The sequence below is a fragment of the Primulina eburnea genome, chromosome 9 (genome assembly GCF_022965805.1).
Source record: "Primulina eburnea isolate SZY01 chromosome 9, ASM2296580v1, whole genome shotgun sequence".
NCBI classification, from domain to species: Eukaryota; Viridiplantae; Streptophyta; class Magnoliopsida; order Lamiales; family Gesneriaceae; genus Primulina; species Primulina eburnea.
The window spans coordinates 30,595,495-30,666,765 of NC_133109.1; the positions used below are offsets into that span (position 1 = coordinate 30,595,495).

The following is a 71,271-nucleotide window of genomic DNA, read 5'->3' on the forward strand; positions in this document are numbered from 1 at the left end:
GGTTTTTGTAGACTTTCAGTATGATAAACTAGAATGTGTGAATGATTTCACAATTTCACAAAAAGATAAGTGTTTGTGAACACATCGTGAAACCTTTTTATAAACCATCTTTAACATTCGAATAAGAACAACTATTTTCTCCTTCACGAATACCTGAATCCAAGAATAGATTTGTTATTTGTTTGTATCCAAAATTGTAGTGATCAATTAATTATTTGTACGGTTCATTTAACGACTTTAAATAAAGTGTACTCTTATACAGAACAACTATACTAAATAAGGACATCCTCTGATGGATAATACAAACAAAACGGATGTTACTAGTATAGTCTGACAAATTATCCTAAAAGACTAACTTTCTTACCACTGATTCTGGTATTTTGTTATTTCACTCACAGTTCTGTCTACTGGTATTTCTTCTTATGGTGTGCTATGATTCTCTTTAAACAGCTCAATACCAAAAACTATGGTTCTAATTTCTCTCAAGATGAATATTACTTCTGATTTTTCTCAAGCATATTAATACTAAAAACAATTATTCTGATTTTCTTTAAATAAAACATTATCACAATTAAAAATATCCTTATCAATTATAATATCTTTAGTTACTTTCGAAATTCTTCAAAGTACAAAAAATGATATATTTTATGTCAGACAACTTAACTCGTGATAGGTTCTTATTATCTTTGAAATAATTACAATTTGAGAAAGTATGAATGTCATTATCTCGTTTTCCTCAATCTTTTCAATTTCGAAAATAATTACACACACATAAATAATCAAATATTGATAATGGATTTATTAATTAACTTTATAATAATTTATCAAATAAAGTGATATTTAATGTTCTAACAAAAAAAAATGTGTGATATTTAATATTGTCGTCATTTGTCCGAGATCGTTCTCATCTCATTAAATGTTCTGTGACAAATCGACACGTAATTGTTGACCAGGTCTTTGCTTTGCAAAATTCGTCATTTTTTTAAATTTGATGTAAAGAATTTATTTAGTTATAGAAAGTGTGTGTTAAATTTTGTAGGTTTTATCGATAAAAATCTCACACAACAGAAGCAGATCAGCATAAGTCAAGATCATGAAAAAATAAATTAATAGAATTCATCCTTTGTTTCCAATTATAGAGTGTAATTTCTAATTATAGAGTATAAACGAAAGATGGTTAGTTGCATTTTCCTCTTAACTATGTCTTAGTACTAATACAGACTCCAACAAATTAAATTTAAATTTTTATATAATCTATACTATAATATAGTATTATACTATTTTCAATACCTTTGTTGCAAAATCACTCACCAATTATACAAAAAATTCTTCTTTTCTCAATATTGTCTTTCATTGGGAAACAATTCTACCTAGTCTTCAAAGAAATTTTTCATTTGCCTCTATTTTTAACTAAGGTGTAAACAAATCAAATCAAATCAAATAGAATATTAGTAAACAAATATATATTAAAGCTCGAATTTGGCTCGAATTAATTATATTCGAGTTTGAGCTCGAATCGAAACTCAAAACTTTAATTATTTAGCTTGAGTTTGGCTCGAAAGAGTTCGAGAGGTTTGAAAGCTCGAAATATTTATATTTATTATATAATTATATCATACAAAATAAAATATTAAAGCTCGCGAACGGCTTGCAAACTATCGAACACAATAATTTTGGCTTGAGTTCGATTCAAAAAAGTTTGAACATGTTCGACTTCGACTCGAGTTCGATAAATTTGAATATGAATCGAATATTTATGAAATTCGGTTTTTCGGTTCGGTTTCGGTTTTAATCCCCGAAAAAATCGAAAAACCGAACCGGCCATATTATTGTTAAGTATAAGGTTTTTATATATAATGGGTCATATTATTGTTTAGTATAAGACTTTTTATGTATAATGGGCCTATTAAAATTTAAGAACTTAGTATCATTAACTCTCAATTTTCAATCCGATCGTTTTTTCTTCTTTCTCACCACTCACCAGTCGATGTTTTCTTTTCTTTTCTGTATATATTTCTTTAATTTTTTATATAAAAAATTAAGTCTCACAAATTAAATGTTTGAAAAATACTATGATTTAGAGTTTAAAGGCATAAAGTGACGTATAATTTTATTTCGTAACAAATTTTAGTTAACCGTATATAACCGACCGTATAAACCGAACCGAACTATAAAAAAACGAACCGAACCATAATAAAATGGTTCGGTTTTGGACTAGAGATATTCAAAACCGAAAACCGAAAAACCGAACCATTGTAGAGTAAAACCGGACCGAACCGACCGTTGCCCACCCCTACTTCGGATCAATAAAATTACAAAATTTTCCGGTCAAAAATTAATAATCATTTAATTATATATATTTATATTATTTAAAAATTGATATGAGTAAATAATTACTGTTTTTGGTGAGTTTTTTTTTTTTTTTGAAGATAAACAGATCCATTAAGATGTCAAAGATAGACCATGTTCTACAGCTTTCAACAACCAACTAAGAAAACCTACTAGTACCCAATCCAATCTAAATTAGACAATCAAATCAAAGCCTTGCGGTCTAAAAGATGAGCTAGATCCATTGGCAGAGCTCTTCATATGGTGTAACGATAGGAAATTATGCTCATGAAATATAAATTGAATCTCCAAAGCTAAAGCACCGACTGATCTCAATTCTTCTTCAGGTTTGGTTACTGCATGAACCGCCTGAAGAGAATATGAAAAGATACAAACATTAGCAAAATGTTGGGCCACACAAAAATTCATTCCAAATCTTATAGTTTCTAATTCAGCACCCTTAATTGACCCTCGATTTCAGAGCAAGGAATTTTGCCTTGCTCCTAAAAGAAGCTCAAGAATCTCGAATAACAACCCCGACACTAAGTCAAATTTTTTTTTGGTTTTAAAGCTTTCGTTTACTTTTTTGTTCGTTTTTTTTAAAACTTTATTTTGCTTTAATGAAAAGAAAGGAGTGAATTGTTTTATTTTAGGGCTTTAATCTATTTATCAGTGTACCTATATATATTAATAAATACATATGCATATTTTCAAATTTATTATGCATTATCTTTATTCTATATTTTTGAAGACACGCATTATGTGTGCCATAGTTATAATGTTTAATAAATACCCATGAAATATTATATAGATATATATAAATATAGTTGTAAAATAATTAAATAAGCGTGTGGTTGATGCAATTTATTAAAAAAATTGTTACCGCACAATATAAAGCGAGGCAATTAATGATTTATTTTTAATCGAGTTTTCTAAATAAATTTACAAAAAAATGTGCACTGCAATTCTTTGAACGATTCAGATGATTTTTAAAAATATTTGATCATCTCTGGTATGGAGTGAGCCTCTGGATTATATTTATTTTTTCAATCATTTATATATTAGTCATGCTTTTTTTAAAAAAAAATTATATGAGAAAAATATGTGATGAAATAAAAAAAATATATATTTATATTATTATTAAGAGTTAAAATTTCCCAGAATTAATTTTGTTTATTTTAAATAAATAGATAAATAAATAGATAAAAATATTGTTCTTATTTAATACAAAATAGTACAAAAATATATTTACTAAATCAATAATCCATATTTCCCTATCATTTTTTCTTAAATCACTGGTATTATTTTAATCAATATATAAAAATATTTATCATTTAATAAAATTTTATGATAAAATTGATTTTTTTTTATTAGAATTATAACCATAAATCGCTCTCAGTTTTTTCTTAAATCATAGTGTGCATAAACTATATATTGATATATGCGGGAGGAAAATAGTTTATTTAAAGAAAAACAAAATCAACCGGGTTACCACGCCTATCCCCGACTCAGTCCCCCATCCTACATCGGTCACTCTACGCCGCCGATTCGCCGCCTCAGAGTCGTCGCCCTGCCGCCGGGTCACCGTCGTTTGAATCTCCTTACACGGAATTTATCCATCGAATATTTTGGAGAAGGCAAATTTCCTCTGATTTTCTTTTTTTGTTTATTGACTTCTACTTCGTTTCGCACACCGGTGAGACCTCTACCATCATAGCGTATCCTTGTTTTTGTGTTAAGTTTCGTGTACTTTTTTGCTTCGTACGAGCTTAATCGCTAACTTAACTAAGAGCAAGAGGTGTCTGCAGCGATAGCTTGCAGCCCGTAGCCATCAGAGCTGTCACGGGGTATGATAATGGCACGTGAAAATGAAAAACTTGGAGAAGAGTGCTATCTCTGGCCGGAAACCGAAGAACCAATGCAAAGACTAAATTAGTGATATCTATACATGACCTTGTGACCTTAGGAGTGGAGTGTCTTCCTTGATCTCCCAAATGGGTTTTTTAAAAGAAATACATAAAACTACATGCACACCGAGGAATGTAGAGCTGCCTTTAGTTGATTGAGTCAAGTGACTCAATCATGACCGTAGACTTTGACGATCCACAAGCCTCTCTTTCGAGTCGTGATTACTTCCATGGATTGCTGATAGAGAAGTTTAGGTCCCCGTTGTTTTGAGATGAGACTGCTTACATGGGTCGCTAATAGAAGCGGTTTAGCTCTGCTATTGACAATTGTATATTTCTATTGTTGGATTGATTTATTGCATAACATTTTTTGAAATATTTCAGTGTACAAATTATGGGTGCATAATTCATTTTTAACAATGTTCTGTCATTTGTAGTGGACTTAGATCTGGAATTGTATGCTGTATAACTAGAATCTTTAGGTGCTACGATTAATTTTTCGTTTGTTTCATAGTAATGGAATGACATTCTATGCTCCTTTATGAGCCATAGTTTTAGACTGATCATTGATGGTAGATTTTAAGCATTTTCGGATGTGCATCTTTTCTTCGATGTCCATTGCCTTGTTCCTTCACTTTTTTCCTTTGAGAAACTAGCAAGCTCTTTTTTTTATCAATAAATTCCTAAGATAATAGTGTGAAGGGTGCGAGGGAAATCATGAAAATTTGAATAAAACCCCACCCCTAATGATATTTTTCCTAGTTTAGCAATTCAATTGCAAATGCATTTTGGTCATTTTGTTCGCAGAATTATAAAATTTGACTCAAATATCGTTCCAATTATGCTTAAGAATATGGAATCTATAGGATCGAGCGCTTGTCGCTTTACAAAAAGCTATAGCTGGTGGTAATGATGGGTGCAACTCAAATCTTTTAAACCCCACAACAGCTCAAGCACCACGGTTCGATTGCTCTACCAAGCAGGGACAATTATTGCACCAAAAAATCTCTCTCCCAATAATTGCACTCCTTGCAATAAATGGGAATCGAACTCGTGACCTTGGCTCTGATACCAATTTTAGGACCGATCGCTTGTCGTTTTACCAAAAGCTATGGTTGGTAGTAATGGTGCAATTCAAATCTTTAAACCGCATAGCAGCTAAGCACTACAGTTCGATCGCTCTACCAAGCAGGGACAATTATTGCACCAACAATCTCGCTCCCAATAATTGCACTCCTTACAATTGATGAGAATCAAACCCGTGACCTTGACTATGATACCAATTGTAAGATCGGGTGCTTACCGCTTTACCAAAAGCTGTAGCTGGTGATAATGGTGCTACTCAAATCTTTTAAACCGCACAGCAGCTCAAGCATCACGGCTCGACCGTGCTACCGAGCAGGGACAATTATTGCACCCAACAGAATCTAGAATGACCTTTTACATAAGTTTGATGATGCATAAAATGGCATTTTTTGGTTGGTTTTAACACTCATTTATCATTCTCGTTGCTCTTATAAAGTTGGATAAATTTGAGTGAATGAACATTGATCGTGCTTCTACTCGTTAGTAGTTAGTTGTTCATTGTTTCAGAACAAGTAGATTATTTTTAAATAACTTTTTTATGCAATGAAAAGCCATGAAATTTATTCAGCAATCATCAACTAATATTTGCTTTAGGGATTTCGCAATGCACCGTGTTGGAAGTGCAGGGAACGCATCTGCTTCAGTTCGAACACGCAAAGAAAAGAGGTTGTCATATGTGTTAAATGATGTAGATGGATCGAAGGTGATTCTTTTTGTTTAAAAATAGCGTGCTATCTCACTTTGGTAATTCATAAGTGGTTGATAGTAGAGGTTTATTGCTCGTGTATTTTTATGTTCAACCAATTTTTCTTTAATTTGTGCTTGTGATGTGAATTAGACAACCTCAAATATATCATAAAACCTGACTTAGTTTTAAGTCTTGTTGTATGATACATATTCATGGGGGGATCAAACTTTGGTTGAACATAGTTTATATTTTCTATGCTGGTAGATGTCCTTGTCATCTCTTCATTGTGCAAGAAAATGTCCTCGTCATCTCTGGCATTTTATCACTGGGGAATATGAAATATTTTTTTGACATAATGATATCTGTAATGCTAGAGGGATCAGTTATTTCTATTTATTTGCAGCATTGTGCTGGAATTAACTGCTTGGCAGTATTGAATTCAACCGGACCAGATGGGTGTGATTGTCTTTTTACTGGCAGTCGTGATGGTACATTAAAGAGATGGACATTGGTTGAAAGTGGTGCCACATGCTCTGCTACATTTGAGTCCCATGTCGACTGGGTAGGTCATTCTCATCTTTGGGTCATGCTAATCTTTATGAGATTTTGAAGGTTTGAGGCTTTAATCATGGATGTCATCACTAGTGCTTCTACTCAACATAAATAAATAGTTATAGAGCTCGATGGTCTTTTTAGATAGTGAATTCAACAGGCGTATTAATACTTTTTCAAATTTAGGATTTTTTATCTACTCAGTTTTGAGGCTAAATCTGGTCGACGTGCTCTTATGTTTTCTTGTGTTGATTGTGCAGGTCAACGATGCTGTTCTGACAGGTGGTAACACCTTAGTTTCTTGTTCCTCAGATGCGACTGTCAAGGTTTGATTCACTGTTGTATTTATGGCTTGTCATATATCAAACTTTCCTCGTACATTGTTTTTCAGAACTCTTCATATTTTCATCAAATATCAGGTATGGAATGGCTCATCTGAAGGAACGTGTGTCAGGACGTTACGTCAGCATTCTGACTATGTCACTTGCCTTGCTACACCAGAAAAAAATGTATTATTTTCTGGCAGATTTTTTTTTTTTAAATCTTGGTTCTGAGAATATTGATCCCTTTGTGATAAGTACAATGAGGCATGATGTATGGCTGCCTTCAAGCAGTTTACAATCTTTACTTTTTTGCATTACAGAGTAATCTTGTTGCATCTGGTGGCCTTGGTGGGGAGGTTTTTGTATGGGATCTTGAAGCTGCACTTGCTCCTACCTCTAAATCAACTGATGTGACTGATGATGATTGTTCAACTAGTCTTAACGGTTTGGCTTCCTCCTTGCCAAATACAACTCTTCGGCCCATCGGCTCAAGCAATAATATTTCTGTCCATGCCAGTCAAAGTCAAGGATATGTTCCAGTTACTGCGAAAGGCCATAAAGAGTCTGTTTATGCATTGGCAACGAATGACAGGGGAACACTGCTTGTTTCTGGTGGAACTGAAAAGGTTTCATGGCTTGTTTCTTCGTTGATAAACTCATTGTGTTTTACTGCTACCGAACAAGTGCTATTTCCCCCTTTTCAGTCCATATTATCATTAGCTGACATCACATCTTGGAACGGTTTCAGTTTTATATTATGAATTTTATAGGTAGTTCGTGTTTGGGACTCAAGAACTGGTTCAAAAACTATGAAGCTGAAGGGGCACACTGACAATATTAGGGCCCTACTGTTGGATTCTACCGGCAGGTTCGTTGAATAGGTTCCATTAAGCTCGTTTACAACTTGCAAGGACCTTGATATTGGCAATCACATTTATAACAACAGTTTGTAGACAAAATTTATTGAAGTTAGCCTGGAAGTGCATGGATGCTTAGGTGCAGCCAGTGTCAGCTAGAACCTAATCATTCTGGTTATTAGCATTGATATTGTTTATTGTTAATCTTTCAGGTGCTGCAACTATTCATCAATTTGATTCCTGTTATCTGTAATTTTGTGAGCAATTTTAATTTCACATCTAAGCAATCATGATTGTCTGCGGAATTTCTTTAGCCTCTTGTTCTTCTTGACTGAAATCAAAGGTGATAGAAAAATTAAACTGTATGTTCCACAGGTTTTCTCTTCTAAGTTCTGAGTAAGATGAACCGCCTTCCTTAGGTTTTTGAGCCATTTGTTCAGTTAGATTTTTCTATGCGGCAAATTGTAACTATATCTCGTATTCCTGCAATCATAAAGTAAAATAGTATTTAATAATGATATCATCTTACAACATGCAGGTATTGCTTATCTGGGTCCTCTGATTCTATGATCAGGTATGCGTGTGTTTTGTAAGTCGTAATCTCCTCAGAAATCATCAATAAAGCCTCAAAACATCATCTACTTATGTTGTGCTGTCCATGACCTTTGGCTACTGGTCGCTGTAAAATTTTATTTTATTGCTTCTTTATGATTGAACTCCGTTGGTAGTAGTTTTTGGAAAACCTTTGTTAGATTTGGGGTGAACTCACTGAAGAGAAATATTTAGAGTTGTCTTGCAGGAGTGATTATGGAGTTCTTGCAAAGATTTTAAATATGCTGTTATAAAAGAAACATTTGTATTTCTAACCTGTGGATTCAGCCAGATATGTGGCTTGATCCAATTTTGTGACTACATCGAAACTTATTAGCATATGAGATTTTGACTGCAGCATCGAGATTTTCTTCTATTAAAATATCTGTGACAGATCTTTTAGCTATTCTGTTAGCAGGGCTTTTGTTTCATGGTCCTGTATCTTCCAAATGGTTCCTGAATTTTTTCATCTTATATACTCATTACGTTCTGAACTCTCATTTTCTCTGCATATAATGTCAGGGAATTCTAGCGATTTAATGGATAAAATCTTACCATGTTCATCATTTTTCTTTGGTTTCTTCATACTAGGTTATGGGATCTTGGTCAGCAGCGATGTGTTCATTCCTATGCTGTGCACACAGACTCCATCTGGGCACTTGCGAGCACCCCAACATTTAGTCATGTTTATAGTGGTGGGAGAGATCTTTCCGTGAGTGCATGCCTTCAATTCTAGCGATGCCGAGATTTTCATTTGCTTTTATATTTTCTTCTTTTGGTCTTCTTCTGACAGGTTTCAGTTTGCACTTTTAGTTGTATTTCACAGATTTGGCTACAAGAGAAAGTGTTTTACTTTGTGCAAAAGAACATCCTATATCACAATTGGCATTGCATGAGGATGGTATATGGGTTGCTACCACAGATTCTACTTTACATAAATGGCCAGCTGAAGTGCACAATCCACTGAAAGTATTTCAAAGAGGAGGTTCATTTTTAGCAGGGAACTTGTCATTTTCAAGGGCAAGGGTTTCAATGGAAGGCTCTACACCTGTGAGTTGGTTTCTTTTGCCCCCACCCCCCAATGTTCTAGCAGAGACTTTCGAACTTTTATTGTGCAATTTGGTGGAAGGGTCTATACCTTTCAAGTTACTTTTTCTTTAATTCAAAATGCAGCATGGTAGAGATCACTGCTTCTAGTTATCTGAAAAAAAAATCAAATTATTGAGACTCGAGTGCTTTTCTAGCTTAGGACTTGTGCCACCATGACAGTTTTCTAGCCAAAATTTAAGTGTTGCTGATGTATCTTCCCTCGTGATTCCTGGACTAAAATAATAGAGCTTGAAAGTTTGTCAACTGGGCACAGACTGAGAACTTTGGCTTATAAAGAAAGAATGAATTGCCTGATGAAGAATCTGCAAATGATTGATTTCTCATTACATTCTTCTCTCTTTATTACCCACAACTGTTTTGCTTATATTCCATTTAACATTTGTGGAGCATTCATACTCTGTTGAATTTTAGTACTCTTCCATACTGAGGAAACTTCATGTTCTTGATCTCTTTTTTTTGTTGTTGTGGCATCTCTTTCCTGTGTGGCTTTGATATGCTAAAGGTTGTTCTAGATTGATGGTCTGTGCTCGTCTTAAAATGACATTTTGGCACCTCTAGGTTATTTAAATTGAGTAGAATAATTTCCATATTAAGCTGCTGACTTTTAATTGATGGTCTAGGTTCCTGTATATAGAGAACCGTCTTTTACTATTCATGGAACCCCAGCAATAGTGCAACATGAGATTTTAAACAATAGAAGACATGTACTGACCAAGGTAACTTGACATTCGATTTCCATAAACTTGTGACGTTATCAATCTACTTTCTTAAACTAAGTTGAGTTGTCGTTTCAAGGACACGTCTGGTACAGTGAAATTATGGGAAGTTACAAAAGGTGCTGTTATCGAAAACTATGGAGAGGTTAGTGATATTCTTTGGACTTCATACTCTTGCATTTTTCAGATTGTCTTTTTGGAGCGATATGTAAACATATCCTCCTATAGCTTTAACCCTCACCAGTCTCTTCTGTGCCAGTTTTTTCTGATACTTTCTGACTTTTCTCTTTTTATCATTAGGTTTCATTTGAGAAAAAGAAAGAAGAGTTGTTTGAGATGGTATAGATCAATTTTATGTGTTATTTACATCTGGAATTTCCATCCACGCCATTTGACTTAAGTCTTCTTGTTCAGGTCAGTATTCCCGCATGGTTCACGGTGGATACGAAGCTTGGTAGCTTATCTATACATTTGGACACCCCACAATGCTTTTCTGCTGAGATGTACTCTGCTGATCTCGGTATTCATGGGAACCCAGAGGATGACAAGGTATTTTCGTAAAAAGAATTTACTCCCCTGTAAAGTTCTGCTCTCTTTTTACATATTTGTCTTCACTTATAATCTGTAGATAGTACTTATATTTTTAGAGAAAGATTAAGAGTGCCACTGTTAATAGGAATATGAGGAATATAGGAAACTAAAAAAAAAACTTAAAACCGTAGAATTTTGCAAATATTACAAGACATCACAAAACTAACAAAGAAGACAGAAGTCCTTATGAGACAAAACTGAATCCAAACTATGAACTTTGTACTGAAAATTTGCCAAACCACAACAGACTAAATATCTTCCAGCTGTCCAGCTGTGATGATTTTCTTTATGTTTTTAAAATTAATATGGTGATTTTCGAATCAACTTTATTGTGGCGTATTGATACTAGATTGACTGTGGGATTTTGGTTCGGTTGAACCATTTATTCCAATGCACGTATCATTCAATTCCAGGAATTATCCCTTTTCTGTATTTGTGTTGAAATTCAAAATTGATGTGTAATTAGAAGACCATGTAGGTCGTCATTTTTTCAAATCTGTCCTTGTTATTTCAATTCAAATGTATATGACCTATTTGAATATATAGGTTAATTTGGCTAGGGAAACCCTTAATGGCCTGTTGGTTCATTGGTTAAATAAAAGAAGGCACAGATTGGGATCACTATCACCAGTTAATGGAGAAATTCCACCTGTAAAAGAGATTTCTGCAAGGACATTAGCCTTATCTCGACTTGAAGGGGGTGTTACTGCTGAGAGTGATTCTGTGGTTTATCCACCATTTGAATTTTCTGGCTCTTACCCTCCTTCCATTGTCACCGAAGGCTCTGTAGGTGGCCCATGGAGAAAGAAATTTAATAGCTTGGATGGGACAGAAGATGAGAAAGACTTACCGTGGTGGGTTATTGATTGTGTGCTGAATAATCGCCTGCCTCCAAGAGAAAATACCAAGTAATCTTCAAGACAACCTTCTTTCCTGTTATGAATGGTTCATTGCATTTTAAAGTGCCTGGCCAGTAGAGATTGGTTTTTTTAAAAAATTTATTCAGGCTAGGTATCTCTGCAAGTCTGTTCAAAAGCATGGAGAACTTTTTGACACCTTGCTTTTGCTTATAAGATTCTCCTGATTAGTTCATTCCTATGGAACTCAATAAACTTTAGAAAGACGTTTTTCGCTTTTTGAAGGAAAACAACCTAATTATTTAATTATTTCCTTTTCGTTTTGGATATTTTGTGGTGATTCACGTATTATTTATGCTCTGGATCTAATAATTATGCAGATTCTTTGGAATGTCCATTAGATGTCTTTTTCACTGTTTCTTTACATTTTGTGTTTGTAAACCATGATCTAGTTTTCTTTTTGATTGTTGTTTGACAAGCTCTTCTGCTTGGAGTTTGTTCAATCTATGGTCTCATCCCTGGGGGATTTCAAGTAATTGATCTTAAGATGTTATAATTTTAAACTTTTAATGCATGCCTGATTTGACTTATTTATCTTGATTGACCCTATGTCATTGTGTGTTTTAACTTGTACTTTGGTATGCATTCATACCACAACACTCCCTCATCCTCTCTTTTTGAAATTGTGTTTTGTAGAGTATCGTTTTGTGGCTACCGCTCCCCGGTTGGGGGGGATTTTGCATTTCTTTATGATGTTGAAAAGAACTAAATAGTAATATTAAAATGAAGAAGTAGGAGTCGCATGATTTTCACTTTTTGTTCTCGTTTTCTGGCATTAAATTCTTCTAGTATTCCTCACATACAAATTTTCTTTACTGCAGGTGTAGCTTCTACTTGCACCCATGTGAAGGCTCCACCGTACAAATCCTTACACAAGGAAAACTTAGTGCGCCTCGCATTTTACGAGTACATAAAGTAAGAGTTGTCACTGAGTAGGTCATGTCCTCACAAAACTGGCCTAAAAATGTTGTAGCTTGTTAATATATATATATATATCTATATATATATATATATATATATATATATATATATATATATATATAGTGTCACTTCTATTTTTTTCGTATGTATTATGATCTAATGCTTACATCGTCAATGATTCTACTAAAAATTTATGCATGCATAATCAACAGTCTGGCAATTGAAATATCATCTTCCATATAAGTTTCGAGATTTTTATAATTTTATGAATGCCACTAAAATTCAATTGGATTATATGGCCAAGCATGAATCCTTCATTTGTACTTTACAGCATAGTGTCGCCTTGGAGTAGCTCAACATTTTTATGTTATTAGATTATTAGGCTATGCCAAAAGCGTAAATACTTTCAAAATCTTGAAGTGGTTTCTATAGCAAAGTGAAGTATTGATTAGAAATGGAGAACCTTCTACTTCCTGGAAAATGAGCTAAATTACAAATCTTGTTTGGTGCTTCAAGCGGTTACTTCTTTATATGATATTCTGCTGTGTGGTTATCTTAATGAATGATACTGTTCTTTTAAAATTGTAGCAAAGCTCACTGGTGAATGGTTTCTATGATTTATTTTTCTAGGTTATCAACTATGTCATAGAAAAGATGGTCCTTGATAAGCCGGTAGATAGCATAAATTCGGATGGAGTATTTTCCCCTGGATTGAAACCTTGGCCAAAACTCAAGCCTTCTATAGAGATCTTGTGCAATAATCAGGCAAGTTTATGAGATCTGATGAACATTGGTTTCGATACCGAACAATCAAATATACCCTTTGTTAAATTTTTTTTTTATGTAGTTTGTTTCTTGTTTAATGGGAGGAAGCATCCCTAGAATAAATTAAAATAAAATGAAGTGTACGGAATGTTTTTGCAAATGTTGTTCAACAGCGATTCATTCATTTCTTTAAAATCAATTGTTTCTTTTTTTCTACTGGCCTCCAGTGGACTTGTATTAGCTTCAGAGACTCGAATAACAGAAATTGATTGTATTTATGGTTCTTGCACATGTAAGAAGGTTATGCCACATTGATTTATGGTAATGATCTTATTTCTCTTTTCCTTTTGATACTTCAATTTGTTCTTTGATTTATCATGAATATGTGGCAGTCACAGACATTGATTTATAGTAATGATCTTATTTCTCTTTTCCTTTTGATACGTCGATTTGTTCTTTGTTTTATCATGAATATGTGGCAGTCACAGAATCTCATTATGGGTGTGTATTTTGTTCCACATTTTTTTCTTTATCATCCCTTTCCTGAGTTTTAGATAGAATGTCACATCTTTTTCATTTGAGTGAAATGTGGTGGTTTACCAGGTACTACCTCCAGAAATAAGCTTGGCCACTGTTCGGACATATATATGGAAGAAACCTGAAGATCTTATCCTTAACTACAGAGTGGTGCCGGGGAGGTGAGGGATGACAAATTGAAGGTGGTAATACATTATTTCTACGCATTTTGGTTCATGTTATGGGCCTTGCTACCTTTCGAAGTTTTCATTTGGTTATTTTGAAATTTTGTTTTTCTGGTATTGTAACTTGCTTTGGTCGAGTCGTACAAATTGAATCAAAATTTGAATTGGCTAAGAACACACATTTCATGAGTATGTTTGCTGATGTTTAACTTTTGGCGTTATTTCCAGCTCCAAAATCTTATAGAATTAATGAAAATCAGGTTATTGTTCTTCTTTTGGTACCTTATCAATTACTCGTCATGTGCAGGGTTAGTCAAAGTATCCTGCCATTGTGAAGCTTGTAAAATTTTTGAAATTCTGCATCCTCCGGGTGAGCTTCGCCTTTGGATTTTCTTTTTTTTTTGGACGACTGTTTAATTATGCGTGGAACTTGGGATTGGGTGATTGACATCACAAAACAAGTCGACTTGCTGGTGTCTTTGAGGAGAAAACTGGCATTCTAGGGGGGACTTCTTCAGAGAGTGGCTAATCAGATCATTCCCAAAGGATTGTGATTAAAATAAAGACTCTACGAAGGGTTCTGAAAGAAATAATAGTACATACTCCCCCACAGAGTTCAAGTCTTTTTATTTACGGATATTACCTTTTTCGTTATTTGTAATTAATTAGCTTTCTTTACTTGGTTCCATCAGATGAAGGCTTCTCCTATTTATTGATATAACATGTTTTGAGTAAATGAATCTGTTTGCAGCAATTTCAGCAAGCTTTCAATTACTTGCTAGATCCCGGCATCCCATTCAGGCTGGATGTCTTGTACTTCTTTTATCGCATTCTCATACAAGATTTTGTATATTTCAAAGCTCAAATGAAGAATGCTGATTTTCCTAGATATACAATGATCCACACGTCTGCATCGTTCACACTTTAGAGCGATTCTTGGCCGCATTTCGTCTTGCACAGCATCCCACAAAGTAGACCATCGACTGCAGAAACATAAGCATTTGAAGTAAGACAAGATCATTATATTATCCACATGTTACATGGGCAAATAAAACAAATACTCGACGTAAATAAAAATAATTTGATCATAGGATGTAAAAGGTGCATGCGCACAAACGTATATACGATCTACTTTTCTATCTTCTAAAGCTGACTTATCATCTCATGAAAATGTCAGAATAAGAAATTTTGAAGTTTCTCTTTTATGTGACTAGTTCTAAATTTATGCCACGAAAATGTTTTGAGGATAAAGCTTTACCAAAACAACAAACAGAATAACATTGAATATTGCAACCACTCTCCATTCAGTTTTCATGTACTGTGCGACTCCAGCCCTGGATAGTTCAGAACGATGCAAAAAAGTAAGCAATGACTCGTTATAATTTCTTACGAACCAAATGTGGAACAATACCCAGGTAAATTTCATTTACTTGCAGGAGTCGCAATTGTAGCACTTCATAGTCATGGAGTTTTTGTAAAGTTTACAGTCCTTGATTGAACTGATTGGATGGAAGCTCAAGTCGTAGAATGAGGCGTTCACCACAGGATAACCACATCTAAGAACGACGGATGTTAAGAGAAAGAGTGTCAGCTTTAAAATAAAGAAAAGAAAAGAGGAAATACTCTGATGGGGGACGGCAACATCCAGCTTCAATGGGGCTTAACTTTGCTGATTTAAATTGCTTGAGAGTCTGCAATAAACAGCTCAAAGACTTGATACCGTTTAGAGTAAAAAGACGATGAAGAGACATCAGATTTACATGCGAGGGAGAGAAAGACCTTGTATTTCTTTGATAGGTGGTTGCAGTCACTGGACTTGACAAGACAACTCTTCAGGTGCTCCCAATTGTGGGAGTTGTTGAGCTGAAAATGTGGGAGAAAATGGAAACAATGCTGAATTTCCATGCTGTGAAATCTACGAATCGAACTTTGTTTCTGATTTTTTAAAGTCCTGAGATAGAGAAAGGAACGGATGCTCACTTGTTTAAGAAACCAGGAACTGTAATCTTGAAGTTGATATTCTTTATACCTGACAGAACAAGTGATTACTTTCTCCGACAAAACCAAAGGACCAAAGCACATAGCAAAAGGACATGCAAAAATGCACCCAAACACATTTACATGCAAGGTCGTAACATTTCTACCTCGGCTTTCTAATTTCACAAGGACCCTTGAGACTTTGAAAGAAATGTGTTTATTTCGTGTGTTTTCTCAATAGCTCCCACCGAGTTTATTCTGTCACTTTATTTTTCCTAGCACTGTTAAAAGTCCCCTTGCATCTTCTATGAATGCTTAAACCCTTGTATTTTATATTTAGATACAACTACATATTTCAAATATGCTTAAACCAAATAACTGAATTTTTGGATCCACCTTTGTCTAGTTGTGGTCATTGATGAGGAATAAACATGTCTGAACGTCATTAGCAGAAAAGAAGCGCACAATCCATGGAATGAGTACGCAATTGTTAGAACGAGCACAAATTAAGACACCGTGAGTTGCCTTACCTAAGTCCAGTTACGGTATGACCAGATCCATTATTTGTTACTATAAACCTATGAAAAAATAAAAATAGACAGTAAAGAAGACGTCATAAAACAGGTATATCTAGCGTAAAATTATGAGGCGTGATACTGAAGGACATATTTAATAAATATTTGGTAAAGTAAATGGTAGGGGAGGCTGCAAATTGATTTTATTCATATAAAGGATAAACATGAACTCCTACAAAAATAAGCAAACAGATAGTGTCGTTTTTGCAATTGTGTAGCAGATCATCAAAACTCAGCGTCGATCCAATTCACGATCTTAAGTTCATCTTAGAACTAACTACTCCATCACTGAGATAATCGATTGGCCACAATCTGCTCTAAACCTCTATTTTCCTTGAATATAATTGGGCCACTCATTTCTTATAGTTTAGGAAGAAACAATATTAAGCCTCAGCTATACAAAAACCAATAAACTCTTAGCCCATGGGAACGTCCAATTATCTTTGAAATTCAAGTTCAATTATATCAGAATATATACCAAGGATTTGATGAATCATGGAATTGAAATTTTTTCAATCCAAATGCAATTTATCCACGCTTGGATGCTCTTGAACTACATAAATGTGAAATTCCTTGTTTTCCATTTTTAACTTGCTCATGAATCAACTATGGATTTCAAATTCTCAAAAATTTGAATCATTTAAAATTCATCAATCAAATAAGCTTCTCAATCCAAATCTATAAATCCAAATGCAACATAATATATTGAATCTCTTATCAGTTTCAATTACATTACAAAATTATCGGTAAAATTATTTCAAATCCATGTCTAAATCTATCGTGTATGTTTGGGTATTTTAAAAATTCCATGAAGTTCAAGTTCTTCTCCCACCATTTGATGCATTTGTAACAAGCATTGCAGTAGATTTCAAATACCCCACGATAAAGTCATTATGTGTAATCTCAAAAAAAAAGTCTACGGTACAAGTACTTACGCCAACACTGTGAAGACCAAAATCGCCAACAAAATGATGCAAAGCAAAATGAGATACTGCAAGTAAAAGGCTAAGAAAAACAAAACAAAAGTACATCAAGACATTATTGGTTCATGACAAAATTTCATGGTGCAAAGGATACAATCCACAACAAGAATGAGCTGTTCTTCAAGGCTCCAAAAAATCCAGTTATTGATCTGTATAAACATCAGATAAGAAACACAAATGAAAAAGTAACCTTGGAAAAGATAAAGTACAATTCCTTGTCCACTTTGAGAAATAGCAGAAACTCTATAATAATGGAAGCTTACAGGACAAAGATTAGAGCACCAAGGATTATAACAGGGAGTATAAGAGATCTCTTGCAGCTGTCATGATGAGTGCTCATCCACACACCATAACCTATGACGGCCACGGCCAATAACTACAAAGGAATGACGAAGCCAATCTTCTATTACGATTCGGATTCTTGACACTTATATGATAACATTAGCAAGAAATAACTTCTTCGACTGGCATCTCAAATTTACACTAAAGAACATTAATTGAACCCCAATCAGACATTAAGTATGAAAAAAAAAACAATGAGAATTTATGAAAGGAAGACATTGGAAATTGGAAATCCAATGTTTAACCGTTATTAAAGAAACAAAAAATTCTTTAGGTTTGATGAACTAAAACCACAGTTTTTGCAGCAGTTGAAGAGCCGACTCTAATGACTTAGAAGACGACTTCAGTTTCCAATAAATTAGAGCTGAAATTAACACGAGGAAGTCATAAACATAACAATTAATTTTAAAAAAAAAACATATACCAAACTCATTTACAGGCAATTAATTCGTAGACAAGTGGAAAGGACCAAAATATCAAAAGCCCTTTCATAGAAAAGATGGCACTCCCTTCCAAAAAGAAAGAACAATAAGCAATGCAGCAGAAAACTAAGAAACAAGATTAAAAGGTATCATTTTTAACATAGCTCTTTACCATAGTCAGAAAGTTTGTCCATTTGATTATGAAAGTGCTTGTTCCCATCCCTGAGCTCATGACGCCTTCTCCCCTTCCCTCTCCAACTCTTTCTTTCGAGAAAAAAACAAACCCGACACTCACAAATACGCGATGAAAGCTTCAATGATTTAACAAAAGAGTTAATGAAGTCTGTGCAAGAATTTAAGGCAACGAAGAAAGATGAAATCTTGCAGAGTGCAAGCAAGAAAAAGGGGTTGGAGACGAGCAAAAGGGAGTGGAAAAAGGAATTTCCTTTCGTCTGTTGCTTTTCTGTGAGAGGTGTTTTAAAATTGAGGGGTAATTCAGGCTCGGCAAGGAAGGGTGGTTTCGGAAAATAAAAGACATTTTCACATGGTGGTTTCTGGTAAAAAAAAAAAAAACAGGTTTCTAGTATTTAAAAAAAAAATGGCAGAACAAGACGAAACAAGTGTGGGTGAAGAGAGAGGGAATGTGGTGAAATATCAGTTTAAGATTTGAGTACATTACGCTTCTTTGCCTTGGAAGGTCAAAAATGATGGCATGGCTAACTCCCGGGGTGGCCATGGCCATGGGTGTGGTTTCTCTGGTTTCGAGTTTTCTCGGCCGGGGTTTTCGGATCTTTTATTTGGATCATCCATAAAAAGTATTACTTTTTATGTTAAAAGTGTTACTTTTTAGTGTGGATATCGGTAGAGTTGACCCGTCTCACAGATAAAGATTCGTGAGACCATCTCATAAAAGACTTACTCCATCGCGAAAGTTACCGTCAATTAATAGATGTGATGAAATATATCAAAATTATATATCCAATGAGTCAGTGACTCGGTGGTATAATAATGTTTATTTATTGTTACTACTATTTTTTATGGGTAAATTTGTGAAAAATCAATCTATCAATGTTTAAATTAAGATTTCGTACTTAGCCACAATTCTTTAAGAATCAGTAACTGACAATAATATAATTTTAGTTTTAACTCCCTACAAAACCAAATTTACATTTTTGTCCTTTTATTATTTAAATAAATATATTATTTTACCCATAAAAATAACATGTGTCTTCTCCATTTAAAATATAATTTTTTTAAAATATTGTTTCTTGAAATAAGAGTAATACTTATTTTGACATATAAATTATCTATTATGGTTCAGATACTTGATTATTATGTAGTACTTATACCAATGTAGGTACCATGTTTTTAATTAACAAATATCATCATCAAATATCACTCAATATAATCTTCAAAATATTAACTTCAAAATATATATTGTGATATCCTCAAATAATCGAATTTAAGTATTTAAAAGGTAAAATCAAATATTTGTGGATTCTCTTATTTGTATTAATTTAGGTATCACATTTTTGCTTCACGAATGTCATCATCAGTGACACTCAATATTAACTTCAAACTATATTTTAACATCCTCAAATAATTGTTGATGAGTATTTAGGAAGTAAAATCATGTATTTGTAAACTATAATTAGATATTATTTCTACTAATTTATGTATCACATTTTAACTTCACAAATGACATCATCAATAGTCACTTAACATTATTTGAAACTTAAATATATTTTTTTCACATTTGAATTATTCAATTAATTTTTGTTGACTCTAATTAGATATTTTTTCCACCAATTTAGTCTAATATTTTTGTCATGTAAAAAGTGTCCCAAAAATGAGATTTTTGTTGGTGATAGATTTTATTGTGAAAGGCGCGACAATTTTGATGTGATTGAAAATTTAAGGTTCATTTAATGGCAAAACTAATAAATCTCTATATATTTTTGAGTAGATCTCTTGTGAGACAATCTCACAAATCTTTATCTGTGAGACGGATCAATCCTACCGATATTCACAATAAAAAGTAATACTCTTAGCATAAAAAGTAATATTTTTTCATGGATGACCCAAATAAGAGATCTGTCTCATAAAATACGATCCGTGAGATCGTCTCACAAAGTTTTTGCATATATTTTTAAATTTTTAGTCGTTATATTGAACAATGGAAATATTTTGTTTAATAGGTTCAAGATTAAGTCCAAGTTGTTGACAACACTGAAAATGCTCTTTTCTTATTTTGGGACAAATAGTGTGTCGAACTTATAAGAAAATTGGTCATGGATTTGAGGATTGAGATGGAAAATAAAGTTTTTCAATATGACTTTTTTAAGATAGATTTTATTTTTTGTTTATATAATGTATTAAACATAAATATAATATTTCAGAGGAAGTGAAATAATGTTTTCTTTTATTTGAATTTCTTTATTACAAGTGTTCGATGTTTCTTTCTTAATATTTTTTATTTATTGAAGGAGTGAGATTTTTTTCAAAATTTAAAAGTATTGAAAATGGAGAATTTAATGCGATAAATATCAAGAATTTTAAATTTTTTTATGAACTACATATTGCTTGTTTACCCTAGCTTCTTTTTTATATATTTTTTTAGGTTAGTTCGTTTGAAGATGAGGGCTCAACATATTTGAAATCTGCAAGCAAAGCAATCATTTCAAATGATGTTCGGGATGATTCTATGTCGAAGAGAGCACAATCTGCTCATTTTAATCATTAATTACATAAAATAACGTATCCTGCATCACATTGGAAAAATACTAGCATAAATAACATATCGTGCATCACACCAGAATCACCTTACTGGAGAGAAAATTACTATGTGATATCCGACCCGATATATAATTTATGCCGAACCCAAACTCAAAAAATGTTCCAAATTTCCAATATATAGTGTCAAGTCTGATACAAACTTGAGCATACATCAAGTTGTCGATCAGATACGCATAATGAATATTCTTATTTGTTTCTACTCAAAATCATTATTTGAGGATATGTTGTCGCCATTTACAGTAGGAGCTACACACGGTTGAAATTTCTTCAAATTTCGAGATGATTTAGTTCTATACCTTTTACTAATGATATCAAAAAATGTTCAAACTCATCTCCATTGTTATTTAATGAGGCAACAATAGTTTTCTTAGGTTTACGCAATGTTTCGGCTCATTAAGCCATTTTCACCATCAAACAATCAAATAACTTTTACTAATAGGAGTTGGCCCATGATTAGTAAAATAAAACAAACATTTGTAACATAAATCATATTGTTGTTGTTGGACTAAGAGGCCTATTGGCTTGTATTTTGTGAATGGGAAATTGGACAAGCAATGCCCAATAGTTGGTAAGTGGGAAATGTCCCACATAGGAAAATAAACATAGCATTGATGAGCTTATATTGAGTTGCACTTTATGGAGGTGTAACAATGATTGGTCAAGAGGCTCTCTCTCGCGTGCACAGGCGCAGGGGGCCCAAATCATGGGCCCGATTTGCAGTGGAAAAAGGCTTGACTTGTGTGCAAGCGTACGTGAGCGACCTGGGCACGTCGAATGTCGGACCGATCAAGGCAAAATTTCCCACCGAGGTTCACCTGACCTGGCTTTTGCTATTTTTATTTTCGAAAATTAAATTATGGAACAGTTTCAGTTGGCCTTTGGAGTTCCAACTGAAATGGCCTTTGGTGTTTCAGCTGGCCAGACCTTTGGCCTTTCGCATGGCCAGCCGTAACTGTCCTTATCAGTGCCTATAAATAGAGGCAGCCTCAAGTCTTTCAGCAAGACCCAACACGGTCTCCTACATTCTAATATTTCGAAGCTTTGCTTGTTCTGCTGAGTCTCGGCTGCTGCTCTTCCGCCGGCTGCCGCTCCTTTTTTCTCGTTACTCTGTCCCGTGATAACGTTCGGGTACATTTCAGTTCGCCTTCGTGGTATCTCGTGCTAAGGTACTGCTGGTTTTCCGTTGTATCCTGGGAAACAGACGTCCACGTTCATCCTCGCAGCACACACCGGAGGGGACGAATCTGTTTTAAGGACACTGTATTTCATACAGGCCTCGGTTTGCTTTAATTTTGCACTGTACTACTGTTTTGTTTATTGCAATACTAGTTCTCTTTTTCGTGTACCTTTCTGTTTGTGTGTATACGTTTTGCTTAACAGTTGTAACTCGAATTTTTTAAATCGTATAAATATCGAAATAAACACAATATTTTAAAATGTTACCTTATTGTTATTACAATAGATGGAAAAACATGATATTATTTACTAGTTTGGTGGGAAACAGAATAGGTCCCTTGTGAGACGGTATCACGAATCTTTATCTGTGAGACGGGTTAATCATGTCGATATTCACAATAAAAAGTAATACTATTAGCATAAAAGTAATATTTTTTCATGGATAATCCAAATAAGAGATCATTCTCACAAAATATGATCCGTGAAACTGTCTCACACAAATTTTCGTGACATGACAAAGATTGTTTTTGGTGGAGTGTAAGAAAAAGAGTCGGTGTTGGCATAGAATTTATGACCAAAAGGGGTAACTCATAACTGGATACGCTCCTCACTAATTACTTTACTGTCACCACTCCCACATTTATGTAAGAATACCCATTTCCATTTTGTCAGATTTTTCATTTTTTCCTGTTTTTATTTCTCTTTTTCTTTTCTTTTTTTTTTTCTCTTTGTTTTTTTCCTCAACGTGATGCCATCTATGAGCTGTCCACTGTCTCGTTGACCGTTGACTCCCATTAAATATATACGTGTTCTTTTAAATTTGAAACGATGCTTATAAAATTTAATATATTTATTTTATAGTGCTATACATTTTCTTGTGGTATTGATTATAATCCTATATAATAATAAACAAATTGGTGTATGATTTTGAATGTTATTTTTCCTCTCACTATTCAAAATAGTAAAATATTTTTCATGTTATATAGATATTATTATGCATTAAACATAAAAATGATATTAGCTCGTCTGCATCAACATGATGAGAAAAACTTGTATGAGACGATTTCATAGGGTCATATTTTGTGAGACAAGTCTTTTATTTAGACCATTTATGAAAAAATATTAATTTTTATGCTAAGAATATTACTTTTCATTGCGAATATCGGTAGGGTTGACCCGTCTCACAGATAAAGATTCATGAGACAGATAAATGCTCCAACGTGATTAGTGGTTAACTGTAAATTTATGGATGATTAAGCCACAAAACTGAAAATTCTTGGAGTGAATTAAAGATCATAATTAGTACATTAAAGCAGCCTGAAGAAAAAAATTAGTTCAAAACTAGAGAAAAATTAAATCCAACTTAAACTAACACAATTAGATCAATCTCACAGAATTTTTATATCTTCCCCAAAATTTTCTTCTTCCTTCCCATTAAGCATTAATCCTCACAAGAAACTCCAATTCTTGCTTCTTTTTCCACCCATCATTCAACAGATTCCTAGAAAAACACAAGCAAGAGAAAGCTTCATTCAATATATGATTTTTATGAAAAAGCATATTATGCATTCATGAATTGTTCCATTTTTCAAAACAAGAGTATATGTATATATATATGTGTGTATAACCTGTGAATTCTTGCTGCAACGGACATTGTTAATATCTTCATAATGAAAGCTTCCCCGTTTCTCTACAGAAGCTTGGCCGTATTTATCAGATTTCTTGGAGCTGATGTGCGGTTTCCGAAGCCCCAAAAAGCCTCTCCATCTGGTGGGATTCTTGGGCGGCCTGGACGAGAAATCTCCATCTACTTCCTCGTTCTGCAGCTCATCTCTTAACGTAGTGGTACTCTTGGAGAACTGGTTACTGCTACCTTCCTTGTATGGCAAAATCCGGCCCTTGCAGAAGAGCTCGTCGGCGCCGCTCATCATGGAGCAATTATTGCTGACGGAGAAGGCGAAATCCGAGGAAACGGGCGCATCCCTGTACGGATCCGGCCTGGCGTGGGATTGAGAATGAGAATGGGAGTGGGAGGGCTCCACGAAGTCGATGGAGAAAGAGATTCTAGGGCTCATGGGAGGAGCTCCGAGGGATTTGTGCTCTGAATTTTGGTTGTACATTTCTCAACATGCCATACAACAGTCGCACCAACTGGCAACATAAGGAGGGAAATTGGGGCACCAATTTCTTTAAAAAATATTAAAAAAAATATCTTATGTTTGTTTAATATATCTTTTTCCACTTATATTTATTATTATTATATTTTCTTTTTAATTTTTTTTGAGTGGAGACTGTCTCACGGATCTTAATCTGTGAGACGGATCAACCCTACCCATATACACAATAAAAAGTAATACTTTTTCATGGATGACCCAAAAAAGAGATCTTTCTCACAAATACGACTTGTGAGACCGTCTCACATAAATTTTTGTTTTTGTTTTTTTACGTGTGATGCGATACGTGCACATATATTAAAATTTAATTTTTTTGAAAAATATAGAGACGTACGAAGATGGGTTTTTATGGAGTTCTTTCTTAAATAATTGTGGAAAAAACATTGAGATGAATAAATCAATAGTTTATGAAATATTAATTAATTTTAAGAATCTTAAAATGTATTTTCGAAACAAGAAAACAAACTTTAGGATATGGTGAAATATTTACACTGTTTATAAATATTATGGAGTAATATACGATTATTGGGAATTCAGAAAAACCCTCTGATCACTCCACTGCTGTCTCATTGCAGCAGGATGTGTTTGTATTTATATCTGTAGAGGAAGACCCTTTTATGTACTTTTTTTAAAAATAATTTGGAAGTATTCAGTTTTTTTAGGTTTTTTTTTATTATTACATTAATGAATTCAATATGCACCAAGTTTGCAAGCCAATTGCTCGTGAGCTTCAGTTCCACGATAAATAAATAATGCAAATAAATTATTTAAGAAGTTTCCATGTAAGTTTCTTGTGAATCTGAGATGTATTTCCGTCTGCGTATGCGACCTTGGATTGATGTTGCATATTCAGCTTCTGTCAAAGCCGCTACCTATTTTGATATCTGTTTTTTTCTTTAATCTAAAAATAGATAACATTATTGAACTCCTACGAAAGAAAGGTTTTTTTTAACCGAGAAATCCGCAAGCTTCTGTCTTTGTTTGGTGGTGTAGAATAATTTTGACAGTACGTATATTTGATAACTCCACTGTGACTGGTCTCAAGTCCACTTTACGGAACATAGATCCTAGCTTATTTAGGTACATAAAAATCATCTGTGCCACGAAAAATAATGGAATTTTCGCCCTTTGAAAGAATATGAAGAACTGCATTTAATAATTAGGATATGGCACGAGCCTCCTGTCGAAGCCTCCCATTTTCCTCGGATGTTATGTTGTCCCGACTCTTGTTGTAGATTACCAAAGAGGTTGGCCATTTTTGTACATCCATCCTCTTAAAGTAAGTATATATAAAAATGTTTTAAAGAAAGGACCGGAATTGAAGATGCTTTTCTTATCCTCCCAACAATTTTCTTTGACACAGATATAAATATTTATATATAGCGTTGATGTCTGTTGACTACATGTTAAAAGATGTGATGGTTTTTGTCATTATATGTCACTTTGGCATTCAGTGAACTGATCACCGAATCTTGGATAGGATCCTAAACCCTGATCGGGTCTTTTGTGGGCTTGACTTGGCTGGTGGGAATCAAGACAGTTTTAAATATATCTTTTTGGTCTGAATGATAATGGTCTTCGATCAATATCCTGCATCTAACATTCTTAGCAAGAGTAGCACACTTTTGGCCATTATAGTCAAGATCTGGAAACGTTGAATATATATCAGATTTGACCAAAAAGGATGGAGATTTAATCACTCGTCTCCCAATATGCGCAAATTCTTTCTTCACTTTCTATGTGTGTGTGTATATATATTAAAATAAATCATGCACAAAAAGAAGGCTCGTTAGGAAGTGGTCGGTGAAGCTTATGCATATCCTCCAAAAACATAATCCTACCTATTTTGCAATGAATCTGGGAGATCTTCTGGTCTGGTCTTTTCTTGTTTTGTGGTTCATAAAGAAAAGTGTGTCGACAATTTGAAGGAGAGAAAATTATAACATTTTTTCTTGTTAGTTTGTGGGAAATACGAGATAAGAGGTGGTGGTGTGTGGCGGATACATGCATATACAATAAATATTAACGAAGACAGATGGTTAAATGGAGCGGGATCATGAATTGGCGAAGGGTACTAAAAGCCAAGAAGCAAGATTTTGTGGTAGGCAGGCTAGGCTGGCTGGCACAGTTTCGTTTGCTGGCAAAAATATGTAGTCTTTTTGGTTTTTTTGTTAAGAGAATTGAATATTACAATACCGTCTCACGGATTAATGTTTCGAAATAAATTTCATATATGACTCAATCCATGAAAAGTATTATACTTATGTCATAAATATTATTAGGTTTAACTCTGTATGTGGATCAAGTCGACTCATCACATATATATAAATATGAGATCGTCTCACAAAAAACATATACATGAATATTAATATTTGTGAAATGGTCAAATAAATGAAGATTTTTTACATTTTTTTTTTTGTTAAAAACCACAAGATATTTTACCAATTAAGGCATCAACTCACGTGCGAGTAATTGTAAATCATAAAATTGGTCATATAGAGTGCAAGTTTTCTCGTAAAAAAAAAAGAATATGATTTTAGTTTTCTAATTAGTCAAATTTCAATTTTAATTTAATAAATTTGGTTCTATTACAATTTCAATCAGTTTTTTTTAAAAAACTTAATGTGGCTAGGAGTCACGTGACATGAACAATATCCGATATCACACTAACAATGACTATCGTCAAGTTAGCAATATCCGGTTGCAAAACGTCATTCAAACTAATAAAATTAAAATTACAAAATTATTTGAATCAGACTGAAATTTGACTGGATAAATAATAAGACATTATTTGAATCAGACTGAAATTTGACTGGATAAATAATAAGACATAATTAAGTCAACATAAATTATTAATCTCGTAATTGTCGCAGTGTTATATATCCGTCAAAATCTTAATATATTAGAATGAACACCAAATTAGAAATAATCGGAAAGGCGTGGAAGTATGGAAAAGACTCCATAAATTTTCTATAAAAAAAGATTATAAATTACAACTAAAATTAAAATATATAAATAGTTTCGTCACCGACTATACAGAGATAGTTGGACGTTTATACAAATAAATAATTATGAAATATTATTAATTTGGATGAAGTTATTATAAATAATCGAATAAAAATTGTCTGGGAAATGAAAACAGGATAATTTATACAAACTGCCTTGCAGAATTTGTCCCTCGGCAGCACAGTAATATAAATATTTTTTAATATAAAAGTAATATATATATTTCCAAATTATTTGTGATTTGGGAACAAACTCAACAGCTGTTTCTTATATTTAATAATAATAATAATAATAATAATAATAATAATAATAATAATAATAATAATAATAATAATAATAATAATAATATATAATAACTAGCTTTTTAACTACTATGGACAAACGCGTTCCATATGCGAAATCGAGGGATGAATTTTAAAATTATCCTGCACTTCTGTCCGAATTCTCGGTTATTCAATTTTATCCTTTAAAAAATTGTAAAAGTCAATTAAAGGAAAGTATACATTTTATTTATATTATACTGTCTCCAAATTACACAATTACGTGTGTAACAAATATTATTGCGAGATAAAATGTAAACTACCTCGGAAAAACAAGAGGAAGGATTTTGAAGTTTTGGTAAAAAAAAATAAAAAAAAATCGAAGATAATATGAACTTTATCCAAATATCAGATGAATAGATAGGTTTCTTGTGAGATGGTCTCATGAATCTTTATCTGTGAAACAGGTCAACCTTACCGATATTCACAATAAAAAGTAATATTCTTAGCATAAAAAGTAATATTTTTTCATAGATGACTCAAATAAGAGATCCGTCTCACAAAATACGACCTGTGAAACTGTCTCACATAAATTTATCAAATATGTTATAGTAAAGAAATCTTCTTGTAATTAATATAATTAAACCCATTATGCTGCATATGTATATTATTTAAAAAAAGGGTAATACTATGTGTACATAATGGGTTACATAAAGGCTTACATGTAATTATTAATTAATTATTAAATTACAATTAAACCCTCATCCTAAATTGATAGACTACACATTCCATTCATTATTTCTTCTCCTATCATTAATATTAAATTGTTTTTTTAATGTAAGTCCTGAAATTTATCATACAATTTTTTTTAAAAAAAAATATATTTTGATAAATATTATATTTTTCAATATTTAATAAATCATTTAAAAAATTAATAGTAATGATTTTTAAAATTAAAAAAATTAATGATTGTAACTATAATAATAAATTATTATATTGCCAAAATTAGTTATAGACAAACGAAACAATCTACAATCTCTTTTACGAATCTACATCTAAAACAAACGAAACAACAAATTGGAAGAAAAAAACTAACCTTAATTTACAGTAATAAAGATGTAAAACAAAGAGAATAGATGGCCGTCTCGATAAGCAATAGAATATTTCTATGATCTCGATTTTTTCTTCGTCTTTGGAAGCGAGGGTTGGGAGAGGAGAAGAAAGATACGGTCAATCGATTTGGAGTGAGGGCTGAGATAAGAGAAAAAATAATTAATAGAATAGGTAGTCTATCAATTTAGGGTGAGGGTTTTATTTGTAATTTAATAATTAATTAATAATTACATGTAAGCCTCTATGTAACCCATTATGTACACATAGCATTTTCCTTAAAAAAATGGTTATGCGAAGCATTATAAAATTTCTTCATAATTATGATTGATTAAGACAAAAACTTATGTGAGATAGTCTTACGGGCCGTATTTTGTGAGACAGATCTCTTATTTGAGTTATCCATGAAGAATATTATTTTTTATTGTGAATATCGATATGGTTGATCGTCTCGCAGATAAAGATTCTTGAGACCGTCTCACAAGAAACCTACTCTTGATTAATTAACCTAACATAGGTAAAAAAAAATCCAAATTAATCGACGAGCAAAAACATGAAATTTAAGTTATTCCTTTTAAAAAATTTAGACAGGTCAAACTCATTTTTACACCCAACTTTTACCCCTGCCTTCAAAGCAACTCGATAAAAACAAAATTTCTTTCTGATTCATTATTACACTTTAAATTTTTTATATGAAGTTCAAAATATTATTAAAACTTCAAAAAAATCTGTTCCTTTGTTTTTCCAAATTTCTTCAATTTTGTCTATGTATTTTCCTATCATATGATATGATGACTAAATATATTACCCTTTATTTGGATATTAATTTTTTTTAGAGGCACAAAATTGGGACATGTATGAATTTAACATTTGTAACAAAAGTGAGAAATGATTAATCTTAAATTTTATCCTTAATCGGTGGCTAATGCTTGATTAATAATTTAATATCAGTACGTTGTAGTTAAACACACACTATGTCTAAAATCTTCCCATAATTTTTTTTTATAAACATTTATGTCTTCTGCATAGGTAACATTCGTTTAATAAAGATACAAATTTGATATGATTCATCGATAGTTATATATATATATATGTGTAAAACGAGAACTCAAAATGGGACCAAATGAAATAATTAAAAGTATCGAGGATAAATCTAAGAAGTCTAAACTATGAGAGTACTGAAATGTAAATTTGACCTATGCCACCGCAATTCTACAATTTTTCTTGCCGATAATAATAATAAAAATAAATGGTATAAGATAAATGAAAACGAAAATGGGGGTAAATTTGCGGGCGTAGGGTTTCTTCTTGATGATCGAGAGAATCAGTCATACAATACCCTGTAGTGTTATTTGCTATAATAAAAAGTGAATTTTGATCGGAATATTTCTGAATTAATCGGAAAACATGTGGCATGAGGCTCGGAAGTCGGAGAAGAAGGTGCACGATATGATGGACGCAGCTCGGAAGCGGGCTCAGCGCCGAGCGATATACCTGGCTAAGCGGCGCGGCGACCCTCAGCAGTCAATCCAGGCTGTTGGATCTCGCTGCCGCATCTACCGCGATGATGCACTCTACCAAGCCACCCAGGATCAGCAAGGCTTGTACGGCTTCTCGTTTTTATTCTGTTAATTTCATTTTTCCTCTTTTCCAATGGAATACATTTTTTGTAATTTGAAGGCCATGTCAATCAAGGGAACAATTTATTTTTTTTAAAAATAGTTTAGTATTTTGAACAACATTGATGGAGAATTTTTCATGTAATCGCGAGAATGGTGTTTGGATTGTTGGCTGTGAATCAATAATTCTGATTGTTCTTAATTTTCTCTTGATTATAGCTGCTTTTGTAGCTCTTCATATGTGATTTTTCAATTTGGATAATCGCATTCTCTCGTTAAGTTTGAGGTAACCACTTTGCCATGTATCAGGATACCTTGGAATGGGAAGCAAGATATTTTAATTGACAGGTATTTTTATTCTTAACTGCATTTCGATGGGGGAATCGCAGAAAATATTTAAAGTGATGAAATTAACAGTGATTTAACTGCTTTACTTATTGACGACACTTGTGTTGTCCTCTTTACAGATTCGACGGCCGTGCCCTTCTCGACTTTATTCGTGATACCAGTTCCCGACGATCTCGATGCCTTGATAAAACTGAAGAAGAAGAAGAGCTAGAGGAGTTTGTTAATTTTGAGCGTTATCGGGATTTAATTAAGCATCGCCGTAGAGGATGTCGGTACTTTTTTTGCTTTTTACGTGTCTATTGTGTGATTTATTGTGTATAATCTCTATTTGACGATGTCATGATTTTTTGTCATACAATTATCATTGTTGAATTGTATGGTTGTGATTAATCACTACTTTTTAGTATTAACAAGAAGTTTGTCAGTTACTGACGAGGATGGGCTGCAACATGTTAACCTAGAGATGGAGGCTAAAATTACAGCATTTTTCAGATCATCAGACAGGTTAGATTTTCTTATAACATTACTTTTAGTGTTGAAATTTTATTTTCTGGCTAAATGCACCGTAATTTTATATTGCTAATACCGAAATTGGACACATGCATACTCTTACATACTTTAGAATGCCACATTGTGTGTTTTGGTGTGATATTTCATGTTTCGTATCGTGCTACTTCTTCCTGTTTCAGTTTCATGTCTGTCGGTGCAGGATGCTTCTTGATGTTTTCTTTCTGTAGTAAGATTGGCTTATATTCAGATCATTCTCTTTTTTATTTGCCTGTAATTAATCTCTATGTTTGCCCTTTTAACCTGCTCATGGAATCCGTGGTTGCAGTAGATCTCATGCAGCTCAGCCTCAACCTAGCAAAGGGTCCTATTCGCAAGTTGGTTTCTCATATGATGGTGAAGGAAAGGAAGATACTCAAAATTCCGATAGTGAAGAAGAGGACTACAAAGAGGATAATGAAGAAGAAGATTTTAACAGTGACGACAGTAATGATGAAGTAATGGAATCAATTGCAAAAGAGTTTGGAGTAAAGAGATACGGATGGCTTTTATATATGGATAAAAAAGCTAAGGAGGAGAAAAGGAGGCAAAAAGAAATCATCAAAGGAGATCCTGCAATTGTAAGTTTGCATGTCGTTTGGATTTGAAATATGGCTCAATGAGGTTAGAAAAGATATTTATGATTCATACCGATCTATATTACCTCTACTTAAGCGGAAGCTAAGTCGCAAAGAAAGAAGGAAAGCTTCTCAGATAGAAAGAGAGAGGGAAAGAGAAGCTGCCAGGAGTAATGGAACAAGATTACTTCGTCATGACCCCTATCGGTGAATGATTGATCCTCCTTTTGATGAATTTACCAGAACATGTGGAGAGCTATTTTCTATAAGAAGTTATTGGTGGTCTTAATACGATATAATCTGATAATTTGCAGGGACTCCAGGCGAAGTCCTACTTATGAAGCTTACTCACGTTCTAAAAGGTCAATATGCTCTCAATTTGTTTTCGTTTCTAAACAAAACAACTGGTAGACTATTCTGAATAATCTGTTTTGGACAGATCAAGGTCTAAATCTCGATCATACTCCCCGCCACAATCAAGGCGCATTTCTCGTGGAGTGAATGCTGATGATACTGCGCGGAGCAAGGATAATGGTCCCAAACTAGAGTATATCACTGAATTTGGGGGCGCTGGTGATGGAGATGAGCCAAAGCGTGAAGGATATTCTCCACCACCTTCTCCACCATCTCAGCTTGATACATCGAACCGGTCGGAGCACTCGACCTTTAATTCTTGCAAAGATAGATTGGACACTCTTTACTCTGCTGCAGCTTAGCCTCCATTTTGTTATCGGAGCCAAACTTTTGTGGTGTATAATAAATCATATTTTAGGTTACGAGCATAACTTCCAGGGCGGATGAGGGAAGGAAGCTTCTTTTTTGGAGCTCTTGTTTCCCTGCGTTGGACTTTATGATTGCATCTGAGCTGGTGGAAGTCGCATAAAGTGTTTCTAATGCTTATGCTTTCATGCAGGCCATCATCCGGTCGCATACTTGAGGCCCTCCATATAGACCCTGCATCTGGAGTGTCTCTTGAGAAAGATAAAAGCACCTTGCTGTTGAAAACACCAAGGTAGCACTTGATTTTTGTAGTACGCATTATATTTTTTTTATATAGGTATTGTATTTTATTGTAAGGTTTATGAGGATTGGTTGACATTTCTTATCATGGTTTCCTTTCTAGTTTATTTTACTCTTATTCTCTTGGCAGTACGTCCTCTGCAATATCAAAATTGAGCAAGGCAACAAGCAGCAGCAATCTCTCTAAACAACAGGCGGACAAAAAGGAAACTCCTCAAGAACGACTTAAACGGATCATGGAGAAACAACTAAACAAACAAAGTATATTTGCTTGATGTTTATTCCAGAACTGAAGCACCCAATCCATTCATCTGCTGCCATATGCTGTCAAAATAGACAACTAGGAGTCTAGGATATCTTTTTCTGAAGTCACTGACTTTTGGTTATGTGACTCTATAATTAATGTCATAAAATGTGGTGTCATTGTTTTTTTTTTTTTTGCAGTTAAAAAAGATACCGCCACTGAGATGGCTAAGAAACGAGAGCTAGAAAAGCAAAGGCTCGAAAAACTTGGGGAAACAAATCGAATTAGTCAATATCAACGCCGAAGCCGAAGCCGAAGTAGAAGTTACAGCCGCTCGCCTAAGTATATACTGGTTTCTCAGTTTTGTATGAATGTTACTAGAATTCCATATTTGTAGTATGTTGGAGTCAGTTAATCTCTTGCCCAGCTGTATCTGTGGAAACCAAATTCCATTGGGAGTTTCTTTTTCGCTTCACTTGTGTCATGACACCTTTATATTTTCACAGTAAGAGCAGACAGAACTAGTTTTACATATAGGCATGGATAATTTTGATATTTGTCATTTGTGTAAAATTTAATGTGATTCATTTAAACCTACTATCGTTTCAACAACTGTAGAATGATCACATCTTATTAAGGCTGATTTGTTTATATAAAGAGTTCAATTTTATGTGCTTGATGCAGAAGGTACAGAGACAGCCGTAGTCCAAGCAGGAGTAAAACTGCACATAGATATCATTCACGTTCTAGCTCCCAGTCGAGCTCTCGCTCCTACTCTCCTCGGTAAAATATTTTAGTCTTAGGTTGTAAGGCATCACAGGATCTGGTATCTTGGTTACTTATGGCTTCATATTGCAGGGGAAGAAGGCAGTCAAGATATTAAATGGCGAGTTCTGCAAAGGGCTTTGAAAGAAATTCAGCACCTCCCTGTAATCCATTGAAGTTCACTTCAATGTTTTGTGCTAGTGTGTTTTGGTTCTCTACTGTCTTCTACATTATCCGAAACTGTATGTTGGTTTTTACTATTATCCATGACGACCTTTCTTCAGAAGGAAAATTGTCATGGTTTTACCTTGTTATACTTGTCTTCTTTTCATATTATTGCCATGAATTTATTTAAAATTTTGAAAAATTTGTACGTGTAATGGAAATTGTTGATTCTGATCCGACAAAGCGGTATGACTACTGCCTAATCTGTATTTGGACTTAGCTGCATAACTTGTCCGCAAATGTCTCTATTTCTCATATCAAGTTGCACAATCTGGGTAGCCCAGTTTTATGTCTTTGTGAGGTTCGAATGGATGCTGTTGCATGGAATGGCTAAATTCGAGGTTTGGCTGAAGATTGATGAACATATTTGAGATTCACAGTGACCATGAATTAGTGTGAGTAGGGATGACAATGCCCAGGGCCCATCCTGACTCGTTTAGTAAATAAATATATATTATGTTTATCAAACATATTTATATAAAGAATTTATAAATGTAGATAAAATTATTAATGACGGTATATTCAGTTATGTCTTTATAAAAATATAACATAATATTTTTTTTATTTGGAGATAATTATTCAAATTTTAAGCGATTTATCATCTTGTGGTACTTTTAGTATACCTAACTATGTTCGATGAGAGAGAACATTGTTCAGTTACATGAGAGAAAATTTTATGATTGAGACAAATTACTGGTTAGTTAATTCGAATTTTATATAAGAAAATAGAGTAGGTTTTTTGTCAGACGGTCTCACGAATCTTTATCTGTAAGACCGGTCAATTCCACTGATATTCACAATAAAAATTAATACTCTTAGCATAAAAAATAATAATTTTCATGGATGACTCAAATAATAGATCCATCTCACAAAATACGACATGTGACTCCGTGAGACCATCTCACACAAGTTTTTGAAAAAAAAAATATTTAATATGTATTTTTTAGGGAAGTTGATGAAATATCCCCAATCAAAACATTTATTTGGGTTCACTCACTACCCACAAAATTGTGTTACTATGTCATACAAAATGTGGTACATTTCATGTGGAAATGTGATATACTTCATGTGGAAATGTGGTACTAAAAAAGTACCTAAAGACTGAACACAACAAAAATCGACGGCTGAGAACTGAAGGCCAAATTACCGTAATTTTTATCCGACTCTTGTGAAAACAGTAAGTATCGAAATATATCATTAGTACAACTGTTAGTTGATTTCACCACTTTCACGTGAAAAGTTTAAAAAGTACGAAACCTTTGAAAAATGTCAACACACACACATATATATATATAGATCATTATCAAATACATTTAACCATTTAATTTTTTAAAAAAAAAATCGAGTGTATTACCTAATTTATAAGGTTTATGTCTTATTTTTAAACACAGAGCTTTAGATGTAATCGATTTTAAAGAAAATTATTTATCGCATTTTGGAACTTTTATAAGGGACGCCACTGAAATTTTCCCTACAATTGTTTGATACGAGTCTTTCAAAAATTTACGTACACGTATTTCTTCTTTGTTGCCTTTGCTTTAAAAAGGGGAATCGACTCGAGCAGGAAGAGGATGGGTTTTCCTTCAAATTATGAAAGAATGATTGAAATAGTAATTGATTATTTTTTTAGCTAACTTTTTTGTTTACCCTTTTCCACGAAAGTCCAAAATCATATAGGAGAAGAGTGAGTCTCAAGTGAGACCGTCTCACAGATTCTAATCTGTGAGACGGGTTAATCCTATCCATATTCACAATAAAAAGTAATATTTTTTCATGAATGACCCAAATAAGAGATCCGTCTCACAAATACGACCCGTGAGACCGTCTCACACAAGTTTTTGACATAGGGAGAACATATGCCGATTTTATTATTAATATAGAATAACTACTCAAATTTATCTTTATTATTTATTACTCATTTACTAACTAAATTTATATAATAACGAAACTTTTTTATAATTTCTAAAATACTATTAAATATATATATATATATATATATATATATATATATATATATATATGCATTTCTAAATTTTGTGTTGCCAAGGGAATCCCGTGCATCTCACGGTTGTCCTCTTTGATTATTCTCTCTCAAAATTAAGGCTTAGCACTAATATTATTGCTTTGTTCCATCCCTTTGTCTCCATAATTTTGGTGCTTTTTTATTCGTCTTTCATTTTTTTTATTGGTATTTATTTTTTAAAATGGAATAATTATCTTCCTTAGGTTTAGATGAGATTTAAAAGTATAAAAATTATTTTTTAATATGTTTACATGCATTTACATGATGCGTGGATCTCATGTGAGATCGTCTCACGAATCTTAATTTGTGAGACGGGTCAATTTTACTCATATTCACAATAAAAAGTAATACTCTTTGCATAAAAATTAATACTTTTTAATGGATGACCCAAAAAGAGATCCGTCTCACAAGTACGACCTGTGAGACCGTCTAACTCAAGTTTTTTTCTTATATGATTTGTATATTTAGGATAAGATTGCAATTTTTTATGAGATAATTTTAATTTTTTGTAAAATTAATTATTAATATATGGATAAATTTTAATTACAACTACACATTTAATTGAATGAGATAAAAAGTTGGATTCTTAACCTAATAATTTCCACTCTTTCTTTTCAAGCCTTTTTAGCTTTTAGTTTTAGCTTAGGCTTCTAAACTACCTTTTTCCTCGTAGAGGGCGGCATTCTTGACAATTGACAAGACTCCTCTTGCCATCGATTTTAATTCCTCATTTTATATATATATATATTTAAAATTTTCTCCAATTATTTGCATTTGATTTTCCAAAAATTTGCTTCTACATAACGATTGATCCGACAGAATCGTCCACGTTATAGCTACGGGGTTGTATTCAATGTAAGAGATTTATTGATTTTTAATGATTTTTATAGATTTTAAAAGTCTAGATATATTCAATTAAGATTTTTACATACTCCAAAGAAATCTAGTGGTATTCAAAATAGACTTTCATAGAGTTTTAAAAAGTCAAGTGGTATTCAACATTGACTTTTAAAAACTCTATAAAAGTCTATAGGTATTCAAATTGTCAATAGACTTTTAATAACTTAATGGAATTCATTAACATACAAACATTAAAGCTTAATGTACATATATAAATTGTCAAAACTTGTATTTGGTTCGACACAAAGATTTGGATGGATTTTTAAAACTTCCAACTCATACACAAGCTATTTATTTCTCTCTCTGTCGCTTCACATCGCATCTCTTCTTATCTTCTTTCCTCTCATCTATCTCTATCATTCTCTCAAATTTTCGAAGTGTATCTCTATATATATTTTCATCTTTCCTTTTCAAATTTTTTATTTTTTTGGCTGATTGTTCATTTAATAATTTTTTATTTTAATATCATATGAAATTTTGAATTATAGAATTGATTTTGTGATTTTTAATTTATGATTTATACAAATTAATGTAATATTCGATAATAATAAAAGATGATCCAAAAAATGTCGCTTAATTATTAATAATGAATATTCTTGCAACAAGCATGATTTTTTAAATTCTTTTTAGCATTTTCAATTAATATATAAGCTATAATATTTTATACAAAATTATATCCACACAATATTAAATAATATTCTTTTCACATGTATATTATCAATTCAAAAACAAGATTACAGATTAATCAAATAATGTATTTTAAAAAAATTACAAACATGGATACAAACCCACATATTTATACATGTAAAGATTGAATGATTTAACTTTAAATAAATATATTTATTCATTAATATAAATATTGAAAAATTATTTCAAACTGAATATGTTATATATGTTAATTAATTATTGGTTCAAAAAAATTAATAAAAAATAATATGTTATAATTAAGTACAAAATTTATAAAATTCTATAATAAAAAATAATTCACAAAAGTTTATAAAAATCATGCAAAAAAGTCTACACGAATCCACATAAATATGTAAGAATTTGTTGGAACTTTTCAAGTTCGCAATCTTGATTTTGATGTTAACAAAACTTGTTATTGTGTTTCTAACATATTTACTCAAGTGTGAAGTTGCAAACACAAGAAGCTAGCTGAAACTGAATTTTGCACAAACTGAATTTCTGGTGAGCTTCGGTATTTTGATGATATCTCTCAACTGGATTATCCAAATGACAATCCGCTAACTGGACAGATTAGAAAACTCAATTTGGAACAAATCGTATTTCACGTCAGTTGGGCAAAATCGGATTTTATCATGGTCTAACTGATCGCTCAATTACCGAACTGATCACACGAAAACAGCAATCAGTTGTGTTTGAGCAGCTGTCGTATTTTGGTCATATCTCTCAGCTCGGTTATTGAAACGAAGCGATTCAGTATGCGTTAGAAAGCTAAGACAAAGATCTACAAATCATTCTTATAAGTCAAAGTCTGAATTGAAGCTTAAGATGCTGATAAATGACGAAGAAGCTACCGGTTCTGCACAAACTGAAATCAGCTAGACTGATTTCAGCAAACCTGCTGAAACTGAACCAACTGCTGACCAGTTGCTGACCAACTGAAACTGAACCAGCTGCTAACCAACTGAAACTGAACCAGTCCAACTGAATGACCAGTTGAGTTGACCAGTTGACCAGAGTTAACCAGTCGGGAAAATGTCCAGCAAGCTGAATTTGACCGTTGCAATCTCGGAAACAGTACAGAAACATTCCAACGGTCATATTCTTGTGTCTAACGTATATATCATTGTTGGAGCCTATAAATACAACATCTTGAAGATCAAACAAGAGCTTTTGAAGGGGATTCAAAGCATGGGCAGTTAACATGAAGAAATTAGCTAGTTGAGAGCACAAGCCCTTGTGTGAGGATACATTTGAGATGTACACTGTAACTAATATATTCCTCACACACAATCACTCACATATATATAAGAGAGTTGAAGTTCAAAGATTAGTTGAGTGAGTCTTGCACAAAGACGTAAAACTTGTGTATGTAGTCTTTGCATATGGGACATTAAACAATATGCTGATTGTGAGGTGCTGCCTACAATCTTGAGTGCTAGGAGTTCTAGTTGGGTGATGCCCTTCCGGATCGGGTTTGTACAAAGAGTTGTATGAATCAAAGTCTTCTAGTGGATCCTTCCCAAGGGGAAGAAGAGGTGACATAGGAGTGTTTGAAATCTCCGAACATCCATAAACAAATTCGTGTCTATTTGTTTATTGCATTTACTTATCATTTTCATAGTTTTAAAGAGCATTGTTGAAGCATTTTATGTGTTTTTCAAATACCAAAATATTGCATATCAAGTGTTTGATAAAATGCTTCAACTGAAATACTTTTACTCATTCAACTTGCATATATCTTAAATGGTTTACAAAATATTTAGTCGGTTTCTACGAAGGATTATTTCGAGTATCTTCCGCTTGGTTTTTAACCAAACTCGATTTAATTCATCGGTGTTCAATATTTCAAGAACCGAGCTATTGTAGCTCAACGGTGATCCCCCTAACCGATCCCAACAGAATTCATAAAAGTCAATAAAAATCTATCAAATCTATAAAAATCTATCATTTGAAAAAGTTATTAAAAGTCATCAAAACTCTGAATTGAATACACCTCACTAAGTGTCAATTCCTGCTCAATATGTTGTGGATTAAGTGTGTATGAATAAGAGTAATTTTGTGATTGGTGATCTTTTGGAAAATTCTTGTACGTCAAGTTGTTGATGTTAGGTGGACCGTAAAAGAATGACACTAGACTTTAACGAATAATATTATTTTTGTTTGGGACAGTATCCAAGATAAAGCAAGAAAAGACTAAAATCTAAATGATACGAGACACTACAAGTAGATAAACACACATCTCTCTTGACTCATGGCCTGACAGCTTTACTCATCAGCACTCACGCAGGTGCATTGTGCACATATATAAGGAAATAAAATTGTGTCTTAAATAACGACTATAATTTTTGGCCTAATGGTAATCATTTGATGATAAGACAAGAAAAATTCGAATTTGAATTCACATTACATATATATAATTTTAGAAAAAATGATTCTATATTCTCAAAAATTATACGAAACTGGGAATAGATTGAGCCAACAACATTGCAAGAAAAGTTTCGATCCTGGGTGTGGGAGCAGTGCCCACACCCAGGATCAATGGCTGGGATTCCATTTCATGGGGAAAAAATTTTTAAAAAAAAATAAAAATTGTGTCAGAAAAAATTCTGGCCCTTGGATGTACACTGCAGGTACTGCCTGCAGGGGTAGGAAGGAATAAACCAACTAGGACCACTATATAAATGGAGATTGATGGGAATTATACATAATCTTGGCCGGAAAAGTTACATGTTATAATTATTGAAAAAATCACATATTTTTTGTTTGAAATGTAATTGATTTACATAAATATACATATATCAAGGTTTTTAAATAAATAATTTTCGTGTTTGGTACCTATTAGGCATCATTTTTTTATGTAGCTTTACACCTACAAATCCAAACTTCGATTCAATGATCATTCCTTTTGATATAAATAAAATAAAAAATGTTATAATATATTGTTACTTTTTCTATTACCTTATTAAAAGAATGAATTTATGTACTCCCAAATCTTCATCAATGCAGATAAAAATAGAGAAAATGAATATCTAACCTCTTTTTGGAAACTACTTTAGATTAGGCTTTAATGATCCATTGTTCCTCAACATGGGATGGTCGATCGTGGATATCTCATGAATTAGCAAATCATGCCCATTTTATGAATCTTTCTTTTTTTTAATTGGAACGGGTCTCTTGTGAAACGGTCTCACGAATCTTTATCTGTGAGATGGTCTCACGAATCTTTATCTGTGAGATAGATCAACTCTATCGATATTCACAATAAAAAGTAGACAAAAACTTGTGTGAGACGGTCTCACGGGTCGTATTCGTGAGGCGATCTCTTATTTGGGTCATCCATGAAAAAGTATTACTTTTTATGCTAAGATTATTACTTTTTATTATGAATATGGGTAGGGTTGACCCGTCTCACAGATTAAGATTCGTGATACGGTCTCACATGAGACCACTCCTAAAAAGTAATACTTTTAGTATAAAAAATAATATTTTTTTATGGATGACCAAATAAGATATCTGTCTCACAAAATACAATTCGTAAGACTATCTCACACAAGTTTTTGTTTTCTAATGGTGGATATTTTCTCTCTTTTTTTATAAATGATTTGAATAATAAAGACATAACCACGAAATTAATACAATTTTTTACGAGTATTTTATAACCGCTAAAGATATAAAGGTGAATTGTTATTAATACAATTTTTTACGAGTATTTTATAACCGCTAAAGATATAAAGGTGAAATTAACAATTTTTGTCAGTATATCGAGATAGGCTCCAAAAAATGTTTTTTTTTTTAAAGTTGAAAATTAATGAAGACTTATTCTCGATAAACTTTCTCGCAAGAAAAATTAAATGGATTTTATCACTTAAGGTAAAATTAATTAAATATACTAATCAGGAAAATTCAGTTAATACTTTTGTATTTATTGATTGATAAAATTAAGCGTATTTTTTTATTATTGAAAAAGTTTTAACCATGAGAATTGGCATTGCCACTTGAGGAAATGTGTTAAATCATAGACAGAACTGATTTGTCATTATTATCATTACGTCCAATTTTATCCAAAGCACACAAAGTTGTCCATTTAATTTCATGAATTAAATTCAGTTTATATATATATATATATATATATATATATATATATAATTTTGTTCGTGTGTTTGTGTAGTTAGCAATCACACCGAACTGAATTTATTATGAAAATTTAATGTCAGAAGGAGTGACCTCAATCTTTGAACTTATTTTTTGCATCATGAAAGCTCGACCCATCAGTGGACGAACATATTATGGGTGTGGCGGAGGAAGACAACTTGTTTATGGTGTCGGAATGGGCGGTCTCGGTCGTTCACAACCAGCCCCACCGTGTCGGGTGGCACTTGGACGAGAATACGACCTGATATTATCTGTATTAAATTTTCATACTCATTATATTTATTTTCAGACAATGTTATATTTTCATTTTTCTTAATTATGTTATCCAAAATATATAAGGAGACAGAAAGGTATACTAAGATGTGCTTCGATGATGAACTTGGACGTTTGTTACCATGATACAAGACAGAGTAACGAGAAAGGAGCAGCAGCCGGGATAACAAAACAAGCACAACTTCGAAAATATCAGAATGTATGAGAGTGTGTTGGGTGTATATGAAGGACTTGAGGCTGCCCCTATATATAGGCACTCTGGTTCCATATGGACAGTCACGGTTGGCTATCTGAAAGGCCAAAGATCAGTCCAGCTGGAGCACCAAAAGTCAGTCCAGCTGGAGCACCAAAGGTCATTTCAGCTGAAATACCAAAGGTCTTGGTCCATAATATAAATTTTCGAAAATAAAAATAGCAAAAACCAGGTGAACCTTGGTGGGAAATTTTGCCTTGATCGGTCCGACATTCGACGCATCCAGGTCGCGCTCGTACGCTTGCACACAAGTCAAGCTTTTTTCCACTGCAAATCGGGCCCATGATTTGCACCCCCTGCGCCTGTGTGCTCGAGAGAGAGCCTCTTGACCAATCATTGTTACACATCCATAATGTGCAACTCAATATAAGCTCACCAATGCTATGTTTATTTTCCCATGTGGGACATTTTTCACTTACCAACTATTGGGCATTGCTTGTCCAACTTCTCATTCAATTGATACAAGCCCAATAGGCCTCTTAGTCCAACAATTACCATTGTCAGTGATTACTACACTGACACTCACATATTAAATGTAAAGTTTTGATATATTTTATTATATTCAATAATTGTGTATCATCTCATCAATGCTCACATACATATGTACGGTGGGTATACAACATATCAAAACTATATATATATATATATATATATATATATATATATATATATATATATATATATATATATGTGTGTGTGTGTGTGTGTGTGTGTGTGCGCACGTGCACGCGTGTGCGGGAGGGTTAAATTGGTTGGCTTTCTTTTGTATTATAAATAATTGAATAAAATACAATAAATCATATAACTAGATTCATGTATTGTTTTCTGACATGTGAAATACTGGTAAAAAAATTTATTTAATTGTTCTCAAGTGTCGCGTGAAATTGTGGCGGTTTAGCTTGATGATCATCATGGGAACGAAGTGATCCTTTGCACTTTGTACATTTTTTAGAATGACCAGGTACATTCCAATTATTTTTTTTTACATAAGTTTTTATATAATACAATTTCAGGCCATAATTAATTTTTTTTAGAAAAATCGAATTAGAAGAGAAGCGATAAGAAGTTGACGATATTTGATCGTCAATGTTTTTTTTATCGATGATATCAAAGTTAGTTACAAATTGCAGAAGTAAAAAATTTCATGGATAAAAAATATTTATACTAAAAATTTTGTTCAACCATCAAAGGCTTTTTTTAGGCTTTGGGATGGCTTTATTTAATGTAAAATCTCGTGACTCACTCTTTATTATTTATTTGGTGTTTAAATTTAAATTCAAGAGATTGTATATTTATAGAATATGTCTTTTATGAGTCGGTCTTATGAATCTTTATCTGTGAGACAGGTCAACCCTATCAACACTCACAATAACAAGTATTAATTTTTCATGAATGACCCAAATTAGATACTCGTATCACAAAATACAACTCGTGAGACCGTCTCACATAAGATTTTGTCTTTATATGTGGAGAACAATGTATTATCTTTATCAAGGATAGATTTATATTCGAAATTAGTTAGGTTAAATTAAATGATAGTCTCTCATCTTCATTAATTGTCTTTCATTTGAAGAAATCATGTCAGTAATTCTGTATAACTCCAAATAAATTCACTATGACATAAATTTAAAGAGTGAGTCTCATGTGAGACCGTCTCACGGGTCATAATCCGTGAGACGGGTCAACCCTACCCATATTCACAATAAAAAGTAATACTCTTAGCATAAAAAGTAATACTTTTTCATGGGTGACCCAAATAAGAGATCCGTCTCACAAATACGACCCGTGAGACCATCTCAGTCAAGTTTTTGTCAAATTTAAATATATCCGCCCTTATATAAACTTAAAAATAACGAATAAGTAAATTTATATTTAAAAGTTGCAAAACTTTTGGAAAGCAGTGGAATTTTACCACTTTTAGACCCAACATTATCTCCATTCACAATCCACTACGATCAAATTTTTATTATTTTGTTTTGCCACCAATCTTTTGGCCCGGCAGCAAAAGAAGGAGATTTCAAGATTCTCATTCTTAGAACATACAAAATTTTCCGTAAAACAGTCTTATGAATTGATTTTGTTAAACAGCTTTTCGAATCCACCCAACTAATAAAATAATATTATTTTTATGATAAATATGAATCATCAGGTTGACTCGTGAGACTTGAAGAATTGTGATCGGTTGAATGATGATGAATATGTTGGATAAATGAATAATGAAGAGTGAGGAGTTGTAAAGGGAAGTGGGATGTCTTAATGTGGCTTGTCCCACATTGAGAAAATCACCAAATGAAGTTTCCCTAATAAGCTCCAAGTTGAGACAAGGGTTTGGGACCCAAGGGGTACCAGAAGTTTTTAGAAGGGGAAAGACGCTAATAGGCTGCGTCTCGGTGGAACACACGCGCTCGTCTTGTCTCGGGTCGGGTCGGTGCTGTGCGGTGCGGTGCGGTCTTTGACCAAAGTTAATCTTTTTACACCAAATTTATTTGGAAATAATGCACAACAGAGTGCATGGTGCACGCACTTGGGCAGAACTGGGCGCGCGGTGGCGCCACATCCCGCGCGGATGCGCGCATGTCACTGGAATTCGAGCATCGGGCCAGAACTGGGCGCGCGGCCGCGCAGCTTCTCGCGCGGGCGCACGCGCCCTACTGTGCAATGCGCGCATTGAGACAGTGCGTTGCGCGCGGCCGCGCGTGTTGTCGCGCGGCAGCGCGCGCTGCACTGTTTCAGAAGAACATGCGCGTCCATTGGCTTCTAAACATCCGTTCATGGCTGCGTTTCCACCAAACCTTGTGTCCTTTGCCTAAAAATGTGTCTCTTCTGCGCATCCGATCTGGAGAAACATGTCTCTTCAAAGCAACCAGTGATCATCTATAAATAATCCTTCAAATCATATTCAAAGGCTGCTGAATCATTTTGCTTTGCTGCATATTTCTTGACATTTTGCTGCACAATTTCGGTTCATATCCTTGAAAGCAATTGCATATCTTTGTTCGCCTATATCAAGGCTTTGTGGTGCTGCAAAGTTTTGACTTGAAGTCGTTGTATCTTGGGGGCGATTGTCTGAAACGTATAGCACTTTGATACGGGCAATTTCGTCTTGCGGAGAAAGGATCTTCCTTGCCTCGACTAGATCGTTTTGTTGCTGTTGTTCGTGATTCAAGACCAGATTTCAGAAACGCAAAGAAGAGGTAACAACATAATATAACGGCTAAAAATATACTAAAATATTAACATTATTTTCGACTAAATTGAATGGAAAAAATAAATTATTTTACTTAAAAAAAAACGTTAAAAATTAATGTCCAACGACTTGCTCTCCTGTATAATGCTCCCCACTGGCTCTTAGCAGAAAACATCTCTATTGAACACTTTCCCAATTTCTTTCTTCACTAAAAACATACAACCAATCAAACTCTTAAATTAATTAATATTAATCAGTTTAAATGTCTAAGTTTAAGTTATTGATATTCAAGTTTAAGGTATTGATAGAGTTTAGTCAAATGTATAATATGTTCAAATATACAAATAAATAAATATATGTATTATATACATCATTGATGTGACACTTATAGTTATATATTGATGTCATGAAACAAATCCAAATTGCACATCTAATAAATGACTGTCATCTCATTGTTATGTTGTACACCAACCGTGTCAATATTTATACTAATAAATGATGTAATATTCACCTATTGAATGTGACGAAACATATCAAAATTATATATTTAATAAGCGAGTGTCACCTTATTTGTGGATACAAAAGTTGATATAGTTGGTGGACACCATATTAAAACTATATATTAACCATATTTGATTTTTTTATCGATTAATGATGACCTTATAATTCAAGTTTATTTAACAATTTTTTTTTTGAAAAAAAAAAATCAACATTTAATTCAAATCTAAAGTTTGACAATCCTATCAAAATATGACCTACCTCATTTACTCTAAGGCAGCGTTTGGTTTGTAGGATAAAATAAACTAACGATTAGTATGTAAATGATAAAGAAAATATTTGTCGAAGAAATGTAATATATGATGTAAAATAGTATTTTGTTTGGTAAGATTTTTAAGTGTAGGATAATTTTGAATTTTTTAATGAAAGTACTAAATTGCCCTTTCCTTTTTTTTTTCTTTCTTCCACTCCGGCGGTGGCGATTCCGGCATCGGCGGCGACGGTCGGCCGAAGGCAGCGACGCTCGGCCGGAAGCAGAGGTGTATGCCGAAAACGGCGGCGGTTGCGGTGGGGGCCGGCGGTTGCCGACGGTCGGCGGTGGTGGCCGGCGGTCGGCGGTGGTCGGCCTTTGGCGGGGTTGTCGGTGGGCGGTCGGTGGAAGGAACTGGTGGTGAGTTTGAATTTAGGAGAAGGGTAAAATTGGAAAAATATGATGTATTAAGAGTGAGATAAATAATCTTAGGGGGTGAGAAGGTATTATTTTAACCTACCTAATATAATCTAATCATTCATAGGAGGGATTGACTTGGTTAAATAAAAAACGAACCAAACAAGTGATTAGGTAGGTTTAAAAAAAATAAACCTACTTAATATTGCAAACCAAATGCAGCGTAAGTAACAAATATGTACATAAATCAATAAATTTTTATAGGAAACTTTGTTGTAGATTTTAAAATACAACAATAATATTTCACCTAACAATTTTTGAATCAAAACCCTAACACCGCACCACCTCTTCCTCATTTGGTTACCGTTGAAACCATCTTTTTAGAAACATTGACTATTAATGTCATTAATGATATAATATAATATAATAATTTTTTTTATCAATTCTATAAAAAAACCAACACACCCCTGAAACTTATGAAAAATTTAATATATATATATATATAATGTCGGTTATTTTTAGGTTACACGTTAGTTTTGAAATTATAAAATTATTATAAATACATTTTAAAAGATTTTTTCAATTAAAATATGACAAAAAATTGTGTGAGACGGTCTCACGAGTCTTATTTTGTGAGACATATATTTATTTGGACCATCCATGAAAAAGTATCACTTTTTATGCTAAGAATATTACTTTTTATTGTAAATATTGATAAGGTTGAACCGTCTAGACGGTCACACATGAGATTGACTCTTAAAATATATTTGAAATAGTTTAATTTCAAATATAATATATAACATAACTGTAATCATCCTTGTAAATGTAACAAAACTCCAGGCTCAATACTAATACATGTACATATATCTGTCACTTACAGTCATTAAATTTCAACTACATTTAATTTAAAGAAAATATTATATTTATATATATATATATATATATATATATATATATATATATATATATATAATGAAAATACAAATTAGATTACAAAATAATTGGTCACATTAAAATTATTTTACAGAGAGACGCTAGTTGAGCCATATATTATGAGCTTACTAACATATTTGAAATTACAAATTTATTCTTGTATTTTATTTGAATTTTTTTTCAAAATATATTTGAGATAATTTGTCATTTCAAATATACTTTTTATAATATAAATTGTAACCTCGTTATATATATAACATGACCTTAAGAAAATCCCTTAATTTAATCATAATGTTTTAAAATGGGTTTATATATATATATTTTACGAAAATCAAAAGTGAAACTAGGCCCCACATACACAACCATGCTATAAATTCATCATTCTCCGTTTCCCATTCACTTGCAGTCTTTAGCTTCACTCCATCTCCATTTCTCCTGCTTTTTTCTGTCAAAAGAATCACTTCTCCTAGCTCAAAATACCCTTTTCTGTGCATGAATTTTGAGGCTTTTTTGAAGATTGATTGATATTTGAAATTTTGGATTTTTCTTCACATTTTTTTTGTACTGGTTTTTTCAAGCTTCAAGTTGTGATCGAGTGCAAGAAATGGTGGACGTGGATCGAAGGATGACTGCTCTGAACCCAGCACACGTGGCAGGTCTCCGCCGCCTCTCTGCACGGGCTGCCGCTTCTGCTCCCTCGACGCCCCTCCCTCCGCGCAACAGCCTTGTCTCCTTCTCTTCTCTTGCGGATAAAGTCATGACCCATTTGAGAAACTCAGGCATCCGGGTCCAACCTGGGTTGTCCGAGTCAGAGTTCGCATTAGCAGAAGCAGAGTTTGGGTTCGCTTTCCCGCCTGACCTCAAGGCGGTTCTGTCGGCTGGCTTGCCCGTCGCAACTGGCTTCCCGGACTGGCGATCGGCTGGCTCGGGTCGACTCCGTCTCCGCGCCTTAATCGACCTACCCATTGCTTCAGTCTCCTTCCATATAGCTCGAAACGCGTTATGGTCCAAATCGTGGGGGCAGCGTCCCGCCGACCCAGAGAAGGCTCTGAAGATGGCCCGGAACGCCTTGAAACGAGCTCCGCTTTTGATACCTGTTTTCAACCATTGTTATATACCTTGCAGTCCCTGTCTTGCAGGCAACCCCATTTTCTACGTTGATGAGAATAGAATTTTCTGCTGCGGCTCCGATTTATCGGACTTTTTCGATCGCGAATCTTCTCTTTTTCATAAAATATCCGACCCGGATGGTCTCTCCAAGCAAAGATCAATTTCCGAAAAATCGGCGGGATCCTCCACCAACTACTCGAGGAGAAGTTTAGACGCAATCTCCAGCGGACGAGCGCCGAGATGGGTGGAGTTCTGGAGCGACGCCGCGATGGAACGGCGCCGGAGAAACTCGGATTCGTCGTCGTCCTCTTCATCTTCGCCGGACAGATACTTCGACATGCCGAGATCCGAAATCCCAAAATGGATTGACGAGTACGTGACCCGGATGGGATCCAGTTCTGAGAGGAGGTGGATGGACAGAATCCGACGTGTCGGAGATCGTACACGTGTCAGCATCCGGTTTCTTCGATGGCGAGATGGTGATGTTGGACAACCAAGCTGTGCGGGACGCTTTGCTTCTGAAAACGGATCGGTTCTCGGATCTTCTCCGGCAGGCGGGCTGGAGCTCCGAGGAGGTATCCGATGTATTGGGCTTTGATTTTCGTCGGGAGAAGGAGAAGAAACAGGCAAGTAAGCTCTCGCCTGAGTTGATCGAGAGAATCGGGAAACTGGTTGAATTGGTCAACCAGTCATCGTTGTCGTAAATCGAAGATTCCCTCGAGCGCTTTTGTTTCTCTCAACTTTGCAAAACGTATATGGGAATTTGAAAACATTCAAATATAATGGGAGAAATTTATATAAGAAATAATATTATACATTCTATGATTTTACGGGAGAAATTTGTAAAATAAATTTGGTTAATTTTTTTTTTTAAATGCTATCATCAGAAGATAAAAATGTGTGTGAGACGGTTTCACAGGTCGTATTTTGTGAGACAGATATTTTATTTGGGTCATCTTTGAAAAAATATTATTTTTATGCTAAGAGTGATTTATTGTGAATATCGGTATAATTGACTCGTCTCACGGATAAAGATTCGTGAGATCGTCCCACAAGATATCTACTTATCATCAAATGCATTTATACATATTTTTTAAGAAATAGAGGGTGCATGTTATATGTCAAAATGTAATCCTTACTCCCTCTTCACAACATTTAACTGCTATTTATTTAGTTAAGTGATATATTCAAATATTTGTAATTATATTTTAATAAATAATAAAAAATCTGAAACGTAAAAATGAATTTTAATATATGATTGAATGATATGTATAATCTCAATCTCAACGAAACATAGTTGGGAATCGAAGTGAAGAAGAAACGCACGGATGGGGGAAGGGGGTTGTGCTGTGAAAGCGAAACGACGACGTTGGGTGGGGCACCCATTGTTTGTTTGAAATGGAGCGACATGGTGGTCTGACTAGGAGTTTAGCCGGATCGCAGGTTAGTTAATAAAATAATCGTGGTCAAAAAATATTTTCTCATACGTTTAAAGACTATATTTATAAAAAATAAAATTTGACAAATCTTATTCTCCAAATATCCCGGACGGCACATAATTAATCTTTTTTTATTTATTTTAATTATTATTTATAAAATAATATTCTTTGTAAATTTTATTCTATTAGCCCACCAGTAACTACTTTTTCCCGGAACAAATTTTATGAAAATGAGATTGTTTCTTGTTTTCAAATATTTGATTTAAACGGGGGAGTTGGCCAAGATTGGAAGTGGAAGACTGGAAGTTGGTTGGTGGTGTCTTCTTTTGAGATGAAATATCAAGTGAGAAAGGGAAAGGGAAAGTGAAAGATGTGTGCGTTGGAATTTGATCTGTTTTGATATTCCAACGTTTAGCTTTTGCCAGACACAACACCGAGGTAAGGTGAGGTCTAGTTTTCGTTCAGTGGTCCGAAGACAGAATTATTCATTTCTATACCTAAAGTTACTTGGATGTTTGGAAAGACAATATGCTCCATGTTTTTCTATTTCTCTCCAAACATCATGTCAAAATATTAAAAGCAAAAAGTTGTGTGAGACCGTACACGTGTCGTATTTTGTAAGACATATCTCTTATTTGAGTCATCCATGAAAAAATATTACTTTTTATGTTAAATATAGGTAGGATTGACCCGTCTCAAAAATAAAGATTCGTGACAACGTCTCACAATAAACCTACTTAAGATTAAATTGAATGATTACAATTTAACAGTACCCCAAAAAAATCGTTTATATTAATAATAAAATATTTTGAAAATTTATTTCAAAGAGCAGGGGCATATTTTTGTTTGACATCGAGATTGGAATCTTTTGGTAAACAATAATTAAAAGGGTTAAAATAAAAACAAATTCAAGCATGATGATATATATTCGGGTGAGTCTATGCTCCTTCTGAAGCATTACTTTGGGGATCCGGATGCTAATCAAGTTCTTAATCGTCATTGGGATTAATTAATCAATTATAAAACAGGGTCTAAAAATTTTTCTTTTTAAATTGCGGAACGTAGTGAAATAAAACATATATACATCTCAGTATATAAAATACAAATCCTGTATTACAAAACATTTATTCAAACTAGAGTTTAACATCTAATATCAATTGTTCAAACCCTATCTCAGATCAAAGTCCGAAGTCTCCACTCTAACTCGATCTCTCCTCATCTCCTCGACCCTGAACCTGTCCCACCTGTTGTCAAGTACACATACAGACAAGACAACAGCCGGATAAACCGGTGAGAATAACTCCCAGTATAAATCAATGAAACATGCAATCATATAACAAATATAAAACATGTAATCAGGTATCAGATATATGTAACAATCTGAAACATAATCAATAACCCACTGTCAACAATACTCGTAGCTACAAAATTCAGACTAGACTCAATCCTAGTCTAGGGATCCCGATTCCAGAAGTTGGCATGCGTATATCGACTAGCAGTAATAGAAAAGACTCCAGTTCTATCCACGTCGATATGGTATCGATCAACAATAATAGAAAAGACTCCAGTTCTATTCACATCGATACGGTATCGATTACCAGTAATAGAGGAAGCTATTATTCTATCCACATCAATATAGTACCGATTAACAGTAATAGAAGCAACTCTAATTCTATCCACATCGATATGACATCGATTAACAGTAATAGAAGAGCTACTAATCTATCCACATCGATACAATACTGATTAACAGTAATAGAAAAAACCACCATTCTATCCACATCGATAGTCAAACATCCAGTGACAGTCTTTGGCACAACCGCCAATACACCATCTTATGACATCGTGCAATGTGTCCGTGGTGATCCCACCACTAACGGCACTTCTGTCATAAGATTACTCTTCTAATACCTGTAATATATAACTCAAGAAAACAAGTATATAAATCAATCAATGCAAATATCAATGCAATAAAGTAAAGTATGTGATTTAGGGAAACCCAAGTCTAAACCGACTCAAGTCCATCTCCCAATACCACATTGACTTATACCTTTCTCTTCTCGTTCAGAAGTTCGAACGTGTTCGAGTTCGGCTCAAATTCGATAAGTTCGAATACGAATCGAATATTTATCGAGCCGGCTCGAAAAACTCGCGAACATATTCGGTTCGTTTGCAGCCCTAGACTCACCTATATATGTTCATAGGTTGACCGAAATGATTAAATGCCAACGGACGGACAATTTACGCACCATCACTCTGCGACCGACCGTTGGCCTGTTTTCCCCCACCACATTTTACGTGCCCTTCACAGAACATGTAATAAATATTAGCGACAATTCACATGTTCTTTATGAGTGAAATAATGTTAAATAATATATTAAAATATCGAGTGATCTCTCTCTTAGCCTCACACAAATAATCTAGAAAACCAAGCGTATTTTTTTTAAAAAAATTGCAATATTACTCAAGTTCATGAATTCTCACTTTTTTAACACTTCGATGTATGCATCGCACTCTATTTTATGATTTGAATGCATTCCAAATTATTACTTACACAGCTGATTATTTTCAAAAATAAAAATTACTTTCACAAAATATGAGTATGGAACAAACAATTGAATAAATATTCTTTCGCCTAATACATAAGTTGTTCAGTACCAAAATATGTCTACAATTCTCAAGTTCTGGCGCTACCAAAAGATATATATATATATATATATATATATATATATATATATATATATATATATATAATTAATACCTAACGTTTGTTGTTTTACTAAAAGTTATGACTTATGATAATGGTGCAACTCAGATATTTTAAATTATATAACAACACGAGCGCCACGTTCGACCGCTCTCCCACCGGATATAATTATTAATGCACTTTAACAATTTTTTATAAGCAAATAAAATTCACCTTATTGACCAAGCAAATAAAATTCACCGTATAAAGTATAAACAAAAGCAAACAATAAAATCAAATTTATTGAAAACAAAAAAATACAATCATATTTTAACAATTTTTTTTAGTAATGTTAGTAATTTTAGAAGCACGTTGCCTAGTTCGGAACGAATAAGCTCCATATTTTTCTATTTCTCTGCAAAAATCATGTCCAAAATATTACATTGAATTAATACACTTTAACAGTACAAAAAAAAATCGTTTATATTAATAATAAAATATTTTAAAAAATTGACATCGAGATTGGAATCTTTTGAAAAACAATAATTGAATTAAAAGGGTTAAAATAAAGAGTGAGTCTCATGTGAGATCGACGGGTCAACTCTACTTATATTAACAATAAAAAGTAATATTCTTAACATTAAAAAAAATATTATTTTAGATTAGTTTATCAAGTATTAATTTATAGAAATTTTACGATAATCACATTGAAAATGAATAAATAATAATTTATTTATAGTGACCTCTATTCTATTATATAAAAGATGTGGCTGCAGTAAAAAAAAAATAATGAAGTACATGAAAATATTTTATTCCATAATTATCTTTTTACCCACTGTCCTACAAAAAACTCTCCTTAAATTCATCCCTCGTTTAACTCGAAAAAACCAACCTAAATAAACATAATTTTTAAATTGATTCTATCTCTTCTAAATAGAAAACAATTTTATGTTAATTATTCAGTATCTTTCGATCAACTTAAAAAAATTATGACATTGTAAAATTTTACGTTCATGTTATCTTTTAATTTATGTTTATTGTGATTGTTGATGTGTGCGTATTCCACTTTACTTATGGAACTTACTTATTATATTATAATATAATATTGCTTCCAACATGTAGCACACTTGTTTTCCATAATTTTCCGTATATAATTTATCCAATTACTAATAAAAAAATTCAAAAACATCATAAATACTGACAGATGATTAGGGGACTGTGTTAGTAAGAAAATAAATAGCTACAACATTGGTAGTGTTGCACCAAATTATACGTGGGATAGTACATTAATTTAGATTTCATGAGAGAAGGGGCATTAAAGAATCATGTCCCCTGTCGACGGCCGCGGAGGAGGTGGCGTCAACCTCACATGTTCGCCGCAGGGTGGCTGCAAGAAGTGAAATGTTTTGTACACAGTGGAGCAATCAAACATTTCCGTCGAAACCCACATCAAAACGGACCTCTAGTCCCACCAAGAGTCCAAGCTCACAAACCCTAGTCTTTTCATAAATCCGAGCCCACCAAAAGGTCGGGATATCCAAGCCCACCAAAGGGTGGAGAATCCTGATCTAACTAAAAGATATGAAGATATTCTTTGTAACAGATAAAAGCACGACAAATGCGAGATTCGGATAAATATAATCAGGAGAAGGTAAGATATCTCAGCCGCGTAGATAATTTATATTGTTTAACATAAATTTCGAATAAATATCAAGAAGAATTAATACACAAGATCACCTACTCGGGGTTCATGTAAGTTGTAACACCGGGAAGTTGAGCCCGATATAAGAATCTGACTCTCGGATTTGGAGTTGGACGTCTAATTAGAAGAAAACCATTACTTGGGTTGGGCCTGGTTTGAACCCGATTTAACCAAAATCCACAATCATTTGATTTACTATACACACAATTATAATTACATTTTTATTATTATTTCATTTAGCATAAGAATTCATCTAAAAAATTCATCAAACTTAGGGAAGTCAAGTAAATCTTTTTTGAATTGCTAATTAAATGATATGATTTTACAAAATAAAATAAAAAGTTTCGCCAGTAATTTTCCTGAAAAAAGAAGAAGAAATAATTGCATAATAAGAGCATCCGTCGATAAAAAAATCACTATAAGATGATTATTTTATGGGTAATGAAAAAAAACTCAACTGATAAAGAGAGAATGGCCTCGTCGCTTCGGTGAATCACTTGAGCCCTGATAAATTTTTGGTGCCATAGAGCTAGCTTGTATATGTGCTTCTTGAACTACTCGGTTAGCTACGACACTTGACGCATTAGCCCAAGGGCGTCCTGAAATGTTAATGACTGATCAAGTTGATAGTTGGCCAGTCAGACCACGAATGAGTCTGCTTCTCCTCATTGTGTTTGAAACTAATGTGTTCCTACTTTTGTTTAATGGAATGTTGTGTCCGATTTATGCAACACTTATGTTCTTTTATTGCTTTTGTATTTTATATATGACATATGTTGTTTATTAATGCATGTATATAATTTCACCAAAAAAAGAGAAAAGCCAACATTACCGTTTCGAATATTACAATTAATATGTAGTCTGAAACCATACAAGCAATACAAAATAAATGTTGAACGATTTACTTAAATTAAAAGTAGAATACAATACTAATACAAAGTATACAACAATATTCGAGCTACAAACATCCTCCAGTACCGTAATGAGGTCGAATTTTTACTCGTTTTCCTTTACGCCTCAATAAACCAACATGACCCGGAGCAACATCATTTACATTTTCTTCAATTACTTCTTCTTCGTTCATATTTTCTTCTTCTTCGTCTGAATCATCATCATTCACAGTGCCTCTGAATTCGTTGTTTGGTGTTCTCATACACCAAATATCTGAATATCCTGGAAATAGAATTGGTGATATGTTATAATTTGGATTCATCTGATCTGTGTTCCATCCATATCCACCTGTAAGCATATCCGTGAAAGAAGGAATATATGTGTAGTAGCCCGAATCCCAAATTGGGTAATTAACGGATTATTGGTGATTAAGAAGGTTTAATGTGTAATTTTGACCGAGTCATGATCGGACGGACCGAAGATGGTTCGGTAGCAACGAAGTGTTCGGAAGGTCCGAAGTGAGTTCGGTGGATCCGAATATGAGGTGTCAAGAGTCGATGGACACGTGCATGTTCGGACGGTCCGAAGTGTATGATCGGAGGATCCGAACATGAGCTGTCAAGAGCCTATGGACACGTAGAGTTCGGACGTTCCGAAGTGGTGTTCGGAGGATCCGAACATGGCCTATAAATAGTGGTCGGATTTCCTCATTTTGACTCGCCAATTCAGAGAATTCCATAGCATTTCAGTCGTTTCTGACAGGTTCTAGTCTTGTTCCGAGATTTGGGCACTAGCGGGGAGCTGCTGGTCTTGTAGCAGAGCTGTGCTCTAGTTGGGAGCTAGCGGCATCAGCGGGCTAGCGACGGACGAAGGTTTGGAATTTTATCAGTATTTATCTCAGGATTATCTAGTTAAGTCTGGTAGATAAGTTTAGTGATGGTTTTCACTTGATGAATAGGCTTGGATTAGACCTGTTGTCTGGTTGTTCCAGTGGATTAGGATTGCTGTGATAGAGGTACGAAAGTACTATCCGAGATATCCTGGTTGAGTATACATTCTTATATGTGTTGCATGATTATGTGGTGCATTGATATATGTCATATGATGCATGCTATTATGTCACGTTTATTACTGCACGTTGCATTTCATGTTGAGCCGTATTCTCCTTCGAGATAGCCTTTGCTGTTGAGCTGTATCTCTTTCGAGATAAGCTATATCTTGGGGCCGCTCAGCCCTGTCTTGTGGACGCATGGACACCGAGAGTACACAGTGGCCGACGGGTCGGGAGGGCTTCGGTGGTCCGGGACATTTTAGGTCCACGTCTGTCTTGTAGTGGATGCAGTGACCCAGAGGTGTACCGCGCGGCACTATCCACTTGGCGCCTCTAGACTGAGCATTGTTGAGATCCTTTTGTGACTCCTGTTTCTTGACTACCCTGGTATCATATCATAGCATGTGCATTTCATATAGGTTTGTATACTCATACTTTTGTACTGGGCGTTCTTATCGCTCACGTCCTCGGTTTTGTTTATTCTTGGACACCCCATTCCCACGGGGCAGGACTCAGGTTGGATGGCTCCGGAGGAGCAGGAGGAGGACGTTGAGATTGCCGGTTGGTTTAGCTTTTAGTGATTTTCTATTCGATATGGTTGTATCGCATGTTTTATTCTGAGTTGTTCTGGACTTCAGTTGAGTTGTATAACTTTAGTTTGTTGACTTTTTCCGCTGTTATCTCTGATTATTATTTTTAAGTTAATCGCATGCTTAAGTTCTTGATTAGTAGGTGATTCTGGAACGGGTCACTACATTTATGGTATCAGAGCATGCAAAGATTTTTGGGACATTAGTAATTCTGAATTGAGGAATGTGCAGATAGGATCTTCGACATGCATTATTCGGCATAGGCAGTCATAAATTCTTTATTTAGAACAATGCTTCAGCTGGATTTGCGTAGTTTATAGGTTCTTGTATAATGGAGAAAGAAGGCTTTGAAACAAAAAAGGGGATTCTTTTGGATTCTTGTGAGCGTGACAAATCGGATGGTGGGACAGAAAGTAGTGATATAAAGGAATCCTCAATTGTGAATAATCAAACTGCTCTGTCATTGGAGGGTTGTTTCGTTTTGTTCATTCTCTAAGCCTGATTTCGAGGACGAAATCGTTTTTAAGGGGGGGAGAATGTAGTAGCCCGAATCCCAAATTGGGTAATTAACGGATTATTGGTGATTAAGAAGGTTTAATGTGTAATTTTGACCGAGTCATGATCGGACGGACCGAAGATGGTTCGGTAGCAACGAAGTGTTCGGAAGGTCCGAAGTGAGTTCGGTGGATCCGAATATGAGGTGTCAAGAGTCGATGGACACGTGCATGTTCGGACGGTCCGAAGTGTATGATCGGAGGATCCGAACATGAGCTGTCAAGAGCCTATGGACACGTAGAGTTCGGACGTTCCGAAGTGGTGTTCGGAGGATCCGAACATGGCCTATAAATAGTGGTCGGATTTCCTCATTTTGACTCGCCAATTCAGAGAATTCCATAGCATTTCAGTCGTTTCTGACAGGTTCTAGTCTTGTTCCGAGATTTGGGCACTAGCGGGGAGCTGCTGGTCTTGTAGCAGAGCTGTGCTCTAGTTGGGAGCTAGCGGCATCAGCGGGCTAGCGACGGACGAAGGTTTGGAATTTTATCAGTATTTATCTCAGGATTATCTAGTTAAGTCTGGTAGATAAGTTTAGTGATGGTTTTCACTTGATGAATAGGCTTGGATTAGACCTGTTGTCTGGTTGTTCCAGTGGATTAGGATTGCTGTGATAGAGGTACGAAAGTACTATCCGAGATATCCTGGTTGAGTATACATTCTTATATGTGTTGCATGATTATGTGGTGCATTGATATATGTCATATGATGCATGCTATTATGTCACGTTTATTACTGCACGTTGCATTTCATGTTGAGCCGTATTCTCCTTCGAGATAGCCTTTGCTGTTGAGCTGTATCTCTTTCGAGATAAGCTATATCTTGGGGCCGCTCAGCCCTGTCTTGTGGACGCATGGACACCGAGAGTACACAGTGGCCGACGGGTCGGGAGGGCTTCGGTGGTCCGGGACATTTTAGGTCCACGTCTGTCTTGTAGTGGATGCAGTGACCCAGAGGTGTACCGCGCGGCACTATCCACTTGGCGCCTCTAGACTGAGCATTGTTGAGATCCTTTTGTGACTCCTGTTTCTTGACTACCCTGGTATCATATCATAGCATGTGCATTTCATATAGGTTTGTATACTCATACTTTTGTACTGGGCGTTCTTATCGCTCACGTCCTCGGTTTTGTTTATTCTTGGACACCCCATTCCCACGGGGCAGGACTCAGGTTGGATGGCTCCGGAGGAGCAGGAGGAGGACGTTGAGATTGCCGGTTGGTTTAGCTTTTAGTGATTTTCTATTCGATATGGTTGTATCGCATGTTTTATTCTGAGTTGTTCTGGACTTCAGTTGGGTTGTATAACTTTAGTTTGTTGACTTTTTCCGCTGTTATCTCTGATTATTATTTTTAAGTTAATCGCATGCTTAAGTTCTTGATTAGTAGGTGATTCTGGAACGGGTCACTACAATATGCGTCATTCGGAGTTTGGAAACCATGATCCTCGTATGTGTGAACCTGTGTTGATGAAGCATGGTAATCTGTAGCCCGAGAAGTTCCTGCATCATTATTAAACTCCCAATGTGGATGAGACGACTCTTCAAAATGATGTGAATGTGATGATTCTTGATAGTATGATGAGGATGAGGATGAGGATGAGGCAACTCTTGAAATTGACGTGGCTCCGACGTACTATCTAGCATATCACATAATCTCTCACCAATTTTTATAGTTTCTGTGATAGCAGACTCCAGTGCCTCACGAGGCTGCTCTTGTAATGATAGTCCACGAAACCAATTCCTCAAAACATCTGCCTCGTTCATCTGAAAACATAAACAAAATCATTAAATGCGAAAATATTTAAAATACTGTAATTTCAATTGGAATAAAAAATAGGTTACAACAAACTTACCATAACACATCTCACAGTTGCATCACCGGGTCTATAACCATATTCTGCTTGCGGATCGATAGGGGTTGTGAAACGACGAGTTATGTTATCATACCACATCGCATACTGACGTGTCATACCTACATTTCCGTTTGTCGGTTCACCCTCAACAATCAAATTGAGCCTATCATTCCATGCACATATGTTGTTTTTATGATGTTCGGCCCAATTATAGTTTCGCCTACCTTGTCGGGTGCATTCGTGAAATTCATCCCCATCAAACGCTGGCCTTGGAATGTGCTGCAACTGATCAAATTGTCGGAGAACTCGGGCTAGGCGGTACATCTCCACAATGTTGAAACATATAAGCGGGCACACCGAACACCAATATTCTTTGTCAAATTCATTAGAATATAGCACCCATTTGAACTACAATGAATGAAATAGGAAAATCAACTACGATGAAAACTTTTACACATATATAACTAGTAATTAATATATTTAATTATTTGATAACTACCTGATTTGGCTCTATCTTATCCAACAAACCACGAATCACTCGCACTGAGTGATTCGTAGTATGTGTCCACGTGAAACTACGGTTCCACCTGTATGAAATGAAATTGGGAATAGATTTGCAATCAACATCACGAAAATACATTTACCCAAAGATTTATAAATATACCTTTCACCAAATGGAGGAAATAGAAGAATTTGGTCATTGTGATCATCGTCATCTGGAATGTCACCAAATGGATCTGGACAAAGAAAGGTAATTCTAGAAAGTGCCCAAACCTACAACAATAATACATAAACGAAATATAATAGTAATAAATGTGCAATGGAAAAATATGTTATGAAATAATCAAAAATTGCTAAAATTATATATACCTGTAAAATGAAAATTGGTCCTGCTATTTCACCTTTGCCGATAGTTGATACAGTACACAGTTCACGGTAGAGGAATGCTAGTACAGCACTTCCCCAATTGTATTTTGAAACCTGATTCGTGTCTCGGAGAAGACGTAAGTACATCAAATTTACGGAACAACCATCTGAATCAGGTAACATACATCCTCCGATAATCATCAATGTCACGCACCGAGTATACCGCTCAACTTCTACATGTGTGCTATTATCGTTGATCAAAATTGATCTACAATATTGATCCAGCACTGACATTACCAATTTATTACCTCTGAATTGATTTACGTGTGGCATAAAACCCAACTATTCAGCACATTGACTTTTCCACACGTGTGGCTTAAAAGATTCGTCAACGCCAGTAACAGCAAAACCGTTAATATTTAGATCTCATACTAGCTGAACATCTTGCAACGTTATTGTTGCCTCACCAACACGAAGATGAAATGTATGAGTCTCTCTACGCCATCTTTCAATGAGAGCCGTAATCAAATGATTATCATATTTGAAGAATCCGCAACGAATAATGCCATAAAGACCCATATCATTTAAACGTGTAAGAACGCGATGATGTAGTATTCTATATTCACACAATTTGGATATAATATTGTCGGATCTCCGCCCCCTTAAAGTTATATCCATATAGTTTTTTGAAATGACACTTGATATATGAGTTTCTTGTCTATATAAAACACTACCATCTATTGGTCCAGCGTTAAATTCCATCTGTATTTCATATTTAAAAAATTACCAGTTAGAACTAAATACATATTTATATAATTTCATTGCGATTTAATTGATATAAATTTAATTATTATAGTCCATCTTAAGACACTATTTTTTAAAATATTCTTGTTTGTTAAAGATTTTATAATATAGCATTGCATTATTTTATAATCGTCAACTACTTTTTTCACTATTACAACTTAGTGAATTATTTTTTATCAAAAAACATTTGATCCATTTTATTCCCTAAAATTTCTCGAATAATAATTGAAATAAATATATTATATTACGTGATCTTTAATTTAACACTAAAAAATAATAAACATATAAAAGTTTATCTCAATGATTAAATTCATGTCTAATAAATTTTTTAGATTTTATTTTATTATTTATGTCTACTATTTTAATTAAATGATACTACTAAATCATAATTTTTTCTTCTACATTTTACAAATTATTAATATTACAAAATATTAGATCTAATCTTAAAAAAAAATGCTACTACATACAAAGTAATAAATTTAATATGAAATATTACAAAATATTAGATCTAAAATTTAAATTCTTAAAGAATAGTTTGAATAGAATTGTGAAATGATTATTTATATCAACAACGTATGTATACATAAAAACAATGTAAAAAGTTAATTAACATATTTAGCAATTAACATAATTAATATGTTAGTTTGATTAGTTATTTAATCTAATATCAAATTTAATTATGATGATAATAGGAAATAATCCCTCTTATTGGACTTAATTTAACGTGTTTTGTGTCACTTTGAAAATGATTCAAAGGATATAATTGGAATTTAATTTAATTAAGTGCTAGTTTTAAAAACTAACTTAAAATTAAATTTGATCATAAACATACATGTGTAGAAGGTCATTTTAAAATCTCTCTAAACAAATATATCATTTTTACGTAAACATAATAAATAAAAACACTTCAATAATATTTATGATAACAAATTAACAAATAAATATATCATAACAAAAATTAGGATAATAATTTTAACGAATTAAAATTAAAAATTTCTAAACATAAATTAAAATTAATATAATACAACCATCAAAAAAATTAATAGAATACAAATAATTTTAACAACACTTAGAAATATTACTTATCTTTTAATAAGATAGACACGATAATACCAATATCTACACTTCTTGAAATAAATCAAGAGATATAAGGTATAAAAATTATTAGAATTCAAAATTTTATTTAAAAAACTTGAGACGAAAAATAAATCAAATTCATACCGACAAACCTTTGAACATAATATAAGTGACAAACATTTGAATACAAAATGTAAGTGAACTTCTCATGTATATATATATTAGAATTCTACTTTAAAAATATTTAAATTCGCCCGCCACTGCAATAAGCGAACAAACATTTGAAATTTTATAATTTAAAATTATATCCCCGCCTATGCAAAAGGCGGGTATAAATTAATTAACTCTCCCCCGTCTGTACGACATGCGGGGGAGAATTTAAAATTAATTTCTACCCTCCTCGCCTCCCCGGGGGAGGTGAAACAATTACTCCCCCATTTGGAAGGGCGGGGACTAGAAGTTTTACTTTTTTTAACAATATTTTAATAAGTTTTTGAAAACTACCGTAGATTGTTAATGGAGAATAAAAATTGTTATAATCTGGTAAAAGACCCTATAAATCCAGGCCAAAATTTAACATTTATTTGGCCTGGATTTATAGGGTCTATATAATCTGGGGGAGACATCTATCAACTTGGAATGGGGTTGAATAGCATGTGGAAAACTAGTTACCGCCGCAGTTGTTGTTTCAGGTTCCCGCGAAACATTGTTTTCAAAATCAGTGTTCAAGTAGTGGCCTTCGTCTCTTTAGATATCCAAAGGTTCTGATTTCAGGGCCACAAATCGGCCATGGATTGGGTTCGCGGTGAAAGATTGGGACGTGGGAGTTTTGATACGGTGAATTTAGCGATGGCCAGAGACGAACTTCTCTGTTCCCGCCATTGATGGCGGTGAAGTCTTGTGGGGTCATGCATTGTTCTTCACTGATGAACGAGAAGCTGATTTTGGAGGCGCTAAAAGATTGCCCACAAATTGTGAGTTGCTTCGGAGACAGCTTTTCGTACGAAAATGGCGTCAAATTGTACAATGTGTTGTTGGAGTACGCTCCCGGTGGCTCTTTGGCTGATAAAATCAAGAATTCCGGTTACAGGAGCCTGCCGGAATCAGAAATCCGGCGGTATACAAAAGCTTTGCTCAGAGGAATACATTATATCCACAAGTTGGGCTACGTGCACTGTGATATCAAGCTTCAAAACATTCTCTTGGGCCCGAATGGAGTAAAGATTGCCAATTTCGGGTTGGCGAAACGGGCTGGTGGACTAAAAGAGAATTTTTCAGGGTGTGAATTGAGGGGCACGCCACTGTACATGTCGCCGGAGATTGTCACTGTTGGAAAACAGGGGGCACCAGCGGATATTTGGGCACTCGGGTGCGCGGTGGCAGAGATGGTCACGGGAACTCCGGCATGCCAGTGCTCCGATGTGGCGGGGCTGCTGCTTAGAATTGGCGCGGGTGAAGAGTTGCCTGAGGTTCCTCAAAGTTAATCAAAGCAAGGGAAAGATTTTCTTGGAAAATGCTTGGTGAGGGATCCAAGAAAACGATGGACAGCTGAAATGCTCCTGAATCATCCCTTTGTTTCAAATGATCAAGATTTTGATTTTAGAAGAAGCAAAGCTTTAATCTCTCCTACATGCCCATTTGATTTTCCGGAGTGGGAGTCATCAGCATCGAGCACCTTTGGAGTGATCAAAATCCTGATTGGTCTGTTACCGAAAATGGGATCACCCTGAGGTGAAAGATAGCATATGGTCCCATTTTCGAAGATCTCCAATGGTTTTATTATTTTTCTTACAAAGAAATTCTTTGATTTTTTTTTTAAAAATAATTGTACATAAGAGTAAAGAGATTGTAGGATTCATACATTGGTACTGTACACAATCTTCAATTCATCAAAATTATTCCTCATCATATATAGCTTAAATGTACATTTGCTGCTATGTTTCAAGTTGCAAGCAAAATCATCATATAGGAATGAAGATTGACGACCTCGAGTACTACTCCAAAACCAGTTTAATATGATAAAAATCGATCCTCGTCGAGCACAATATTTAATAGGTGGGGGGTTTTTTTTTTGGGTTCATCTGATCCAGTTGATATTTTTGCAAATAAACTTTTTCCCCAAGTACAATACTCAAACCTAAGATATAACATGACTCAACCAGTTTGCTCAAGTCTAGTACATAAAAAGAATCAACCACCGGCACAACTACAACTTCGACCAAAAGATTGCTGCCCTTTAAAAGTAATGGCGGATGCATTAACTTTCTAACTTGAACCATCAAAACAGAATTCATGGCCTTCCAATTTACCAATCCCGCTACGCATCCTGATTTCATTATGTGAGCTGATATTTGAAAAGAGCAAGCATGACCACCCATCAAGGTTGAACAAGAACAAAAACCATGAAGATCAACGACACGCCCAGAGAAATGAGCACTTACCCAGTAAAATGTTGTGAAAAAGTTGTGTTAACCAAACACGATTGGTTCATGCTGCTGCCTAAAAGGTCTTCTCTGGGGAAGCATGAGAGCTCTACCGCATTTGACTTGATATTGGATGGTTGTGCTTCGAATGGAATGGAAGTGTTTCCTTCAGAACTTACTCGATAGGCTTTAATTTCATGTAGAAGAGAAGGTTAGAAGATCCAACGATATGACGTGCAGACATGCAACTGATTATTTAATGAGCGCAAGCGTATCGTTCACCTGTCATAGTACTCGGAAGGCAATCCTCGATTCGACGTTTAAAATGTAGAACCTCCTCCTGACAAATTTCCTTCACATGTAAGAAACATTAAATTTTCAGATTAATCTATAAACTAATTGATAGGTTGCATCCCAAAAAGGCAAAAACCAAGCTTACTGACGAAGATTTGAGCAACTGGATTGGTCCGAAATTTGCCCGGATTGAGGAATCCATTTGAAAAGATGTTCTCGAATTGATCATGGTTGAGAAGTCGGGAACTGGCATCCCTTCAATACCATCATTTTGTAGACTGAGTATGGCTTCAGTCGAGGTTTCTTGATCAATGGGAACTGCTTTTGTCATGTTCGTGTTTAAGGATCTAGTTCCCTCGTAGCTGTCTGGTCTAATTTGAGGGATTTGATTCGGATGCAGCATCCCAGGAAGGCAGATAGGGTACATACTTAATCCATTTCGCACTGTTAGCATCTGGTGAATTGGATTGGTACATAAAACATGATTTTAACATTTAATTGTAGACAAAAATTTCATAAAAACAAATTAACCAGAGTGATCATTCTTGAAAAAAATGCAGTTGATATTGCTTGATACAAGTATTTTAATGGTCTCCTTTCTCAAGTAAAACTAGACTAAGTGTGGCTTATCCTTGGGGAAGAAATAACGAAATACATGATTAGGCAGCCCGATTTCAGTGGATGTTTAAACAGCTTCATATATCTACATAAAAATTTAACACCGGGTTTTGAGACAACTCTTAAATGTAGCGAGCTCCGAAACGTTGAGACATAACAAATGTTATCAAACTTAACGTCTATATATGGTTTACAATCGACCCAGAGCTCTTCATTCGTATTCAGAAAGAGGGGTGATTTCGAGTTAGCTTTACACTTTCATTAGAACTAGATGATACTATTAGATATTGGATCATTAACCGACAATAAATTACATGCTACACAAAGGTTTACACACAGCTTTCAATCCAAACATAAATAATTTCCATTTGGAAAACAAGAAGCCGACACTCTACTCACTTGTACTTGGAGCTGAAGCTGCTTGAGGTACTCGATCGCTTCATCAAGCATCGAAGCCTTGTCCGTCTGGAGAAAATCAAGATATCGCCCAATCACCATTCTAATTACCTAAAAGCGAGTACATGAAATCGAACACCAAGTTCAGGTTTTTCCTAACCTTGTTCGAATTCGGTATCAGATTTTGCAATGCCTTCATTTTCTCATTAATCCTGCTTCTCCTCCTCTGTCAAACGAATATAACAACATCAAGACTTATCGAAGGTAAAACATGTATATAATTCGAAGTCTGGAAAGGCAAATTGAATACAACTTTTTCTGAAAGATTATGAACTTCAGCAGCTCTGCTTCTCTTGGATGAATTTCTCTGGTGTCTTAGATTTGGCGCTGTTTCTTCCATCGATGCTTCAATGGCTTCCTACACGTAATAATAATATCGAAACGGTCATTCTTGGCTTGTTCCGATGGCTTATCGTCCACTGTTCCATATCAGATGGCATACAACAAAATACGTGTATATTGCACTCTCAACAATAAAAATAAAACATGATTTCAACTGAAATAATCATAAGATGTAAGAATACAAATACAACGGCAAGAACAAAGCTAAATGTTTAGTACCTCGCTTTCGCAGTCATAATCATCTGGATCGTTATCCAGCGTCCCAACAGAAGAAGACGCGACATTCACCACCGCGCCTACCGGGAAACAACCCCCTGCCGGCAAGTTCAGCCCGGAACGCAAATCGGACGCAGGAATCAGACCCGAACCCGAAACAATACCAACCCCGGCTTCACGATTCTCCACCACAACATTACCAGAAGAACGGAGTAGAAATTGCTGGAGAAAAAGTGAAATGTCATCAGGCTCCACAGGAGAAGAAGATGAACAACACTTGTTTCCAGTATCATAAAGATTGGCCATCGATAATTTACACGTGAAAGTCTGCTCCTTTTTTTTCGCTCAAAAGAAGGGATCAAAGAACACAAGTCCAAAAGGGCCTTTATATCTTTCTTGGTTTTTCATCTTTTTTGACTCTGTGGAAAAGTTACGAGAAAGAAACCCATTTGGACAGTGTTTTGGTGAAGCTGGAGGTCTCTGATAAAGGTTGCTTGGAGTGCGGGAGCGTGTGATTATGAGAGAAAAAGGAACTGCAAAAAGCAAAATATGCAGTGTACTTATTTGCAGGAGAGCTGGTGGTGAGAAAGATGGAATTCCACTGCGTAGATTTTAAAACAGTCAAATTATAAATGTAGATTTTTATAAATTCTTTTTAGATTTTGTTTGGAATCTAACAGAGATTGTCTTTCTTTATTTTATCAGCACATTTCAATTCAACATCAATAAATTTTAATCGCATCGATATAAACTAATAATTTCGAGTTAATTACACATCGAAACACTATTTTAGAATCGAAAATAATAACTGGATTTTCTTTAATTTGAAATAAACCCATTCCAAGAACTAATGAGAAAAATTAAATCATGAGATTTTGACATGCATCTAATAAAGGGCAACTTGTGTATCAGTACCCATTTTTTATAAACTTTGGTTTTGGTACCCAAATTCCTAAAATACCCTTCCTATCCCTTTTTAAATAATTGAGTTTTCTTTTAAAATAACGGCCCATCATGCTTCCGTAAAGTAAATTAAATCATATACCTCTTTGACCGGAGTGCCACCGGGTTATATCCACCGTATTTTACAGACTGCTCCTCACAGTCTAACCACGCGATCGCAACCTATGGTTACTGACGTAGATTCCTTCAGCAGCACTTGACACAACCTTAATTCGTTTCCTACCTTAAGGTGTACAGTATAGGATGAAATTTTGAAAATAATACATGAGAGGGGCTAGAGCAAAAGATCTCTTTTATTCAAACACAAACATTTATATATTACATAGTAACCTCCTGTAGAGGAGGAGAAACTTGTTTTAGCTACTTATCGTAGCTGAATTCTTCACACACATAAAACTTGAAAGAAAATATTACAACCTTGTATGAAAGAAATGGAGAAAATATTTGATGATCTTCACTTCCTTCTTCCTGCCTTATTTATAGAAGGCTTTTTCGGATTTGAAACTCGGATTTCAAATCTTCATTAGCCTTTACAGCTTGCTTGGGGACCATGTAGTGGTTGAAGGGTCCCTGTCTAGATTATTAATCTGGACATTAACTTCTCATCCTCTTTTATCTCTTTCAGGTACCATTGACGATGAGTTTCCAGGATATCGGCAGTAATTTCGTCTTTTTTATACTCTTTAAAATGATTTACTAACCATTTAAGAGCTTCTGCCTCTTTCCTCTTGTATGTTAACCTTCTTTTCAAAACTTTCAAATATACTCGATACATTTTTAAGTTTTGATCCTCGTATGTTAACTGGTTTTCATTCTGTCCTTATTTATGGATGAATTTTTCGGGACCAGTTAAATTTTTTATTCATTGGATTCCTTTTAGATGGGTATCCAATGCTTGCTGAGTCATCCACCATTTATTATTGGTGGTCCATTTGTTTTTTACCACTAATTAGTGGTTGTCTTGATTCTATCACTCACATGATAGTGGTCCTGCTTTTTGTAATGGAGGGTCACATGTCCCTTTTAAGTTTGTCGAGGAATCTTTGGTTTTTTGTATCCTCGAGGAAAATGTGCATGTGGTCCTTCTCTACTTGTTCTTGCTTCGGTAAAATATTTCCGATCAGATCTCGGTTTGAAACCTTTACCGAACTCTGGTTCTTTCTGAATTTGGCACTCAGGACAGATGTTCTCCGACCATCTTCCTATGTGTGCCATATTGCAGAACTTTCGGCGAGTCTCTTTGCTTGCCGGTAGCTTGCTGTTCCACAAAAGATTTCTTTTCTTCTCAAATAAATCTTCTGCAAAACTTGTTGTTTTTCCTGTCATGGTATTTAACAGGAATGATCCGTTCACTGAATGATTGTAGAATTTGAACGGAAACTTAACTTTGTCCATCTCAGTGAGACAGACCCAAATACCCCAAGCTCTTCTGGTAGAAATATCATCTTCGTTAATTGAAGACACCAGGGGTGTTTCTTCTGTTGGAGGGTCCTTGATGAATTTCTGGATGTTTAAATCTGGCCTCCTTAGCTTGATGAAATGAAAGGCTTCATGTGTGCCTTTCCCTGCTGGTTCTGGTGCTGCACTGAAAAAATACAACTCCAGAATATCTCCTCTGGACAAATAGTCATTATTCGCCCAAGTTTCGTGAACAGCTTCCTGGATCCATTTTGGTAAACATGAAATCTCCGGAAAGCTGGGTGACGTAGTATAAACTGAGGCAAGAGCCCCAAATTCATACCAAGCTTTAACTTCCTTGGGATATGAATTAGGTTTCATCCATACCCTTGGATATTTTCCCGAAACATCAACCCTATTTGTAGCTGGGTTAATGCCAATACGTGTTTTTAATTTCTCCCATTTCTGCTGATAATCCTGAATTGGAGAAATTACACCTTCATTAGTACCAACCTTAGCTTTGCCTTTGTCAATACAAGGCCTAAGGTTGATCTCTCCCTCTTCAGTCCCCGAGGTGAAGGGTTGACTTGAGGACTCAAGATAAGGATCAGGAGTCTCAATTTTTGTTTCAGCCGACTCATCTCGTGATGATCCCGACTTAACACTTGTGCAAGGGGTATTTGAATCCCCTGCTACAGGTATAGAGCCCTGTACTCGAAAACTCTCCATTTGAGAAACCAGTGGTCTCTCAATGCCCTGGAGGATAGGCCTTTGCATTACAGACCATAACTGAGTATATGCCTGTAAACATCCTGTAATTCGATCAGAGACAATTCTCTTATCAGCTTGTTGTAGCCTTCCCGCAACTTCTGCGTTAACAGCTAACTTGTTGAACTCGGTTTGAAGCATTTCAAGGTGTTCCCTTAAATGCCTCTGCATCTTGATAATAGCATCAATGTCAATGCTGTCCATCTCTTGTTAAAAAATCTGCAAGAATATTTTCATGAGATTTTATTATCATAATATCAAAAATATAATTTTGACACAAAGCTTGCCATCGTAATAATCTAGCCTTCTCAGGTTTAGACTCAATTTTATTTCTTAAAAAGGCTTTAACTTGAGTGTTATCAACTTTCAAAGTGAATTTCTTTGCAAGTAAAAATAACGGCCATTTTTCAAAAGCCCTCTTTACTGCATAAAATTCCTTTTCGTTGATATGCCATCTTATGGCTTCTGCATCTGAGAATAACCCACTACAATATCTGCATGGTTGTTCTCCATCTGGTGTGAGCTTTGTTAATACTGCAGCCCACCAATGATCACTGGCATCGGTATACAATACCAGATCATCCTCATCTTGAGGAATAGCCATCTTTGGAAGGTTTTTGCAAACCTTTTTTAAATGGATAAGTCCTTTTGTGTGTTCGTCTGTCCATATAAATCTAGCATCTTTTTTCAACAATGGACTGAACACTTTCCTGTGTTTTGCTAGGTTTTTTATAAACATCCCAGCAAAATTAACGACTCCTAAGAAACTTTGAAGTTGCTTCTTGTCTTTGAGACTTTCTGGAAAATTCTGCACTTTTTCGACTATGTGTTCTTGCAGAATTATTCCTGACTCATCGATTTCAATTCCGAGGAATTCAATCTTTCTTGTAGCGATGACTGCTTTCTTTTCAGATAAAACCAGTCCTTCTTTCTTGCAAATTTTAGAGAAAATCTCCAAATGTTTAACATGTTCATTCATATCTTTGGATGCTATTAAAACATCGTCGATGTAAACAAACATAAACTTGAAATAATCTTTGAAAAGATTATCCATCTTTCTTTGAAATATTTGGGGTGAGTTAGCCAATCCCATTGGTAATACCTCCCAAATATAATGTCCTTGAGGTGTGGAGAAAGCTGTGAATTTCTTGCTTTCTTCCTGCATCCGTATTTGATAGAATCCAGACTTGCAATCAAATTTAGAGAATATCTTGGCATTGCGAATGCAACTAATCAAGTGTTCTCTACTAGGTATAAAATACCCATCAAACTCCAGAATCTTATTAATTTCTTGATAATTAATAACCAATCTGGGTTTTCCTCGTTTAATCTCACCATGATTTCTTACCAGAAAACCTGGACTGCTATATGGTGACATT

The 71,271-nt window shown here is 34.4% G+C and overlaps 6 protein-coding genes and 2 pseudogenes across 16 annotated transcripts; 4 read left to right on the top strand and 4 right to left on the bottom strand.

Moving 5' to 3' along the window:
• Positions 1-3,783: 3,783 nt before the first annotated feature.
• On the top strand, positions 3,784-15,037 carry LOC140841607 (uncharacterized). 5 transcript variants are annotated; one of them, XM_073209146.1, is made up of 19 exons: positions 3,784-4,024; positions 5,916-6,024; positions 6,413-6,571; positions 6,822-6,887; positions 6,981-7,070; positions 7,205-7,510; positions 7,655-7,752; positions 8,280-8,315; positions 8,924-9,044; positions 9,146-9,382; positions 10,063-10,158; positions 10,238-10,303; positions 10,459-10,497; positions 10,573-10,707; positions 11,296-11,657; positions 12,488-12,581; positions 13,218-13,352; positions 13,956-14,050; positions 14,361-15,037. In XM_073209146.1, the coding sequence occupies exons 2-19, from the start codon at positions 5,926-5,928 to the stop codon at positions 14,386-14,388; spliced, it is 2,262 nt and encodes a 753-aa protein (XP_073065247.1). In that variant the 5' UTR covers positions 3,784-4,024; positions 5,916-5,925; the 3' UTR covers positions 14,389-15,037. The 5 variants fall into 5 exon arrangements, with proteins under 5 accessions (XP_073065247.1, XP_073065248.1, XP_073065246.1 ...); XM_073209147.1 differs by having other exon boundaries at positions 3,784-3,965; XM_073209145.1 differs by having other exon boundaries at positions 3,784-6,024; positions 13,956-14,074.
• Positions 14,381-18,876, bottom strand: LOC140841608 (tetraspanin-10-like). Of its 5 annotated transcripts, none has more exons than XM_073209149.1 (11): positions 18,525-18,853; positions 17,852-17,964; positions 17,683-17,737; positions 17,541-17,596; positions 16,561-16,608; positions 16,034-16,082; positions 15,833-15,916; positions 15,677-15,744; positions 15,484-15,609; positions 15,312-15,387; positions 14,461-15,036 (listed from the first exon to the last, which is right to left on the bottom strand). In XM_073209149.1, exons 1-11 carry the CDS (start codon positions 18,582-18,584, stop codon positions 14,971-14,973), a joined length of 801 nt encoding a protein of 266 aa, XP_073065250.1. In that variant the 5' UTR covers positions 18,585-18,853; the 3' UTR covers positions 14,461-14,970. The 5 variants fall into 5 exon arrangements, 3 of the variants coding, with proteins under 3 accessions (XP_073065249.1, XP_073065250.1, XP_073065252.1); XR_012120239.1 differs by having other exon boundaries at positions 14,976-15,036; positions 15,465-15,609; positions 18,525-18,859; XM_073209148.1 differs by lacking the exon at positions 16,034-16,082 and having other exon boundaries at positions 14,381-15,036; positions 15,833-16,004; positions 18,525-18,867.
• Positions 18,877-23,611: 4,735 nt separating this feature from the next.
• LOC140840539 (uncharacterized) lies at positions 23,612-24,486 on the bottom strand. The gene is made up of 2 exons (XM_073207719.1): positions 23,953-24,486; positions 23,612-23,825 (listed from the first exon to the last, which is right to left on the bottom strand). Exons 1-2 carry the CDS (start codon positions 24,442-24,444, stop codon positions 23,811-23,813), a joined length of 507 nt encoding a protein of 168 aa, XP_073063820.1. The 5' UTR covers positions 24,445-24,486; the 3' UTR covers positions 23,612-23,810.
• A 5,638-nt stretch (positions 24,487-30,124) lies between these two features.
• Positions 30,125-34,308, top strand: LOC140841609 (uncharacterized). 2 transcript variants are annotated; one of them, XM_073209152.1, is made up of 13 exons: positions 30,125-30,478; positions 30,803-30,841; positions 30,961-31,109; positions 31,267-31,345; positions 31,677-31,968; positions 32,063-32,172; positions 32,280-32,327; positions 32,405-32,614; positions 32,879-32,977; positions 33,116-33,246; positions 33,430-33,571; positions 33,914-34,012; positions 34,088-34,308. In XM_073209152.1, the coding sequence occupies exons 1-13, from the start codon at positions 30,282-30,284 to the stop codon at positions 34,110-34,112; spliced, it is 1,620 nt and encodes a 539-aa protein (XP_073065253.1). In that variant the 5' UTR covers positions 30,125-30,281; the 3' UTR covers positions 34,113-34,308. The 2 variants fall into 2 exon arrangements, with proteins under 2 accessions (XP_073065253.1, XP_073065254.1); XM_073209153.1 differs by having other exon boundaries at positions 31,680-31,968.
• Positions 34,309-48,178: 13,870 nt separating this feature from the next.
• Positions 48,179-49,714, top strand: LOC140841610 (uncharacterized; annotated as a pseudogene).
• A 9,517-nt stretch (positions 49,715-59,231) lies between these two features.
• On the bottom strand, positions 59,232-60,827 carry LOC140840885 (serine/threonine-protein phosphatase 7 long form homolog). Its single transcript, XM_073208040.1, has 6 exons — positions 60,537-60,827; positions 60,331-60,440; positions 60,166-60,253; positions 59,667-60,074; positions 59,475-59,577; positions 59,232-59,272 (listed from the first exon to the last, which is right to left on the bottom strand). The coding sequence occupies exons 1-6, from the start codon at positions 60,825-60,827 to the stop codon at positions 59,232-59,234; spliced, it is 1,041 nt and encodes a 346-aa protein (XP_073064141.1).
• A 2,302-nt stretch (positions 60,828-63,129) lies between these two features.
• On the top strand, positions 63,130-64,144 carry LOC140840886 (mitogen-activated protein kinase kinase kinase 20-like; annotated as a pseudogene).
• A 360-nt stretch (positions 64,145-64,504) lies between these two features.
• Positions 64,505-67,351, bottom strand: LOC140841611 (uncharacterized). 2 transcript variants are annotated; one of them, XM_073209155.1, is made up of 8 exons: positions 66,767-67,351; positions 66,459-66,563; positions 66,306-66,371; positions 66,149-66,214; positions 65,277-65,585; positions 65,120-65,177; positions 64,856-65,024; positions 64,505-64,758 (listed from the first exon to the last, which is right to left on the bottom strand). In XM_073209155.1, exons 1-8 carry the CDS (start codon positions 67,067-67,069, stop codon positions 64,680-64,682), a joined length of 1,155 nt encoding a protein of 384 aa, XP_073065256.1. In that variant the 5' UTR covers positions 67,070-67,351; the 3' UTR covers positions 64,505-64,679. The 2 variants fall into 2 exon arrangements, with proteins under 2 accessions (XP_073065256.1, XP_073065255.1); XM_073209154.1 differs by having other exon boundaries at positions 65,120-65,189.
• Between the last annotated feature and the right edge of the window lie 3,920 nt (positions 67,352-71,271).

Excerpts from the sequence above, each read along its gene's own strand:
- LOC140841608 (XM_073209148.1), bottom strand. The coding sequence starts at position 18,584 with ATGAGCTCAGGGATGGGAACAAGCACTTTCATAATCAAATGGACAAAC. Across the intron at positions 17,738-17,851 it reads GGTGCTCTAATCTTTGTCCT|ATCAATAACTGGATTTTTTG; the intron begins GTAAGCTTCCAT and ends ATGTTTATACAG. Across the intron at positions 17,597-17,682 it reads GCTCATTCTTGTTGTGGATT|TATCTCATTTTGCTTTGCAT; the intron begins GTATCCTTTGCA and ends TTTTACTTGCAG.
- LOC140840885 (XM_073208040.1), bottom strand. The coding sequence starts at position 60,827 with ATGTCAGTGCTGGATCAATATTGTAGATCAATTTTGATCAACGATAAT. Across the intron at positions 60,075-60,165 it reads ATAAGATAGAGCCAAATCAG|TTCAAATGGGTGCTATATTC; the intron begins GTAGTTATCAAA and ends CATTCATTGTAG. Across the intron at positions 59,273-59,474 it reads CACAGAAACTATAAAAATTG|GTTCACACATACGAGGATCA; the intron begins GTGAGAGATTAT and ends TCATCAACACAG.
- LOC140841611 (XM_073209154.1), bottom strand. The coding sequence starts at position 67,069 with ATGGCCAATCTTTATGATACTGGAAACAAGTGTTGTTCATCTTCTTCT. Across the intron at positions 66,372-66,458 it reads TTCATAATCTTTCAGAAAAA|AGGAGGAGAAGCAGGATTAA; the intron begins GTTGTATTCAAT and ends TTCGTTTGACAG. Across the intron at positions 65,025-65,119 it reads CCTTCCGAGTACTATGACAG|CCTATCGAGTAAGTTCTGAA; the intron begins GTGAACGATACG and ends ATGAAATTAAAG.
- LOC140840539 (XM_073207719.1), bottom strand. The coding sequence starts at position 24,444 with ATGTACAACCAAAATTCAGAGCACAAATCCCTCGGAGCTCCTCCCATG.
- LOC140841607 (XM_073209143.1), top strand. The coding sequence starts at position 5,875 with ATGAAATTTATTCAGCAATCATCAACTAATATTTGCTTTAGGGATTTC. Across the intron at positions 10,708-11,295 it reads GGAACCCAGAGGATGACAAG|GTTAATTTGGCTAGGGAAAC; the intron begins GTATTTTCGTAA and ends TTGAATATATAG. Across the intron at positions 12,582-13,217 it reads GCATTTTACGAGTACATAAA|GTTATCAACTATGTCATAGA; the intron begins GTAAGAGTTGTC and ends TTATTTTTCTAG.
- LOC140841609 (XM_073209152.1), top strand. The coding sequence starts at position 30,282 with ATGTGGCATGAGGCTCGGAAGTCGGAGAAGAAGGTGCACGATATGATG. Across the intron at positions 32,328-32,404 it reads GCTTACTCACGTTCTAAAAG|ATCAAGGTCTAAATCTCGAT; the intron begins GTCAATATGCTC and ends TGTTTTGGACAG. Across the intron at positions 32,978-33,115 it reads TTGCTGTTGAAAACACCAAG|TACGTCCTCTGCAATATCAA; the intron begins GTAGCACTTGAT and ends TTCTCTTGGCAG.